The sequence below is a fragment of the Dermochelys coriacea genome, chromosome 7, assembly GCF_009764565.3.
Source record: "Dermochelys coriacea isolate rDerCor1 chromosome 7, rDerCor1.pri.v4, whole genome shotgun sequence".
Taxonomy (NCBI): Eukaryota; Metazoa; Chordata; order Testudines; family Dermochelyidae; genus Dermochelys; species Dermochelys coriacea.
This window is the reverse complement of record NC_050074.1, coordinates 107,100,983-107,169,587: the sequence shown is the minus strand read 5'-3', so window position 1 is coordinate 107,169,587 and position 68,605 is coordinate 107,100,983. Positions and strand designations below refer to the sequence as shown.

The 68,605-nt window shown below is 39.2% G+C and overlaps 2 protein-coding genes and 1 long non-coding RNA gene across 9 annotated transcripts; 1 reads left to right on the top strand and 2 right to left on the bottom strand.

Annotated features, from left to right (window-relative positions):
• Positions 1-10,094: 10,094 nt before the first annotated feature.
• LOC122460880 lies at positions 10,095-26,356 on the bottom strand. The gene is made up of 2 exons (XR_006282474.1): positions 25,095-26,356; positions 10,095-12,107 (listed from the first exon to the last, which is right to left on the bottom strand). It is a non-coding gene; the product is annotated as an uncharacterized LOC122460880 (long non-coding RNA).
• Positions 14,360-27,691, bottom strand: IKZF5 (IKAROS family zinc finger 5). Of its 5 annotated transcripts, XM_038408772.2 has the most exons (6): positions 26,927-27,243; positions 19,981-20,076; positions 18,422-18,585; positions 17,944-18,126; positions 14,704-15,513; positions 14,360-14,523 (listed from the first exon to the last, which is right to left on the bottom strand). In XM_038408772.2, the coding sequence occupies exons 3-6, from the start codon at positions 18,552-18,554 to the stop codon at positions 14,483-14,485; spliced, it is 1,167 nt and encodes a 388-aa protein (XP_038264700.1). In that variant the 5' UTR covers positions 18,555-18,585; positions 19,981-20,076; positions 26,927-27,243; the 3' UTR covers positions 14,360-14,482. The 5 variants fall into 5 exon arrangements, with proteins under 5 accessions (XP_038264700.1, XP_038264697.2, XP_038264699.1 ...); XM_038408769.2 differs by lacking the exon at positions 26,927-27,243 and adding an exon at positions 27,281-27,691 and having other exon boundaries at positions 14,360-15,513; XM_038408771.2 differs by having other exon boundaries at positions 14,360-15,513; positions 26,927-27,298.
• On the top strand, positions 27,291-55,688 carry ACADSB (acyl-CoA dehydrogenase short/branched chain). 3 transcript variants are annotated; one of them, XM_043517974.1, is made up of 12 exons: positions 27,291-27,424; positions 30,856-31,015; positions 32,848-32,948; positions 33,470-33,676; positions 35,931-36,101; positions 42,778-42,903; positions 43,354-43,446; positions 51,723-51,812; positions 53,447-53,584; positions 54,348-54,447; positions 55,287-55,432; positions 55,556-55,688. In XM_043517974.1, the coding sequence occupies exons 1-11, from the start codon at positions 27,389-27,391 to the stop codon at positions 55,355-55,357; spliced, it is 1,293 nt and encodes a 430-aa protein (XP_043373909.1). In that variant the 5' UTR covers positions 27,291-27,388; the 3' UTR covers positions 55,358-55,432; positions 55,556-55,688. The 3 variants fall into 3 exon arrangements, with proteins under 3 accessions (XP_043373909.1, XP_043373910.1, XP_043373911.1); XM_043517976.1 differs by lacking the exons at positions 27,291-27,424; positions 30,856-31,015 and adding an exon at positions 31,927-31,938; XM_043517975.1 differs by lacking the exons at positions 54,348-54,447; positions 55,287-55,432; positions 55,556-55,688 and adding an exon at positions 53,723-54,038.
• Positions 55,689-68,605: the final 12,917 nt, after the last annotated feature.

Below are 68,605 nucleotides of genomic sequence, written 5' to 3'. Positions count from 1 at the left end.
ACTGACTTGCTGTATGGCCTCCATTTCCCCTGTAAAATGGAAATAAAAATATTCACCCATGTATTACACAGGGATGTTATGAGAACTAGTTAATGTCCTCAGTATCTTATTATTATTTATTAATCTATGGTCCCTAATCATGGACCAGAACTCCATTGTACAAGCATAGAATAAAAAGACAATCCATGCCCTATGGAGTTTAAGTATAAGAGACAACAGATGGTTATAGACAGAGAGGGGAGACAAGTAAACAATGAAACAATATTAGTCAACATGATAAGCAATGGTCTGTGAACATCCATAGCCTAATAGTGCTTTGAATATCTAAAAGAAAACCAAATCAGCCAACATGTGAGAAGAATTTAATTATTAAAGTTTAGCATTTGGAAGAGAGTTATCAAGAAGGCTGTTCTTGGGTAGGGGGAAGAAAGCAGGAAGAGCTGCTAGGAGACTGTGCTAGGTCAAGAGGGGGAGCACTCTAAGGGAGTTTGGAAATCGGAATCTCTCTACATCAATGGCAATATGAGAGGCTACGACACAGAAGTTTGGTTATGTTTTGGGAAATAGATCTTTCCCCGGCTGTGTGAACAAACTATACCCAGTTTAAGGCGTGTCCCCTGTCATTACGGTTTTTATGGTTGTATAGAAATGTCGAGCTCGAAGGGATCTTGAGACATCATCTAGTCCATTCTGCCCCGCTCTGAGGTAGAACCAACTAAACATAGATCGCCCTTGACAGGTGTTTGGCTAACCTGTTCTTTAAAACCTCTGATCATAAGGATTCCACAACCTCTCTTGGAAGCCTATTTCAGTGCTTAATTATTCTTTTAGATATAAAGCTTTTCCTAATGTCTAACCTAAGTCTTGCTTGCTGCAGATTAAGCTGATTACTCCTGTTCTACTTTCAGGGGATTTACAGTACCTCACAATGTAAGCCAGGGGTTAGTGGGTCTCAAGTCAGCTGACCCAAGTTAGGGAACCCTGGACGTGAGCCTCTACATTGTGTTTTAAACCTGTTAAGACTTTTCTATGCTCAAATCTAGGGCTCTGGCATCCACACTGCAGTGTGCAGACCAAAGTTAAAATAACCATGTCCTAGAGTCCCTGATACGCCCCTCCCCCCCACCACACAAAATGTGGTTACTCTAGCCCTAGGACCAGGGTGCACTGTGAGAAAACTTTACTACCCTCCCTGCACATTACCAGGAAGCAGCTCACTTTGCAAAAGTCATGTTCTGTTTGCTTTTCACTACAAAACCAGGAGACTCTCTGATAGGGTGCTTGCAGATCGGTGATCAAAAGAGAATGGGTTAACACTCACCTGAGCTGCTGCTATTTGCAAAGGGGTGCGGGGATGGCTTCTGTTTTCAAGAGTGGATTGCAGATTGTTGGGATAGAGGGGACTAAGGAAATTGTCCCGTGGAATTGTGGGATTCTTCTGCTTGTCTCTTGGGACCAGAGTCAAAAGGGGCTGCATCTATATTGCAAAGCAATACGGCTCGGACCTTGGATCCCATCTTAACTCAAGCTTGGATCCTGGGTCCAAACCCTGGATTAGTGCAATTGCAGTGTAGATGCAAAGGGGGGGGAGGGCGGGAGATTTGAGCCTAGGCTCAAACTTACATTGCAGTGTAGCCATACCCATGGAGAACAATTGATCGCCATCTTCTTTATAAGACCGTTATAATGTTCCTTTCAGTCTTCTTTTTTCAAAGCTAAACATACCCAGTTCTTTAAGCCTTTCTTCACATGTCAGGTTCTCTAAACCTTTTATCATCTTTGTTTTCTCTCCTCTGAACTTTCCAATTTATCCATATCTTCCTTAAAGTCTGGTGCCCAGAACTGGACATGGTACTTCAGCTGAGACCTCACCAGTGCTGAATAGAGCAGGGCAATTACCTCCCATGGCTTAAAACACTCCTGTTAATACACCCCAGAATGTTATTAGCATTTTTCTTTCACATTGTTGACTCCTATTCAATTTGTAATCCATTATAACTCCCAGATCTTTTTCTGCAGTACCATCACCTAGCCAGTTATGTCCAATTTTGTAGCTGTGCATTTGATTTTTCCTTTCTGAGTGCAGTACTTAGCACTTGTCTTTATTGAATTTCATCTTGTTGATTTGAGACCAATTCTCTAATTTGTCACAGTTGTTGTCCATTCTAATCCTGTCATCTAATGTACTTGCAATCCCTTCCAGTTTGGTGTCATCCATAAAGTTTATAAGCGTACTCTCTGTGCCGTTCGCCAAGTCGTTATGGAAATATTGATTGGTACAGGATGCAAAACAGACCTCCTTTGTTCCCCACTGTACACGTATCCCCAGATTAACAGTGAACTATTGATAACTACTCTTTGAGGATGGTCTTTCAATGGATTTTTCACCTACCTTGTACTAATTTTATCTAGACCACATTTCCCTCATTTGCTGACGAGAATGTGGGACTGTGTCAATAGCCTTACTACAAACAAAGATAAATCATGTCTACAGCGTCCCTCCATATCCACTAGGCCTGTAACCCTGTCAAAGAAGAAAATTAGGGTGGTTTGGAAAAATTTAGGAGAATAAATACTAAATGTTTAATGTTTAAATACTAAATACTCCGTCTCTCAGTGACTTTTAATGAATGCTTGAAGATTCATTGAGTTAGAAAGCCTTAAAAAAAGTGATTGGGGCAGTTTCACTATAGGAAGCAATAGCTAAAAGATTATTTTGGTGTTAAATTTCCCTAAACATCTTTATAAATGAATGAAATATCTTTTGGTGGAGGATGAGTGTTGATAAACTTTGGAAGTAGTGAGCTTTAAGGAAAGGTCTGGTTTGTTGCACAGTAGCCAGGTGGATGGTCTATGCAGAAGGCACAGCATGGAAGAAGGCACGAAGAGAGAACTAGAGGTACAGAAGAGGGAGCTAGAGGAAAGACTAACCAGTGGGCAGGTTTGACTTACTCATCAACAGCTAGTCTATTGAAAAAGTGTAAACATCAGGGAAGAAAAACAAAGTTTAGGAGAAGGGGGATGAAATTAAAGAAAGGAAAACTTAGGTAGAATAACAGAGAACATTCACTAATGGCAAAATTGATTGATCATGGAAATGCTGGAAATACCATCTCTTGAGATATTCAGAACTGAACTAGACATTAGAAAACGTTATTTGTAGTATATTCTACAATCTTTCAGTAGCCATGACTAGATGTCGCTAATAGTGTATAATTCTATTTTCTTATTCAAGAAGATACTTCATTATCTTTTCTTTTTAGAAACATTAAATAAAGGCAACAATTGTTTTGTGTTTGAGCGTGGGAAGCACTGGCTTTGATATTGGGTAAAAATTTCAAAAGCACCTATGTTATTTAGAAGCCTAAATCCCAATGAAAGTTAATGGGACTTAGGATCCTAGAAGATGTAGGTGCTTTTGAATATTTAACTCTCACCCTGCTCAAGATAGTTTGCCACTAGTTTTACACACACTCTGCCATATTATTACTTACTTTCTGAATCACCTTCCATTGGTACATGATAAACATATCCCACGGGACACCCGTGTACCCCTAATGACCTGAGTAGTTAGCCAGTATTTGGGGTCTTGTGGATTGTTTCTATTAGGAGGAGAAATTGACAATGGGGTCAGCTGTTTGTGTGATGCAATCCCATTTATTTACAAATATACATAAAATCCTGTTTCCCTGAACACAGTAGGAATCGAACAGCCGGAAACATTTTTTTGCTCAGTGCCAAGCCACTTTCCAGGCAGCACTCTACTCAGAAGCTCTCAGCTTTTTCTCAAGGTCATTGCTACAAGTGCTTTTCTGGGTGTGTCTCACACACACACACACACACACACACACACACACACACACACCTGCAGCAAATAATATCCAGCTCTCTGCATTTACATTCAGACCCCAGAGGACAACCCCCTCAGACCACATGACTCAATTCCTGAAGGTGCTCCAACCTTGCAGATGGCCTGTATTTTGGGCAGTGGGTCCTAGTGTTTCAGCTGTCTGTTCCATAAAGGAACTTACTTGCTTTTCACATTTATCCTGAACAAAGAGTGGCTGTTACCCCCAACGGCCTAACCCTCAGCATAAAAATATAGATGTTTAGTACAATTAAGTCTGAGTGAGGTTCACTACTAGTTCATTCCTCCTTTTATTGGTAAGAAGTAAAAGAAAATGAACAAGCATATTAAAGAACCATTCTGGATCCTTTAATAGTGGTTAGCATGTACAGTGCGCAATGTTGATTCTTACTGATGTGCTGAGGAAAACACCTGTATCCTAAATTCTTTTCACACCACAATAAAAGCATGGTGCCAATATTTAAGTACGAGTTCCATATAATTACAAAGTGGCCTAGCACTGATCCTGTTTCATATCTATACCAATGACTTTCCTTGACCATCTTAATGGAAATTTGCCTAGCACAGGATTTACTTAGCATAGAACAAATCCTAACAAGGACTTTAAAACCATATTTCTTACACTAGCAGCTAAAACCAAACCCCACCAAGATAGTTGTCAGCATTTAATTTAAACAATCAAAAAGCTAGGATGGAACTGTATGTGGACTTCTGTAAGACACAATCCCACCCTGAAATACCTTCGGGGTAACATTAGACTGAAGACTCGCATACTGCTGGCAAATGAAATATATCCACAACAAAATAAAGATGTGTGTAAACCTCATCCAGAACCTGGCAGGAGTGACATAGACAGCAGATGCAAAAATGTTATGGACCTCTTCACTGGCCCTTGTTTACTCTACCACAAAATACTGCTCACCTGTCTGGACTCGTCTCTCCCACACATCACTCACTGATTCTCAACTTAACACTTCTATGTGGCTAGTTGTGGGCACAGTAAAATCAATATGTGACTGTGGCTTCCCATATTGACACACATCCATCCACCCTGAATTTGTTGCAGCATGAGAATTTTTCAAGAGTCCCATCATATTCAAAGGAACAAGGATCTCCCAAGACATGAAGACCTAAATTGCCAGTCAACCCTATTAAACCTTTTTGGCTTGCAGTGCAAGAGCTTGAAGACTTGGGGTTTTCAATGGTGAACAAGGTGGAGGGGAGGCAACATCCTGAACAAATAACTCCTCAAGGATCCAACCAAAGAACCTAGACGCTTTTCCCTCCCATGGAGACTATGGTCCACTTTGAACCACAGCAGCACATCACAGGGCAGGTGCACATACCTTCTCCATAAAGGGTACTGAGTGTCAGGGGGTTTTCAGTCTGAAGAAGTGGGTTTTTTACCCATGAAAGATTATGCCCACATATATCTGTTAGTCTTTAAGGTGCCACCGGACTCCTTGTTGTTAAAGGGTACTGAGAGACGATCCAATTTGTGACTGCAGAAACAGATTTGAAACTATGGAATATCTTGTCAACCATACAGTGTTCCAGGTAATCATGTCCTGGTCATATCTCTGCCATCCATTCTGCAAGTCCTGAAGCAATCAATTGGATTGCCACCATAGACTTGAACATATAACATTGCTGGTGTTAAGTGATACGAAAGAAGTGGCTTTTTCCCCAGTAAAAGTTCATTGCCAGTTCTAACAAGAGTATATAAATTGGTTGAATATTAAGAGCTTAAAAGCTTTGGAAGGATTCATTTCTGGGCAACCATTTTCCTATATAAAAATCACTCAAACTGAACTAGGGCAGGGTCCTAGGCAGGTATTGTTTAAGATAGGCACCATTGTAAATGCCATAATTAAGGCTGTATACAGACTTCCATTATAATGCCCTGCTTTCATCTGCCTTCAATGTTCTCATTTAGTTTGCTTTGGAGTTGAAACATTCTATGCTTTGAGTGCAAAAGCTCCTCAGAAAGGATGAAGTAAATTCATTCAGCAGCTTCAGTTACCTGAGTAATTATATGCTACTTATGCTTTTTTAAAAAATTGAGGTTTTTGCACATGCATTAGTCCAATGGCCAAATGCTAAATCATTAACTATGGCTAGGTTTTAGGAATAATCTAGATAATAGGAATAATCAAGTAAATCTCTTAAATATGAAGATATGAGTAAGGCTACAATTTTGTCACAGACATCAAGGTGGTCACAAAAATTGTAAATTTTAATACTAAAATACCCACAGACCCAGTAGCATTATGACCTAATGCCATACCAGCATTCAGGTTTTCTATGTCAACCCCTCCGGAGATGGAGATGGAAGAGCAGGAGACAAATTTGTGCAGTGTTGCAGCCCCGTGTGCTATGTTGCAATGCAAATCCAATTTGGTCCACAGCCCCACATTTCCATCACTGCAGGAGTGTACAGGCCAACCTGAGTGGTGCTGTGACCCCATGTGCTGGGTGATAATGCCCAGAGTAGGGAACCAGGTCCAACCGCAGGGGACAGGAGCCAGTACTGCATGGTGAGCTCATTCTCTAACACTGTACAGCCCTATGATTATCAGTGGTTCACAGTCATGCTGAAAGGGCATAACGAGTGGGGTCCCGTAGGGATCAGTTCTTGGTTCGTTCTGTTTAATACCTTCATCAAAGATGGAGATAATGGCATAGAGTACGCTTATAAAGTTTGCGGACAATACCAAGCTGGAAGGGGTTGCAAGTGTTTTGGAGGATAGGATTAAAATTCAAAATGATCTGGACAAACTGGAGAAATGGTCTGATGTAAATAGAATGAAATTCAATAAGGACAAATGCAAAGTACTCCACTTAGGAAGGAACAATCAGTTGCACGCATACAAAATGGGAAATCACTGCCTAGGAAGGAGTACTGAAGAAAAGGATCTGAGGGTCATAGTGGGACCACGAGCTAAATATGAGTCAACAGTCTAACACTGTTGCAAAAAAAGCTAACATCATTCTGAGATGTATTAGCAGGAGTGTTGTAAGCGAGACATGAGAAGTAATTCTTCTACTCTACTCCATGCTGATTAGCCCTCAACTGGAGTATTGTGTTCAGTTCTGGGCACCACATTTCAGGAAAGTTCTGGACAAATTGGAGAAAGTCCAGAGAAGAGCAACAAAAATGATTAAAGGTGTAGAAAACATGACCTGTGAGGGAAGATTGAAAAAATTGGGTTTGTTTAGTTTGGAGAAGAGAAGACAGAGGGGATATGATACCTTTTCAAGTACGTAAAAGGTTGTTACAAGGAGGAGGGAGAAAAAATGTTCTTCTTAACCTCTGAGGATAGGACAAGAAGCAATGGGCTTAAATTGTAGCAAGGAGCTTTAGGTTGGACATTAAGAAAAACTTCCTAACTGTCAGGGTGGTTAAGCACAGGAATAAATTGCCTAGGGACATTGTGGCATCTCCATCACTGGAGATTTTTAAGAGCAGGTTGGACAAACACCTGTCAGGGATGGTTTAGATAATACTTAGTCCTTGAGTGCAGGGGACTGGACTAGATGACCTTTCAAGGTCCCTTCTAGTCCTATGATTCTATGCCCCACCCCCCACTCCTTCGCTTTCCCTGACAAAGATTTCACAACAGGGAAAATGGCTATTAAAAATGTCCATGACAAAATTGTAGCCCTACTTATGAGCCATTAAAAAAGGGATTTGGACAGATAATTGCTGATCTACACTGAGAACTCACATCGGTATAGCTATGTCTCCCAGAGGTGTGAAAAATTCACATCCCCACAAGACATAGCTATGCCAGCCTAACCCTCTGTGAAGACAGTGCTAGGTCAATGGAAGAATTCTTCCGCCAAACTAGCTACCATCTCTCAGGGAGGTGGATTACCTATGCCCATGGGAAAACCCTTCCTGTCAGCATAGGTAATGTCTACACTGAAGCACTACAGCGATATAGCTGCAGCAACAGTTTAAGTGAAGACACTGTAAATTTCCTATTAAAGTTATGCAACTATAGAGCCACAGTAACTGCCAAATAAATGTGTAACTAGCGAGTGATTGCATTTAAAATAGATTTGGGCAAACAATTGCCCACATCTATCAAAAACTAAGTTCTCTAAAATAAAAAGCAAAATGCAAAACAAATTAAACTGACATACAATTTTAAGGAAGCCATGTAATGCAAATGTTAAGGCAATGTGTAGTAACATTTTTGCTTACTAGTCAGACTGTTAAACATTAACCTGAATATGCTGTGTGAGAGAGTTGATTGTTTGCAGTGTTGGTTTAGCTGTATTGTGCCCAGGGTATGATAGAGAGAAGGTGGGTGAGGTAGTATCTTTTATTGGACCAACTTCTGTTGGTAGAAGAGACAAGCATTTGCGCTTTTCAGAGCTCTTCTTCAGGTCTGGAAAAGGTAACTAGAGTGTCAAGGTGGGACAGATTAAGCATAGAAACCACTTAAAATGAAGGGGCAATTAACATCTCTGCATCATAGGACAAAGGAGGGTTAGTAGGTTACAAGTTGTTGGAATGAGTCATAAAACCAGCAAGTCTGTTGAGACCTCTCTCTGAGGAGAAGGTCTACACTTAAAAACCTGGACCACTGCAGTGCTTTACTAAAAGCTTCTCCTGACCGTGTGGTTAATCCACCTTGGCCAGTGGGGGCCCATATAGTGTTGTCTACACCGGGGGTTAGATCAGTATAACTGCATCTCTCAGGGATATGGATTTTTCACACCCCGGAGTGACGTAGTTATATCAATGTAAATGTATAGCGTAGACCTGGCCTGAGTTAAGATTCTCAATGGCATTAACTTTTGCATTTCCTGACTTGTTTATATTGACATTAACATTACATGCTTTTAATAAGCTTTATAATTAAAAATTTAAGTGAACTGGTCAGGACTCAAATATTTGGACCCTTAAATTGGATAGCATCATCTCACTGTATGCAAGTCATCCAAACATTGGCCTACCCTATCGAACTAATTTTTCCTCACCCAGTTGCCACATACTTATGCTCCAATACATCTGGTAGTCTATAAGGTGCCACAGGATTCTTTGCCACTTTTACAGATCCAGACTAACACGGCTACCCATCTGATATTGAAGCAGGTGATCTTTTGAGTTAAAGAATAACAGAAACAAGTTCAGTGCATGTTAACTCCTTGAAAAGTCATTTACCATGCAGGTCAGAAAGGCAACACACTTTTACAGTGAATGGGTGGTTAGGAAATCAAATTGTGCCCCACCTTGAAGCTTCCTCTTTTTGTTCTTTACTCCCAGACCACCTCCGGACTTCTGACTTAAAGAGATTGAACACTGCTCCATCTGGAACTTAATATTATGGTAGTCAGCAAGAAAGGTTCCCTGCTTTCCTGTTGTCCATCCTGGTCTAATTCACTCTTGTCATGCTATAATAGTTTTTGTTCAAGAAATGAATCCATCTCTAATGTTAATGAGTTACACGAATGGAAAGAACTACCTTGACCCTGATGATAGATTACATTTTCTCGTGTTTTATGCAGGTTTTTTTAATGCTCCAAGCAACAAGGACTCCTCCACTTCCTTTGCTGGGGCTGCACCATGTGTGTTCACCCAGTACTGTTCCTTATTACGCCAAAGTATGTCTTTGCCCTCTTCAGATACTTATATATAGGTATGTTTCTCCCCTCATTCCATTTAGTAATATAGCTAAGCTATATCTCTGTTCTTTTATATTTTTTGTCAGTCCGTCACTTCTTCCGTCCCTTTAATCATTTGTGTTTTACTTCAATTTACACTAGTTTGCAAACATTTTTCTGGTATTGAGATGCCTTGAATTAGTTCTGCTGAATACTGCAGCTGGAAATAGAGATTGGCTATGATAGTCCTGCTCTGCCTTACACTCTCTTGCAACTCCAGTTGCAAGAATCACTCAGCTTCATTAATCATTTCCACTCCTAAAACAATGTTTAGCTAGGTGTATTAATGTATGTTCTTAGGGCAGATTTTGGTATTACATTAATGAATTTAGTAGTTATCTGATAATAGCTATAGTGAACACAAAGCTTCCAGTTTTGATGGGATCCAAAGCCCACTGGAGTCTATTAAGTTCAATGAGTTTTGTATGCCTAATCCTGCACACCCAGGCAACTAGTCCTAGCTGCAGTTGATGGAATAGCTTGTATGAGTAAAGACTACTCATATGGGTAGCAGTTAAGACCTACATAGTTTTCAAAAAGGATTAATAAATTGAACATCATTAGAAAGTGTTTTATTCATATCTTACAAAACAAAGCTCCACAACATGAACTACACTAGATATAGTCAAGTTATTTCAGAATTAACCTTTGTTTTCTAAAACCAGCATCACTACACAATAAAACTTGTTTTACAACTAACTCAGGTCTCATCTTTTGCATTCAAAATATGCTCTTTACATTGAAATACACATTATTAACAAAGCAGGAACTAGAAGCACATATGCTAAGATTGCTCAGTGAAAAATGCCTCAGCAGGGACTTGTTTTTTCTGCAACAGAACATCTGTTGGCTATGTATTTTCACAGAAACTTAAACTGATGGGAAACTTGCCAGTGACATTCCCTTTGTCAAGGAAAAAAAATCCATAACAAAAGCATGTGTAACGTAGCTCAAATTCTGCTATGAAACGATGTCAGAATGTCTTTTCCAGAACGGAGGGCTGTATGTTAAAATACAAATAAAATTTTATGCAAAAGTCACCTGAAGCAAAACATTGCATTTGCAAAAATCAAATTATTCTGTTAGTTGCTTCACAGTTTATTTTAAATATTAACTGAGATCATTAATCTCCTGCCAACATCTTCAATCCAATATTTGACTGATCGCTGAACAGAAAATCCTCAGAATCAGATGTCTGTATTAAGAGTACGATAAATAGTGCATGTTAAAAATTGTCCAACAGATCTATAAAATATTCCATAACAATAAAAACAAACATAAAGCTAATGTTTTCCAAATATAGAACTTAAACTGTGGAAAAGTTTCAACTCGTATCCTGAACTGTCCTTGTTCATACAAGTTAAAAGCTAAACAGCTCCTCATAAAATGTTATTAGGATTTGTTTTTAAAGTTAGTGCAGATTAGCACATTTAGAATTCACTATGAAACAATTTTACTAATCTAGGGCCTGATCCCACAAATCCTTACTGACAAGTATTTCCTATTCATTTTGTAAGAATAAGGCCTACTTGTGAAAATAAAGGTTTGCAGGGTCACAACCATAAACAGCTTTGCAATACTAATTGTGCTCTTTATTTTAAATTCTAGTAAATATTAGAATATATACAATTTTAGTACAAAATTATGAAAAACTACAATTTTAATAATAAAACTGAAAATGCACCTTCCAAACATACTTAGTAGTCAGAAGGAAATACGTGTAATCAAATCACTGTTTGGCACAACAGAAAACACAGTAATATGCTTTTTATTTTTAAGCAACTTAAGGTCCCAATCCTGAAATTGAGTCTGCCTGGAGTACCAGTGAAGTTAATGAAGTCCACCCCACAGACCCTGTTGTAGGAGCAGGGCTTGAATGCCAAATCCTGCTGAGTATTTCCATTGCAGTCAATGGGGCTACTTGCATGAGACAAGCTGTATCTGGCTATAACTGTTATATATTTAAGAGTTAAAGCTTGAATTCTCTTTTTTTAGTTTCCTTGGGTACTTTGCTGAAGAGTAAACTATTTACCATTATCTAATAGCATCAAAATATGCTGTGCAGGGTCCACAAGTTTTCAAAATTTCATACTACTTTTTATTAGCCTCCGCTATTTATTATCATGTGGGCCATATTCCAATGAAGGCCCCTTTTGCAATTGGGCTAGGCAGGCTTCCTCTTATTTCTCGCTACTTCTGTGGGTGTCCTGGCTCTTCATTGTGGCCCATGGACCAGGTTGGGAACCATTTTGTTAGAGTTCCAAGGCATGTTTTCTAGATATGTGTTGATTCAAGTACTGAATGGTTAAAGGGACTACCAATAGAAACTCTAGGCCTAAGCATCAGAACAAGAATAATGAAGGGAAGGATAAAAGCCTCTAAAAATTCTGTAGGATTTGAAGTGATAGTTTTGCCACTGTCTTCAAAGGGAGTGGGCTCATACACCAATTGGTTGTATATTTTCAATCAGAAGCAGTTGTGATGTGCAACTTCTACTACCCAATATTCAGACTAATGTATGACAAGTGCTACTACAATTCCAACTGAAAATATCTGGTTAAAACTTTGGCTTCCCAAAGTTCCGAAAGCCTCAAGAAAAACAACTAGTTTAGATTATTTGGAATAGCATAGTATCAAATGTTTTCCTTTGTGGCTAGTCAAACAACTGCTAGCTTTTCTAAAAGTCTTTAACAGTAACAATTGCATTTTGGTTTAAATACAATACCCATGCTTCAGTTGATGTTAGATCGAACCATAAAGTATGCAGATAGCTGACCAATAAAATGATCTATTCAGAATGTATTTTTTCCACATACTATTTTTTGTATAAAAAACTCAGTTTACAGAACCTGTATAAGAGCAACAGTCAACTAGATTAAATGTTGAATGAACTGTAGTGCAACCCTCAAAATGAAAATAGATATTCAAGTGTATGATTTCAGATGTCTAGGTCTCAGTTTATGCACAAGTATGGTGTAACTGTAGAATTGTTCTGTTTGCGAAGTGTAAGTTTAAAAAAAGCAATTCTAATAAAAGATTAGTTAATTTTTATTACATTAAAATTTATAGTAGCTAAACAAATGCATTCTCCAAATATTCCCGAGTTTATTTATGCAGAAATTAAGAGCCTTCTATAAAAGCCCACTGAAGTCAATGAATTTGGATTAAACCCATAGCCAGGAAGTTTCATCTCTGATATTAACTAGTAGCATGGGGTGAATTATATGGCCTAATAGACTTTTTCTATCTCTAACTTCTGCAATCATAAATACTACACTCAGTCAGCCACCACAAGTTGCATACCTACACAACTCACTGGCTATTGTAAGGATGAAAAATAGTCTCATGCTAGACAAATCTGTAGAGCCATGCACTCAAGTCCCAAATTTCTAATTAAATAATGAAGTGAAAGAAAAACTCCCAATACCACAACTCTTCTTTCTCCAAGGGCCTGATCCAAAGCTCACTGAAGTAAACAAGTCTTTCAGTTGACTTCATTAGATTTTGGATCTTGCTCCAGGACAACAGAAGTTTTTGGATCATTTTGACATACATATGTCCTGTGGGGAAAAATCCCCCAAAATGTTAAGGAAGTAAATCTTGTACCTATTGCCCACAAAACATTCACTCTTCTCTTGTATGTCTATGTTCACTAGTGTAGTAAAAAACAAACCAAAAAAACCCATGCTTGTCTTGCAACAAGTAGTACAAAATGAAATAAAGTCAAAGTGAATTGCAAAATACAGAGAAAGTTAAGTTATTCACTTTTCTGAAACATGACAAATTCTGGTGTTGTAATGCCCAGTGCTTTCATGGAACTTTGATAGGATGTTTTATTCAAGTGCTCATCCATTAGCCTAGGCGCTTTTACAATGATCTAGATTTACAATATAAAAAATAGTTAACCCATACAGTGGACGGCACGTACATCTTCAGACAGTATTTGCCATTCACAGTATTAATCACAGCTCCACACTGTAGCCATCAATATTCCTCTGCCTACCTTCCCCCACAAACAGTGGAGGAAAAAAAGATGGCCTTAGGAGCAGGTCCAGAAGATTAAAAAACCTCTGGTAGAGGCTCTGGTAGACCAGGGACAAAGAGAACTCCATGTTAGCTGCAGTTTATATAGACTAGAATGAGTAACTTTCAAACATATAGGCAACCTAGCATGACAGTTAAAATACATTGTTTTCTTTTAAAAAAAATTAAAATATGGCCTCTATTTATGTATTTAATAACATTTAATGTCTTGACGGTTTTTAAAATGAAAACTGTCCTCATGCAAAGCTGTCTATTGTCTATTTCTCATTTAACCTCTTTTACCAAAGCCTCATTCATAGTGTGTGTGTGTGTGTGTGTATTTATTTTAAAAGGTACCTTCAAGTTTTCTTCAAATCTATAAAACTGCTCTAGGTTTTTGGTTTTTTTTAAGAAAAAGAAAAGGCCTAGCATAAAAAACAACTTTAGAATTCACTAAAAATTTGATATCTTGATCAGATGAAACTGACAAATTTTAAATTCAAATTTTATGTATCCATGAAAGTTTATTCTTTGCTGTGAGTTAAAGATTTTATTCAGTTTGGTAAACAGTTAGTTTATAAGCAGAAATATAGTTTTCATATTAACCATACATTTCACTGTATTAACAACTTTCACTATATTTTAGGTACCAAGACTTCTTATCTTGTTTAATATCTAGTCTGATAGGTTGCAATTTACGTTTAAGGACGCAATCTGGATTGGCATTTGTAGAATGTTTTTTTGGATCTTAAGTGCAAATAACTTAAATGTAACAAACATAAAACATGTTACTGCACGCCAATCCTCATAACTTTTTATTTTAAACAATGACATAAAACTACCACCTCCATGACTCAAATATCCTTGGCATATTTTATGATAACATGAATTTTGCCTCCGTTGTCAAGTTGTTTGTTAGATTTCTTGTTGGGGATGAACAAGGTCTCCTTCAGCAAGTATGAAACATATGTTAAAAAAAACTAAATGAAAGCATGTTTTCAGTCAATGTTGGTTATGCTGACCTCTTGCAAAATGGCAAGCAAAGTCATACTTATTTTTACATTTGCACCCACATATGTTGCACTGAAAAGGATTTTCAAACCCATGACATCCCATGTGAATAGTATAAAGGATATTGTCTGCAAAATACATGTCACAGTGCTGGCAGTGATGCAGAAGCTGAGGATCCTGAACTGGAAGGGTTGGAGCTGGAGTACTTGGCTGACTGTTACTTATGCTAGGAGTACTAGTATGGACGCTGCGATCACTACTTGGACCTGCCACTGGACTGTAGTTTCTTTGACTGTGTGGGGGCCGAGGATCTGGGCTAGTAGGAGATGAACTTTGAGGAATATTTGTTGACACAGATGAAACTACTGCTGGTGCAGTAGGTTGCTGTATTATAAAAGGCTTTTCATCTTGGCATGGTACAACATCAGGAGATGCTGGGTTTTGGTTTTCAGGTGGCAAGCTAGACAACTGTCCTGCTAATGTTGATAGCTGATTTAATGGATTGTCTATCTTAAGGTCTTGTGGATCTCTTGCCAGGCCACCAGTCTGTGTTGTTTTTGTCATGCTTTCATATGCTTCAGTCTGAATATTTGGGATTTCATGGGTGAAATCATTAAGGTAGTCTGGCTTCTGAACCACCATGGAAGGTGGGCTCAAATTAATTAATGATCTTCTGCTGTATCCCAGATTGCTGGTCTTCTTCTGCAAAACCCCCCACATTTTCTTGCTGCTCAGGGAAGACCTAGTACCTTTTATAGGTACCATTTTATGCTTGCGTCTACGATGATGAGACAGGTTACTTCTGTCACTGCAGCGGAAGGAACACAATTCACATTTATACGGTTTTTCACCAGTATGTGATCGCATGTGCGCTTCCAGATGACGTTCATAGGCTGATGCAAATGGACATAGATGGCATCTGTGTGGCTTTTCACCTGAAAGAGAAAATTACAGTATAACAATTTATGTATATTTGCACAAAGCAGCCTAACAGAACATGGAAGAGAGTGAATGTTTGTGGGGGCTACTAATTGAATAGAGCATTTCACTTTTTAATCAACAGTTCAAATCCAGTCCAACTCAGGGCTAATGGAAGGTTGCAGGGTGTCATAAGTGAGATGAGTTTGGAGGTGGTCTCCTGTTTTCAGTAGGCAAGTTTAAACTTTAGAAAAGCCACCACTATTACTACAATTGACACTAATTGAGACCCTGGTTGGAATGGTGCGAAGATATGAATGGTAGGTAGTCTGAATAATACTCACAATTCTAGAAGTGCTTTGTCCAAAATGGGTTTGAGGCATGTAGGCAAGACAGCATGGCAAAGTTTGTTCAGTTACCTGCCATAGCTTTATTTGTTTTATGAATAACTATGCTTCAGATTGAGGTTTGCAGTGTTATCAGTCTGCCTTTTTGTAAACACCCACATGGCTTTCAAATTTAAATATATAAGGACAGGTTTTTAGGACCCTGTGGTTAAATAAAAAAAAGAGTAAACTATGCCCCTGTAGAGCTAAGTGCTGTGTCACGGAGATGCAATTCTTGAGATACCCCTAACATCCAGCTCCCACCATCATGGAGTAGAACTGTATTGGTTACACTGTCTGGGGAGGTTCTGATTCAGGAGGCTGGAGCTAGATTTTGGCTTTTTAATGATGCCAGCTGAGCTTTGGTAGAATACCAGATATCATTTAGGCTCAATCCTCACTCATGCATTTAAAGTGTTTGAAAAACCATTTTCAAACATGATTACAGGAAACATTCATAACAGTATAGTCGGCGCCTATGATCTTCCTTTAAGATAGAGAGATCCTTCAGAGTGGTTTAGATGAAACCTATTCATTTGATCCAGAATGTTTCAAAAGCCCAAAGGTTTTAGTGCTTTGTGTTCTGGGAATTAAAACTCCAGATTTATGCTAGTAAAGAGGCTTAATGCCTTGCTGATGGTGCCGATATCATTAACTCCAGAACTAGAATTATAGACCAGCTTCCAGGAAGGTGCTGGTCCATTAATTCTTCTACAAAAGGGTATAACAGCCTGCAGAGTATAACAGGTGTGACCTCTCTCTCTCTCTCTCTCTCTCCTTGGCACTAGGGAGAATAGCCTTAACTTTCTCTCTAAAGAAGTTTCCACCATCACATAGCAGGTTCCCAAACTGACTTCCAAAAGGAGTTACGTGTCTGCGGGCATCTACTGTTGATCTTGCATTCATACAAGATTGTAGGATGCATGCATCTGCTGCTCCCTGATGAGAATTCTTATGTTCATGTTTCTCCCAGGGATATTTAGTTTACTTTCTGCCAGAGTTCAAACCAGTATTTGCTCAAGCAGGACTGGTAATCCTGATATAGAAAAATTGGGAAACTTTCCAGTGACAGACATCTTATTGCTTAGTATCACAGCTTAAGACACTCAACTGTGATTCTTTTTTTCTAGCCAGACCTGCTTATACCACCAGCTTCAGAAGAGAAACGCAAGAAAAAGCAGTGGCAGTCCTTGGTGTAAGGTATTTTTGTACCATCTTTTCAGAGGTTGGCACGTGTCCACCAACTGGGACTGGATAGCTCTGTAATAAGCATACAGTTTATACCAAGATTAAGCAAACAATCATATAAAGACAGGAGGGGACACTGAGCACTGGAATGCCACCCCTGAAAGGTAATTCAACAGCTTTAAAATAAGAGTTATGGGAGGTTCCACTATGAAATGGAAGCATGGTGGAAGGGAGTAGGGCTCTACTGTAACTTGTACTTTTTGGAAAATGGAAATTTTCAGTTTACTAACTGATCTTTAATGCTCAAAAATGCCTTCATTAATGTTAGACACCGTGCTTTTCTTGTGCAATTGACCTACAGGCAGATATTTCAACATTATCTTATAGTAATAAAATATAATTTCATGTACTAGTGTAAGCAAAATATTTACTCAGTTTCTTGGTTTATAATTAATTTGTGCCTGAGACATCACAACAACAAGAGCTATTCTCTAAGACCCAAAATCCTGCCAACATTTACGCATGTGCTAAATCTTTACCACCAGGACTAGTCCCATTGAAATCAATGCAACAACTCATGATAGTAAAGCTAAGCACACACATAAATGCTTATAGGATTGGGGCCTAAACAAGTATAATGAAAATACAGTACCTAATCTTTTTAAAAAAAAGAAAAATCTTTAAAAAAAAAAAAAAAAAAACCCACAGACTTTGCTTACAGTTGAGGAAAGTTGTCATCACTATGACACTGTTTGAAGATACATACACACATCTGCAAAGCCTATGAGTGAGTTAGTTCCATATACACTGAGCATAGAATACAGAGATACTGCAATACTGCCCCACAGCAAAGTACTGTAGAATCCTTCATACCTGTGTGAATTCTGATATGCTCTATAAGCCGTGCTGTTCCTTTGCTGGCATAGTTGCAATATCGACACTTCAGCTTTCCATCAAATGTCCTTTCAAACCCATCCACTAACATTCCTGAGTTTTCATCCAGTGCAACTTCAACGGAAGGATGATCTAGTCCATTCTGATCACCATCTGCCCCAGCTAAAAACAGTAAATGCAGTAGAGATTCTGACTGAGAATCACTGGGTTGTTGCTTTGTTACAGTGGCACTAGTACAAACTTCTTAGCTCCTTATTCCCCTAACCCCCACACAAAAATAAATTAATGAGAAATAAGTTTTGATGAAAAGTTTTTTTTACAAAAGACTTCCCCCAGAGGTTCTACAGCTTTACAGACTAGTATAGTAGCCTTCATAATAAGCAAGTTCAAATGCAAACATCAGCACAATCACCCCCCCAAAAAACTAGAATACTTGACAGCACTGAAGAGAGCCTACCTCCCTGAAGGGCATCTGCTTCATTGTCCCCACTAACAGATCCAGAAATCATATTTACATGGTGAGTCTGTTGAGTAAGATATTCCTGAAAATCTTTTACAAAGTCCAGAGGCTCCGGTTTCTTTTCACCCATGTTCACACTTTGAGTTTACAATAACTTGTGCCTAGAAAAATCAATCCGAATCAGAGAACATTTCACTGAATTTGAAACAAAAGAATTCACATTTACAGAAACCACTGTAAATCAAGGATTACATCTCTACAGTCTTGTTAAATAAAATGCATATGGTCAAAAGTAAAATACACATGAACAGACAATCATAAGAGTATTGCTGAAATCTTTACGCAGCTCAATGTTATTTAAAGATCTCAGTCACAGTTGGGAAGATAGTTCTCAGCAAGAGTATTATAAATACTTTAAATTTAATAAAATGATGTAATAAAAGTCAGTTTAGTTGACTATTTGGACACAAGAACAAATTTCAACTAACCTTACCATTCAGTTTGGAAATATTAAATAATCTTTACAAAGGTTAGATTCAAAGAACATTTTTGGACATTCCAGATATTTTTCTTAAATGCTGAGATTTAACATCTTAACATGGAAGGAAATTTATTGTAAAGAAGAGACTTCTTGCATTGACAATGTTATACTGTAATTGTTCTGTAACTTAGAATTATGTTCAGAAATAATATTTCTCACGGACTTAAAGTTAGGCACATGCACAGTTATGGTCCATGAAATAATGAGCCATAACTATGCATCACAGTACATTCAAGACTGTCAAGAATGTTCATCATCATCTGGCAAGGGAAATTATATTTTGATTTATTCAAGTTTCAAATCAGCAACTGAGGGGAACAGATTTCAGAGGATGAGAAATTCCAAATTTTCAAGCATCAAATTTGGTGTTCAACGCAATGCATTTTTTATGCATATTTTCTGTTATAAAAATCGCATAAATTAGAGGGAACTCATTCATTAAAAAGAGCTAAATTACAAAACAACGTTTAATCTTAGTCACTGAGATTTCAAAGTGGTACTGATATTATTACAGTACAATCACTTAAAATGTATCCAAGTTACTTGAAACTTTATTTTTTTTGTAAAGAAACCCATTTCACATCCAATAGTAAAGCTTATGCCTCTTACCAACAATATGAATTGAAGTAGTGAGTCTACCACTCTACTCATCTGTAAATTGGACATAAAAACCCTACCTACATTAGTGGTTTTGTGAGACTAAAGAGAACTGATTATTTTACTGCATTAGATGACTAAAAAATTCATTTAATGTATATTAAAGAAATTAAAAGTCTATACGTAAAAATACTTGGAACTTAAAATCTTCACTGACATGAACTGAGCAGCTTGGCAATGCCTGCGGCTACCATTTTATTGATTATTCCAGAAAGAAACAGCTGAATGACTCATATCATGACAGGAAAATCAGAGCTGCAGCCAGAGACAAGAACACAACAGGAGATTTCTCCAGCTATTTTTAGCGAAGTTCTTTAGTTTTTCCGTGTTTGTTTTTTAAAGTCTACATGAATTGTACCTGAATTTCAGTTTCCTGCTAAGTAGCAAACATACTCCAACCTGTACTCCCAGTAGGTCAGACAGAAAGCAAGGGAGCACAGCTGCCCCACTTTCCCTGGAACAAAAAATAAATAAAAAAATTAGTCTGCCAAACTTATATTTTCTGATTTCTAAATCAAATCTTTTTTAGCTTCTTGCTTAACTTTCAAAAGAGAGGTTTCAGAGTAGCAGCCGTGTTAGTCTGTATTCGCAAAAAGAAAAGCAGTACTTGTGGCACCTTAGAGACTAACAAATTTTAGAGCATAAGCTTTCGTGAGCTACAGCTCACATCCGATGAAGTGAGCTGTAGCTCACGAAAGCTTATGCTCTAATAAATTTGTTAGTCTCTAAGGTGCCATAAGTACTGCTTTTCTTTTTTCAAGAGAGGCTCCCCTGCAACAAATAAAATTCATAGCAGTAGTTCAATTATTTCATTACATGAACTACGTTTCCAGAAGGAGATCTTTTCATGGACCCCAGCCACTCCTCATACATAGAAAATATGAGAAAATTGAGCAAAACAAAACCCAAAATCTGGCATTCATGTTCATTGGTTTTAGAGGATACTTAACAACAAAATACCATATTAATAGCGGCCGTAATGAGGACTTGGATTGTAGGAGTTGTAGCCATATTCATACTGGGGGTAGTAAGACTGTCCTTGTCTGTGCTGTTGGTAGCTGTTACCCCAACTTCTTCCTGGCCACTGATTAGATCTATTACCACCTTGCCAGTCATGCCTATCACCTCTGCCTCTAAACTGCCTGCCATCTTGAAACTATCAAGCTGTATGGAGCTCTCAAATATTTCATTCTGCAGACAACTAGTAGTGATCCACAAAACAAATTTTGGGGGAACCACTTTTCTGTAGGACAGGCAACTGGAAAACACACTCTGTAATAGTGTTGATTTTAGTGATGGGAAGAGGGCTTACAGTGGCAGTGCTACATAATTCGGTGTTCCCAGCCACAGAATTTGAGTTTAATATTTTGTATATGACATGGGGTTTCGTTAGACTGCATTATCTTTCAATAATAAAAAAAATTCACCATTTGTCACTTTTCCAATATTACCACTGTAAATGACCAGACTTTTGTAGGACTTTGACTTGTAATGAGTTTAAGATGGAAGATAAGATTCAGTCTGAAAAGGGGGCAGTTTCAATCAGATGTTTCAATTGCTGCAAATTATCACAGAAATCATTAACATCTACATTTCAATTGGTAAATCCTTTCATTTTACAGTAATGACCAGAGTTTCATTAGATGATCTGCAAATGTCCAGTACCAAACTCCAGATCACTACTAGTCACTCACGCAGTGCTTTGCATTTTCAAAGTTCTTCACTAACACTGGGTTAAGTAACTTGTTAAAGTCACTTATGAGGCCTAAGTCAGCACATACCACTAGAATACTGGTTTTCTGCAGACTCTTTAGAGAGATGTCTATATGAACCATTCTTTCACAATGATGCTTTGTATTAAACAATATAGTATTAGTGCAACATTCTACTGTACTGTTGATCCCAGTTTGATATACCAGTTAAGTCACTTGCTACTCGTCTAGCAATAGGTGTAAACTTTTCAGTGTCAACATGCTAAACCCCTAGAATAGGGAATGTCTCCTATACCAATTTACTACAGTGGTATGCAACCTGTGGTCCTTGAGGGCAACTGTACTAAGAAAATTTCTATTAAAATACAAATTGAAACTCTGTTCTGGAAGTGTTTCCTAGAGAACATAAGTGTTTGAACAAAACCCACCACTTCAGGAATACAGTGTTAGGCTCAACCCCCAACTGCTTCTCCTGAAGCTTCTGATGTAAGGTGAGAGCACTGATAAGTTGCTGTCCTTTTCCTGCTGCAGCTGTTTGCAGCTTCTCCACTACTCATCTGCTGCATTTTAGGAATGGCATAAGAGAAGCGGATCGGGTTACACTATTCTCTGCTTACCTGACAAGTTGCTGGAGTCTTTGGAAGAGAAGGATGGGAGCTCAATCAGCTCTGCCTTAACCTACAGAAATGCCTAGTGAAGGATGTCTCCTCACCCTCACACAGGGCAGTGAGGCAGAGGAGAAAAAAAGCTGAAAACGAACCACCAGTTATGGCTCCCTGATTCTCTGCCAGAGGTCAGTTTAGAGCCTTGGGGTTGTTCTACCTTGCACCAGTTGTAAGTGGTCCCTAAGGGACCACTAAACCATAAACTAGCTGAGGATTGCCAGAAAGCAACATGCTTCAGCTGCTTCCCCTACACAACTTGACCCCAGCAGGGGGCATCAGGATGGAAGCATAAAAGCTAGCTAGGTATATGTGGATGGTGCCCTCCTGAGGAAATCTGTCTCAAAAAAGTGAGCGTGGTGTCTTGACTTTTTTGAAATAACATGTTCAGGCTGAAAATGTTGGATACCACTGCTGTTCCAATTGCCTGATTCAGGAACAGCACTAATGAGCTTCAGAAGCAGCTATATTCAGTTCTTATTTGGAAGGATAGTCAACAAGATATACTTTTGGTGGTTTGAGAGAATAAAGGAGAGGACCTTGGAAACATCAAAGGAGTGAAATAGGAGTTCTACCTTATCAATTCAAATCAGTTCCACTTTGTCCTTTTCACTCCAATATTGATGAAATACAGAGGCAGAAAACACTCTGGAAGTACATATCCCATACATACAGAGATAATTTTAATAAAATATGTAAAATCCCACAAGTCTACAGTGAGAAACAAAATCAAGACATTCCTAGTATTTAAAACTGTATAACAATTATACTTTCTAACAACTGTCACACTAAAACCACTGGAAGGTAAAACCACAACAGAACTAAATTGATAGGCAAGAAAGATCCCCAGGTACCCTTGGTTTGAAAATAAGTCAAAGGGGTTTCCCTACTTGACATCTTTTTTCATTTGTTAAACATGATTTCTCCATTTTCCTTTCTTTCTTGCTCAACACAAGCCAACATTCCAATGGGTTATTTATGTCCTTGTTTATCAACATTGATTGGTATCAATTGTGTCTAAAAAATTGGAATTGGATGAACCAGTGGAGGTTTCCTAAGATAGGCTTTATCTGCTATTTTTGGAATCTGATACAGTGGCTGAAATTCAGCCCTGAAGTAACTGGGTGCTGTTGTGACAATTGGGCCTACAAATTTACCCAAAATGTGAGCTCAATGGTAAAATGTATGTATAAATTCATAAAATGTTACATACTCTGTAACAAAGGTTGATGGATAAAAGTCCAAATGGAAGACAGAGTAACTGAATTAGTTTAAATAAAAAGGCCATGTTGATATGACTCAAGGACTGTTAAAATTACACTTGCTAAAAACAGGAGATGTGGAGCCGGAAGTTAATAAGCCAAGATTGGTATGTCAAATATTAGGCCCAACTGGTGGACAAAATAACAAGGAGATAGGCTATTCCACTCTCACTCCCTTTTTGGAGTCCTTAAAAGAAAGATTTTGTGGGGAAAGTATGAAAACAAAAAGGACATATGGAGAGAACAGAGAGGCTACTGGAGCGAGTGTCAGTATCACAGTTGCCAGCCCCCAGCTTCCTGGGCCCCTAGGTCTTCATCATCCTGATTCTGAAATGTGTCCTAACCAGAAAGGGCCAGAGAGGAGCCCAGATGACATCGCCACCCCTACCATCTCCAGCTGAATCCCAAACATCATCTAGGATGATCGTTATTACCATCTTTAATGCCATGTAAGAGACTGTCAAACAAGGGGGCTTTTCCTTCTAAGAAGAATTGAAAAACAACAGCAGCAACACCATCTCCAGCCCATCTCAACTAACTTCTTCCCTTTTCCCCAAAAGGACAGTTACCATCTGTTGATACCATCTAAGACACTAAAACAGTGGGTTTCTCCTTTTAAAATCACTCTCCTAAAGGGAACAAAAAATACTGTTACAATGATTGCCTTATTTAATACTTTGCATTTCAAAGGTTTTAATAATTTCATTCTTTTCTGTACCTTTAATACAAGGTTAAAGTTTTTTTAATGGCGTGTTTGCCATGATGCTAAGCAGGCTGAGATCTCTGTATACCAAGTAGGCCTTGTATAACTGTTTAACATTAGACAATAACTGGGTTTTGTCACCACCTTTAGCTCATTTATTCCATCTAAATTAATACAAGCATGCCACTCTAGTGGCTTCCAAGGAGTGGTGCCCTTTTATGGCAGGACTGAATATGGTCCACTATTCTCTTTTCTGATCACTGTAAGTTAACTCTGGGCACACCTTTACACAACAATTTTGCCTACCCTCTTTCAGATATTAGCTTCCTCTAGGTTTAAGTTAACTTGTGTTCCATTTGGTGGTGGCTCCTGCAGTAAAACAAAGATACCAGCTCATGCATTAAAAAAGGGGTGGGGGTGGGGGAGGGGGATGGGAGAAAGTAGTTTAGATTCCAGAGGCCATGTCTCACCAAGTTATAACTTTAAGGCATGTCAAATATAGGGATTAAACCAGTGGTGCACAAACAGGGGCGTGTGGGGGAGGGGAGTGCCAGAGGTTTGGGAGGGGAAGAGATGGGGGGTGGGGAGGGTTGAAGAAACTTTAGCCTTTCACCCTTTAAAAAAACATACTAATAAAAGCACAGGCTGGCTTATTTTCAACAACTTAAGTTTCATAACTACAGTAGGCCTACTATGCCTTTAAAATTAATTTTGATTCTCTAATTTTAACTCATTTAATATTAAAAGAAACCGGCAACCTATAAAATAATAGTTGAGAGCCTAGGACCTTTCAAGTGAGTTATAGTGTCTAACACTAAACCAAATGAATGAACAGTCATCTCTGTTTTTCCCCTCCACCTTCTGGCATGAAAAATAGTTTCAGTTTACAAGTAATGGAGGAGGGGTATGAAATTCTATAAGGGGGGGCTGCAAATGGAAAAGTTTGCACACCACTGGACTAAACCATTCAACAATGAATATTAGAAAATTGAGTTTTGGGATGGCTCAACAGGAATCAACATTAAAAAAAAACAACTATATTTTCACCCAAGAGTCTACTGTGATACTCTTTGCTTCAAGGGGAAAATTGATTCATGGGGTAATTTACACAGTAACATTTCAGTCTGAAAAACTCTAAACAGATAAATGAATACTGAAAAGTGCAACTGGGGAAAGACAGAAGACATTATTTAGTGGTCTGACCATCATGTTTAAATTAACTCCATTCAACTCTATTGAACCTCAGACGCCCCTCATCCTTCTGATGTTCGTAAATTCCCAACAGGATCCAAGAACTAACTCAAACCTCAGCGTTTTCTGTTTCACATTCAAGGAACGCTTCTGTGACCTTGCTTAAATTAACAAATAGCATATCATGTATTTTTTAAAAAAATGCACACAATTTTTCCCCAAGAGAGAGAGGAAAAAAAACAACTGACATACTAGTCATATTACATACTAAAGTTGTTCATGACGTGGCTATGGGTACCTGAACAGAATAAATTAAGCTATATATTTTAGTGTGTAATTTTTAGATGACATCTCTAACTATTCTTATGAAATTCTGCTCACGGAGCATTTTTTTTAATGCACCAACAAGCATCGTGGAAAAGGGAAGGATAACAGATTTTGTACCTTAACCTGTAAGTTTTCATGATAATTTTGACAGGCTGTATATAGTAATCTGAGATTCTGCCTATTACAAGCGTCAGAGTTTTCTATAGCACATTCTTTAAGAATAGGGGGTTTGTTTAATTAATTGTTCTTGGGCAACATTTTCCATCCTATATTTCACTGTTGTATAGAGTACTGGGTGGGGATTGGTTGTCTGCCTCGATACCCCCATTCACCCTAAAGCTAGCTGCATTTCAGCAGTTCTGTATGCATATACTCTAGAAAATGCTATAGAATGCTTTAATATGGAAGCCTTATGTAAAATATTACTGAAGTCTTCTACAGTTCTCTTGAAGTAAAAATTCACACACGTGCACTGCGGAGCCTTCTGGTTTGCGCCTATACTTCAGATACCATGGCTCTGAAATAGCTGTGACACAAACAAGCAGTTTGAAACCTTTGACAGCAAGCAAACATACATATGAAGTGTCACATTTTCCTTCTAGGAAGTCTCTCTGACACCATCTCAGCCTGTTGTGAAACCACGAGCTGGGTATCTCAGAATGAAGGGATTCTTTCATAAAGGGAAGAATTAAACACCTCTGAACCCCAGTCACTGTCATGTGACTTATTCTATTACTTTCTTCCCAAGAAGTACGGGGGGAGGAGGGGAAAAATCAGGATCTAAAGCAGTCCCACATAATGCTCAAGGTTTTAAACACAGTGCCATGACCTTAGAATTAATTCCTCACAAAAAGTTACTAACAACTTTTCAAAGAGCTCCCACCTGGCACTCTTCAAAGTCTATGACACAAATGAGTCTTCATACAAAGGCCAAAAATCAGATTCTCCACACCCCATTCAGAGCACTGCTTCCCACATCAGTTGCCTGGTAGGATCCAAACATGGGAGGAAAACAACACTACTACTGCAGAATTCTGTTAAGCAAACTCGATTGAAAGAAAAGAGGGTTTATAGCAGATTCATATCCATTCCCAAGGGCGTGCTATGAACTCCCTGCCAGAGAAAACCCTTCCCCAAGACGGCTCTTTCACACCCATCCCACATTCAATAGCCCTCGTTTGTGTTGGTTTAAGTTTTGTTAAAAATTAGACCACGTTTGGAGCCGCGCCAGGTGCATCTGTCGGCCATCTGTCTCCCCGGCGGAGCAGTGCAAGAGAAAGAAAGGGCCACCCCATTTCTGAAGAAGGGGAAAACCCTCGTGGGCATCCTCCCTTAGCTCCGGGAGCGAGTGGCAAAGAGCAGGGGCACCCTCACCCGCCGGGGGCCAAGCACACATCCCACCCACTCACCTGGGAGCCAGAGAGAGCAAGGAAAGCCCCGCACTCACCTGGAGGGAGAAGAGAAGACCCACTGCCCCCCAGGGTCCGCCTCTGCAGGGCGGGGAGCTGTCACTGCTTCCGCCCTCGGCCCCAGCCCCACGGCAGCCTCCTGCTCCCCGAGGACAGGGCCGCGGCCCCGGCTGGAGAAGACAAGGGGGCTAGTCACAGGCGGCGACGGCGGCCCCTGGGGGATGAGGGCACTGGGCGGCTCTCACCCGCCCCCATAGCCCGGCTCCTGAGCTACGGGGCGAGAGCATCACTCACCTCCCCTGCACCCCACCGCTCCCAACACCCACCGCAGCCGCCATGTTTGTTGTGAGTGTCTCCCGTAGTAGTAGCCCCGCCCGCCCCGTTCCTCCCACCTCGCGAGACTGGCGAGCTCCGGGCAGGCGCAGTCCGCGCGCTGGGCAGCCTGAGCGGCGGAGGGGCTCGCTGGGTTCGCCGCGGGCGAAGGGGCGGCGGCGGCGAACATGGCGGCGGCGGCGCTGTGGCGGAGCTGCGCGAAGGTGAAGCGTGAACCTGAAGGGGTCGGGCTGCCTCTGCCCCGCTCTACTCGGGGGCCGGGAGCCCCCTTCGCCAAGGAGGCGCTTCGGGGTGCTGGGTCCTCCCGGCGAGCGGAGGCCACGCCCCTCGGCCCCGAGCCTGTCCGCGCCCGGACTAGGGTTGTCAACTTTCTACAGGCACAAAACCGGAGCACTCTCGCCCCGCCCCTTCCCTGAGACCACGCCCCTTCCTGTGGGGGGGGGCCACACTCACTTTCACTGGGCTGGGGGTTGGGGTGCAGGAGAGGCTGAGGGCGCTGAGTGGGGTGTGGGCTCTGGGGTGGGGCCAGAAATGAGGGGTTCAGGGGGTGGGAGGGGACTCCGGGCTAGGGCAGGGGGTTGGGGCACGGGGGCGGAGTGAGGGCTCCGGCTGGCGGTGCGGCCTCTGGGGCCGAGGGGTTTGGGGTGCTGAGGGGACTCCAAACTGGGGGGTGGGGCCGAGGGATTTGGAGTGCGAGAGGGGCTGCGGGTTGAGGCAGGGGGTCGGGGTGTGGGAGATGGTATGGTCTCTGGGGTGGGGCCAGGGATGAGGGGTTTGGGGTGTCGGGGGGGCTCCAGGCTGGGGGATGGGACCAAGGGATTCAGAGTGCGAGAGGGGGTTGGGGTGCAAGAGGGGGTGAGGGCTCTGGGGTGGGGCTGGGGATGAGGGGTTCAGGGTGTGGGAGGGGGCTCGGGGCTGCGGGTGCAGATGGGGGTCTGAGTTTGGGGGTGTTCAGGGTTGGTGGTTGGGATGCAGGAGGAGGTGCAGGCTCTGGGGTGGGGCAGGGGATGAGGTATTTGGGCTGTAAGAGGGGCCTCCAATTTTTGGGGGGAGCCTCAGGGTTGAGGTAGTGGTTGGGGCATGGGCTTACTTTGGGAGGCTCCCGATCAGCGGGGCTAAGGCAGGTTGCCTGCCTATCCTGGGGCACCATGCTGTGCCCCAGAAGTGGCCAGAAGGTCCACCTCCTAGGTGGGGGCAGGAGGCTCCGTGATGCACGCTGCTCTCACCCGCAGGCACCGCCCCCCCAGCTCCCATTTGCCGAGAACCGGCCAATAGGAGTGCAGAGCCAGTGCTTGGGGCGGGAGCAGTGTGTGGATCCCAGTGGCCCTTCTGCCTAGGAGCTGGACCTGCTGGCTGCTTCCGAGGCACAGCGTGATACCCCAGCACTGGTAGGGACTAGCCTGCCTTGGCTCTGCAGCACCGCCGACTAGACTTTTAATGGCCCAGTTGGCGGTGCTGACTGGAGCCACCAGGGTCACTTTTCCACCAGGTGTTCCAGTCGAATATCAGACAACTGGTTACCCTAGCCTGGAGCCCCTCATGCCCCCCTGCCCAAACATGTCTGCTCCCAGCTCCCATAATAACCCCACCCCGAGCCTGTCATACCCGGACCCACCTCGCCCCTCCCCGGTTCTGAGCCTGTCTGCCTCCCACCTATTGTTCTGTGAACTTGTTAAACCAAATATCTTCCACTAAGACCTCTGTAGGTCCTCACCTCCAAGCTGCATCTAAATCTTGCTGATTCTTTCTGCATAACATTACTATAATTCGGCTTTTTCTACCCATCCACAGACCTAAAACTCTCATCCAAGCTATTATCATCTTGTATCTCAATTACTTCAATAACCTTCTCACTGGCTTAGACAATTGCAGTCTTGCCTCTCTCATATCCATTCAGAATGTTACTGCAAAGATCATTTTCTTATCTTGTCACCCCATTCTTTCCGTCCTTCTACTGTCTGCCCCTTCTCTAGTTAATGTAATAAAATAAAATTATTGGACTTTTTGATATGTGTTGAACTTAAGTTTCTCAATTTGGAACAAATATTTTGAAGAAGACATTTAAATTATTTTTTTTGTTTCATTTTTTCATGCAGCTTTATTAATGGTTAAAGCGTTTAACTTTCAGTCGGGCTAATAAAGTGAGCCTGAAACACACGTAGTGTGCTATCATTAATCTAGTGTTCCATAGCAACATTAATAAGTAAAGAAATATTTATATGTTATGGGCTCCATCAAAATTTGAAACTGAAATCTGTTGTTATCCAAAAGAAACGTTATTAGAATGTTGCAGCTATTTAAAAAAAAATCTTTGAATGCTAACGAATTCATATTTCTCCAAATAGCCTTAACTAATTTATGCTGTAATTATCTCCCATCTTCTACTTACCCACCAACAATTTTGCATCCATCTACGATGCTGTCAAAATACCACATCTTATGCACACTTTTTCTATATGGACTACAGTACTTGAACTACCATACTGTAAATGTAAGCCTACTAACTACCTCACAACCATGATATAGGCTGTATGCACAACCCATTCTTTGCTTCAGCTCGATCACCACTGGCCCCTGATGTGACTTGAGTGCACTGTAGGTGGTTGGCAAGTGAGTGTGAAGTCAGAGATAAGAATATTTGCAGAATCTTTACTGTGAATTTCTTAATTTTAGCTCTTTGTGCTGTATCACTTTGACATTTAAAAATAATCAGTCTGTTAAAGCTTATTACCAGTTGGCAGTCTGCTGCTTATCATCGTTTTCATTACACCAGCTCTGGGATTTAAAGTCATTAAATAGAAATATGTTTTTATATAATTGCATCTTTTCTGGAGTGTGTACTCCCTCTTAAACTGTAATCTAACATTTTATAACTTTATTTTGATAAGTTCCTCTATGATATCACAGTTGTGCCATAAATTCTAAAATTATTTTAGCCACATGTTTAATAATATGCATTGTAACTGAATGATTTGGATGCTGGGGCTGCATAACAGTTAGGAACAAGAACAAAAATAAAAACGCATTCAAGCTTTAATAAAAATAGAGTATTTGTACAACAGTCCATGTAGTTGCTAGCATTACTAGTTGATTGGTCTCAAGGCAGACACACTGAAAATAGTGAATAGGACTATTATTGTAAAGAAACTTTTAGAATTTAATACAATTATGTTTTGATTGGAGATAAAATCTATTAAAATGTACAGCTATTAACGTGAACATTCCAGAAAGCTTCTAATATTAGCAGTACTGAAAACACATTCTAGCTGGTAGCTGCAATTCTCAAAACTATTCACATTTTAAAAACATTAATATTTTTGAATCCTTGTCAAAATAACAATACGTTTACCAAGGTATAGAAAACTGACGGGAAGAAATTAGTTTGTAGGATTGATAGACACAAGTTGAAAGGAAATTAAATTGGTAAAGCCCCTTTGCTGCAAGTGCTCAAAAACCTGAAATTAGTAGCATTGAAAATAATTAATTATGTGTAATTGTATTTCCTTTTCAGTTACTGAATAGAGAATAAAAACATTAGGTGAAAATTTATATTCCAGTTTATAAATACTTGAACAATGTTTTCTGTGCATCAAAATTAGTTTTTATAACTTTCTTTATTATTATTTGTCAACAGCTAAGAAGAAACATGCCAATCTACTTGGCTTCTTGGAAGGCTCCTCCTAGTGTCTGTAAATCATCCAAATCAGAAGCTATGGCAAACCTAGCCAGTGAGGGGGTAGTGTGTGCTCCCCTTGACACGCTTACAGAAGAAGAGATAATGATGAAAGAAATGGGTAACTTCCTCTTCAAACTCTTAACATGAAGCCATTTATGACTATATGTCATGAAAAATTCAGTGTTAAATATTTGTAAAATATTGCTCTTTATTCCTTATTCATAGCTACATTTTGAGACCAGTGTGTTGATCCAAGTTTATGTGAAAACTTCATTTCAAATTCTGTTTAGGCCATAAGTGACTCGGGTGTCTAGCCTTTGCCACAATATTTGCCCTGCTATTTTTATCATGCTAGTTCAAGCAAAGCTAATGTGAGTCTATCTACCCATGCTGGAAATCACACCTCCCAGTTGTAGTGTAGACATCTGTAAGGGTAGAGTACTAGTATGTATACAGGGCACACTGCAGGAATAAAAATCAATGGAGATAAGACCAAGGCATTATCACTCTGGAAGTTATGTGGTGTTCAGGCTTTAACACCTGACCATGCTTTTCAATGTGATATTGTAAGGAAAGTGATGCTCTTCAGATTTGACAACTTGGATCAAGCCCTTACAAAGGATCCTGTAAGAGCCTGAGTCACCAAATTCGTTCTCAAACTTCATGGCTTATTATGATTATCAAGGGACAAGATAACAACAACTGTTATGTGTGGTGTTAGTGTGTTATGGCATCACACGGAGAGCGGAGTTAAAGTTGCATTGTGGGGATTATTTGTACCTTGACTCTATTTCATCATTTTTGGAGGATTGAGCATAGCGAACTCAACATCCTGGAAGGTTACGAGACACCACTGAGCAATCTTAACTTTGCTTTAAGTTTTTGGGTATTGGGGTTTGAGATTTGTTTGGTTTGGTTTTGGGGGGGGGGGGTCTAAAATGATTTATCATTACCTTCTTGTTCCAAATCCCAGTGTTTCCTCTCCACTGCCACTGGCTCCTTAGAAATGGTTTCCTTGGCCACAGAAGGCACTGGATGCATGTTAATCCCTTAACTGTCCATGATCATCTCATCCCCCATCTCTCTGTCCAGAACAGCCTGATTCTCCCTTGACAGCCCTCCTTCCTATGGAATGGCAGGGCTAAGTAGTGGCGCCACACATGAGGACTAGGCAGAGCGTGCAGGAAGAGTGCAGGGATCACTATGGAGTCATTGGGGCTTGTTTTCAAAGAGGGATAGAAATGGGGGCAATGGTTGGTGGGGGCTTGAGGGCAGAGCGAAAGCCTCCCCCAAGTTGTGATATGGATACCTATCGACTAGGAACTGGATCAAAATAGTTGTAACTGGGCCACGGCCTGATCAGCTAGAGAAAGTAAATAGAAGAACTAGATTAAGCAAAAAAAACCTTTTTCCAGTTTATCATTTACAGGGTTCTTGTTCGACCAAAATAATACACACCAGCAAGGTGTCTGGCCACATTTGCTGAAAGCATTTTTAAGTCTGTAAACTCTTAAAAAACAAAAAAACAAAAAACAAGAAAAATTCTAATATAAATATCAAACAAACTAAACAGGAGAGCTCTTATGTCTCCAGGGTTTCTGACCTGACTTCTGGTCAGCAAAGTGCTCTCGTATGAGAACTCTCAGAAATTAAAAAGGGTCTGAGCTGTAAATAGGTAGTGCCCACTTATGTCAGCAGAGGGACTTGCATCTAGCTGAAACCGTTAAACCTCTTGCTGGGAATTAACCCAGAACACCCATGTTGCTCTCTGGAGCACTTGATCTTCCTTCCTGGGACACCACTTGGTTAGGGTATTGCATATCTGTGGGATCTCCCTGCATTAGGCACTGAATGGTACATATGCCTTTCTACAAATACTAAATCGCTGACTCAGCTATTATTTAAAGACTTGGCTAGAATACTTACATCCTTTCTTTTTCTTCATTATAGTGAAAAAATTTGCTCAAGACCAAATTGCACCTTTGGTAAAAGCAATGGATGCAAATGCAGAAATGGATGAATCTGTACTACAAGGACTATTTGAACAAGGGGTCTGCATATTTTATTATTTTAATTCAAGGGTTACGTTGTTATTAAATGTTACTGCCAGTTGTGCAACTTTTTTTTGTTTTAGATTAAGTAGTTTGAATGCATGTTAGCCTTTTCTGTTTTCAACCCTAAATCGATGTTTAGTGAGAAATTACAGTTAGAAAAGTTAAAATGTTGTGTTTCATTCTGACATTTAAATTCTGACAAAACTATATCAGAGTGGTCATGGTGATGAATCGCCATGAATATGTGTTGATAGCTCTGTATTATGTTTTTGGTATGAGTAAATAACCCTATCTTGACCCCTCTGCAGTAACTTTCAGCTGGTTAATTTATTGCAGGCATTGCAGAGGGATCTGAAGAGATTTTGCATTCTCTGACTTGCACAAAAGTATTTTAATTGCTTATTACCTCTACGTCATTTTTTTTCCAATTGTGAAAATACTTGAAAATCTAGTCAGCCTAAATTACTGTCTGTGATGATCTCCCCAGATCAATTGTATTTATATTCTCTCCCTTTTAGCTAATGAGTATTGAGCTTGGACCAGAGTATGGAGGAACTGGATCTTCATTTTTTTCTACCATACTGGTGGTAGAGGAATTGGCCAAGGTTGACCCAGCTGTAGCTCTTCTGTGTGAACTCCAGAACACAATTACTAATAAATTGTTTATTACATATGGAACAGAAGAACAAAAGAGAACTTATTTGCCCAGATTGGCTAAAGATTTGGTGAGTTAAGTATGTCCTTTCCTAAATAACGTAAAATTTTATATGATTTTATAATGTTAGTGTCCATTTAGGGAATTAAATGATGCATTACATTTTAAGGCAATATCGTCATACGCAAACTTTGGAATTCTATTTGAGAACTGAAATTGTCATTCCATGTACAGATATATCCCCTTCATCTGGGGGGTGAAGGGGAAAAACGAAAAGTCTCTTGCACATTTTTCAGAAATGTGGGGCTGATTCTGCAGTCCTTTTGCACACAACTCCCATGGGCTTCAATTGGAGTTACATATATGTAAAAAATAGAGGATTGCATGTTTAGTAGTTTCTCTTGAACCAAACTTTTCCAGGAGCTTTTCACCATATTCTGTCTGTCTTACAGCAATTTCTACTGTTCCTTGATCTGAACTTAACAATAAACAAGATTTAAAACAAAAAAAAAAAAGGCACAGTGTTTATCACTGGTGAATTGGCTGGGGGAAAGGAATGATTACTATGTATACATTAACATCGGCAGAGCAAAAAAGGTTGTTTTATATGGAATCATCATGAATACTCCTAAATATATATTTTTTTATTAGGAATCCTAAATAGAGTTTGATAAGAAACTTGACTTGCTGTGGAGAATAACTTAAAAGCAGTGGACTTGAGGGATATGTAATCCATGTAATCGCTCAGTAATACACTGTAATATGCAGAAAGCAATACTGTGGTGCTGTAGAGTAGTAGGAGCCCAGATAAGTGTCTCTGTGACTGTAGTGAGTTGTGGTGCATACCCACGCTGTTCTTTCAACTTGGGAGTACCAAAATTAAATCTGAATGCAGCTCATGTAAGATTGAGTTGTGGCAACACATCGAGGTCAGTTTGACAGTATTCTAACATCAAGATGTCATGCAGAAATGTGAGAGTTTTCCACTTGTTTGTTAGAAGAAAGTATTTAGAATATTAGACTTTTTTAAGTATGTAAGTCATGTTATTTACAGTATTTCATAAATGTTCTAGTGCTTAGGACCTAAATTCTATAACCTGTACTTGCATTTAGTATCTTACTCTGTTACCCTTAGATTTCAGTGGGACAAATTGTATGGAACTACTCAGCATGAGTTACAGAAACTGGTATCAGTCTGTAATCTGCCCTGTCTCCTTAATTGAGGTCCCAGAACAGTTGCCATACTCTGGGTTTTTTTTCTTTTTGGCAGAACACAGCATTCCGGCAGAACCACTAAGACAGCTTACTTGGTAGGTCAAACCCTGAAGTACAGTTAGCTAGTTAGTACTGTTGATTAATCACAGTTAACTCACGCGATTAACTCAAAAAAATTAACTGCAATTAAAAAAAATTAATTGCGATTAATAGCTCTGGTAAACAGTAGAATACCAATTGAAATTTATTAAATATGTTTGGATGTTTTTCTACATTTTCAAATATATTGATTTCTATAACAACACAGAATACAAAGTGTACAGTGCTCAATTTATATTATTTTTATTACAAATATTTGCACTGTAAGAATGATTTAAAAAATAGTATTTTTCAATTCACCTCATAAAAGTGCTGTAGTGCAATCTCTCTTTATCGTGAAACTGTAAACTTTTTTTTGTTATATAACTGCACTCAAAAACACAATTGTGTAAAACTTCAGAGCCTACAAGTCTACTCAGTCCTATTTCTTGTTCAGCCAATTGCTAAGACAGACTAGTTTGTTTACATTTATGGGAGATACTGCTGACTGCTTCTTATTTACAATGTCACCTGAAAGTGAGAACGGGCGTTCACATGGCACTTTTGTAGCCAGCAGTGCAAGGTATTTACGTGCCAGATATACTAGACATTCATATGCCCCTTCATGCTTCAGCCACCATTCCAGAGGACATGCTTTTATTCAAGGATCAGTACTATACCAATATTAATCCTCACAAAACCTTATAAGGTAGGAAGGAAGTATATGACGTGTTAGGCTCATACTACTAGTTGGCTAACTGAGGCACAGCGTGGTTACACCGGGAGTAAGTTTGGGAGAGCAGGGAAGATGTTGCAGAAGTCATGACTTCATTCTCCCTAGCTCTAACCTCTAGACAACCCTGTCTTCACACTTATAAACCTAACTGATACTACCCGCAATATGTAGGTTAAGATGGTTGAAATATTTAACAACTTTATACTTATTTTCCTGTCAAGTCTTATATTAATGTTGCATGCAATGCATATATTTTAAATAAAACCTATAATGTAGTTTTCCCTTCAATTGATAGATGGGCAGTTTCTGCCTTTCAGAGTTTGGATCTGGAAGTGATGCATTTTCTTTGAAGACTCATGCTGATAAGAAGGGAGACTACTATATTATCAATGGCTCAAAGATGTGGATAAGCTTTGCAGAACAGGCAGGAGTGTTTTTCGTGATGGCAAATGCAAATCCTTCTTTGGTAAGTTGCTAAGGAACAGTTGTGGCTATTTCCTGTGGCTGTTGATAATATGATACTGATGTAATGTGGTGTAAATTCTTTGCATCTTGCTCCCACTAGAAATTGATTTTTAAAAATTAGTCATATTTTCCCTGAATCATCTATATGACAAAAATGGAGAACCTGGTGAGTATTTTAAAAAATTTCTTCACACACCTGGGAAAATAAAAATGTCAAAACAGTAACTGCCCAAATGAGGGACCCAGCAAATATTGACATATCATGTATCATCAAAGAATAGACATTCTGAATCTTAATGGCACTTATATTGTTTTATCTTTTAATGGTTTGGTATTGGCAGGATACTGTGATTAAAAGTCCAACAGAACTAGGCCTATATGCAATGGAAAGGAAAAGTTAGTACAATATTAAACATGCCCATGTGACAAAGCACTTTTGAAAAGAGACATGCCATGTTTTTTCATTTATCAGTTTAGATACAAGTAAGGTAAAGATAAAAAAAAATCCTAAACTGCATAGTTTAAAATGTAAAAACATTTCCACCAGTTAACTGAAAAAGATGGTGCAGTTGAAAGGTGAAAACTGAGCAGCTGCAAAACTAAATTATTAGAAAAGGTGTTCTGTTTATTTATTAGAATTGTTTTGGAGTGACCCATTTAAAAATAAAAGCCTAACTTGAAAATATTTATAAAACGTTATTTAGGTTTATATTTCAACTGATCAAAAGGGTTTTTAAGTTCCATCAGTGAAGAGCTGACTTTTTAGTTGAAAATCATGTCATTTCCAATCCAGGTCTATATTTATTGATTGATTGATTGATTGATTCTATTTATTTATTTGTTTAATTTCTTCATTCATAAATAGGTAGACAATTTAAATTAAGAAAAAGTTTCATAATATTAGATTATTTTTAATCTCCTCCATGAACACTGAAATTTAGAGGCAAGGTATTAATTCAAGGAAGCAATATGTTTCTGTGTCAACAAACAGACAATTTCAAACAGTAAATTGAAGTGCAGTAGTTAATGAATGGGATAAGTCTTGCATGAACACTAAATATAATTTCAGTTAAATGCCATTTGTGTGCAGCTGCTATTAGTGTAAATGGGAATTACATATGTGCTATGTGAGAATAGATGGATATAGGATTATACAGTGAAATATCATGTAGTCTTTATTTTACTCAAAGCTTATAAATATTGCAGCCAGTAATTATGCTAAGATAATATTAAGGTTGCAAAGTGAAGTAGCCAAAAATTAGCAAATTCCAGAATTAAGGTTGCTCATGCAATCCATGTATATTGTCCCGTGCCTTATTTACTGCACACTATTAAAACTGTGATCTGAATACAAAATTAATTTCCTCTTGGACTTTTCTATGATATTGTAGCAATTGAGTGCTTCACTAATGTTAACTAATTTATTTCCCAATTCCACTGTGCTGTGAGGTAGTAGTATTACTCCCATTTTATAGATGGGGAACTGAAGCACAGAGTGACTAAGGTCAAAAGTGTCCACTAATTTTGGGTGCCCCAATTTGAGTCACATAGGACCTGATTTTTTCCAGAATATTTGGTATTTTATATAGCTCTTTTAATGTTCAAAACACAGTTTCTAATAACTTCACTTGCAGCTGTGAGTGCCCAGCTCCGGGGATCTTATTTTTACATTCATAAAATGAGGAATACGCAAGTTAGTGGACATCTGTGAAAAGTTTAGTTTGTGATTTGCCTTGCATCACATAGAAACTCTGTGATAGAGGCAGGGTTAGAAACCAATTCTCCAGGATAGTGCTCAACTGTCTTAACCATGAGACCACTCTTTCTCTTTTTGCAACCTCCTGCATTTAGTACACACCTTCCAGCTTCTGCAACAAACGAAGCATGTATCCTACTGACCACTCTCTTTCACTGCACAGTCCTGATTTTTCCCATGCCAAGTCCATTCTGCATCCTGAAAAAGTTAGGTGTGTGCTGTTGAAAAAATAGTATTAACGGGCAATCCTAATTGAGTTTATCTTAACTTTTGATTTTTTTTTTTGTTTAAAAAAAAAACTGGGAAATTATACATGTCAAGGTTGTAAACTGAAAAACAGGAATTCCCTCATATGGAATTATACTGACCTCTGTGTGCATCATCCACAGCGTTGGAACCTTTAGATCCTCTTCATAGACCTGCTTGAGCTAACTTGGTAACTGATAGCAGTCGTAGCTTGTCATCCTTTATGGGGACTAGCCATTAGAGGTGGATGAGAGAAGCACTTTGTCATTGGGTTTCACAAATAGTTGCTGACAGCAGAGGAATCTTAGGTTCATTTCTAGGTTCTCTTGGGGGTGTGCTCTAAGTGGTCAGACTCTTCTGACCCTCTTTCTGCATCCACAAGACCTGACCCATTCTGCCTTTGTCCCCTCCAGACAGACTGTCTCTATGATAGTCGTGCTTCTCCCCACTTCCAACTCCATATACCAGTCTCTGCCTTTCCTCTGGCTCCTTGTCCCAGTCTGTTTCCTTTTCTAATCAATCACAATCTCCACTCCCTTACCCAGGCTCCTAATCCAATTCCAGTCTTTTTGCCTAGCTAGTCTAATTGGATAAAGCACAATTGGGTGACCTTGTTTTTACTGATGGCATTTTCCTGCTTAGTTTGACACATTATTTAATAGAAAAAAAAATCCAGCTTTTGGCAGACACAGCAAAACACGTTGGTTTGTTGATAAACAAGGGGAGGACAATATATGGCTATTGGTGTCCCAAAAGCAACCATTAGTGTAGACTCGGAAATTCTAGGAAGAAACAATTGTACCTGTTTAGGGAGTCAGATGTGCAGTGATAGTGACACCATGCTACATGTCAAGCAACAAATATAAAAAACAGCAAACAGCTTTCATAAGCTTGAAAAGATTTGAAATAGTAGTATGATTGGCGCTCATATGAAAATATGGATTTTTAACACCAGCATCATGTCTGTCCTCCTTTATGGAGCAGAGTCATGGAAATCTACAACAGAAATTGTAAGAAGATCAACTCATTCCAAAGTAAATGCCTGTGGAAGGTCTTCAAAGTCCATTGGAAAAAGTTTCTTGCAACATCAGAAATTCTATGTAGAGCAAACCAACCTAAAGCATCAAACATGATAAGAAGACAATGATGGACATATTTAGGAAACACTATTAATGATGCCACCAGCATGACTTCCACATCAAGAGATAACATGGACACCACCTGGGAAGAGGAAAAAAAAGGGTGACCTAAGGAAACATGATGCAGAGCAATAGAGAAAGAAGCTAAATCCATCAACAGGACTCAGAAGCCTGACAGAGCACAAAACCTAAATAAATGTTGGAAACTGGGTGGATGCCCTACGCACCTGAGGATGTGTGGGGGATAAAGAGAAAAGAAATCTAAATCTTTCCCTCTGGTCTCCTTGTCAAAGTCCAAGTCTTCCCTCCACCATCCAGTCTCTCCCGTCATTCTCTCCCAGGCTCCTTACCATCTCAGTCCCCACAATGCCTCTCTGCTCCAGTCTCCCCAGGCTCTTAGTGCAATCTCAGTCTGTATCCCACCGATCCCAGTCTTTGCTAGACAGTCCCATTATTTTTCAGTCCCAGTCTTCCTTTCTGTCGCTCCCGCCCTGCCCTTTGGGCCTGATTCCTCATTCTACAGCATTCCGGCCAAGCTGATTCCTCCATCTCCACACTGCCTGGGCTGCAGTAGGACAAGCACTAAGAGCACAAAAGACATGTTTTTCCTGCTCTCCTTCCCTGTGTCCACTGTCACAGCAGCACCTGGCAGATGGGAGGAGCAAGTGCAATCTGGGAATGAAGCATCCTCAGTGGGGGTGGAATCTTTAGAGAATTTAGGTGCCAAACTAACACATCTGTACTGAACATGTGTGAACTGAGATTTTTCAAAGGCTTATAATTTGGGCAGTTTTTCATGGGGACAAGAAAAGCTACTGCCATGCTAAATTTGAAATCCATGCACCAAAGCCTGGAGGCTTTAGAGATTCTCAATGAAGTGGTGCTAAGAAGTATTTTACCAGGGGGGAAATGTATTTTCCCTAATCTTGAAAATGGCTGAAACATGTTTGTTGAAATTCCGCTGCTCCCCTCTATCTCCAGGAGCTTAACTGCCAGCATGGAAAATTTTAGCCTGAACAGTTAAAGTTTGGCAAAGCTGTTATAAGCAATTGAAAAGAGGGTCTTCTAAAGGGATGTGTCTGAAAACCTTAATTATTAGCACCATTACCGTCTCCACATATAATAAGTCTCGTGACTCACCTAGATGCTTTAGAAGTAATACTAAAAAAGGTGTACTAACTTTTTTTGTTTTCTAGAAAACTCTGATTATGTTGGGTTCAAGTATTTTAGGTAACTTCTGTGTTAGGAAATACATGTTTAACCAGAAATGGTTAGGAAATAGAAATGGCATAAAATACCAGACATACTAGTAAGAGCTATCAGTAATAATAAATTGATAAATTATCAAATTCAATACTTCAGACTTTTTGTAGTGGATTTTATCAGTATGAAAAAGATGTAAACGAATCTGTGGACCCAGGGATTGGAGAATGACATAAATTAAGCAGTGTTACATGATACGAAATAGAAAATAACATTACAGAAACTGGGAATTATTTTTCAATGATGTTGCAGGAATGCTGTTTACAAATGAACATAAAAAGACTCAAGAACCTATTTACATATTTTTTTCTCTTTTACAGTCTTGATGAATATTAATTTTTGATCATTGTGATTAATATTAAATAAGCATTATGTGACAATAGACATCTATTTTTTAATCCTGTTTCTGTGAAAGAAACCTTTAAATTATTTACATTTTAAAATTAACATACAAAAGTAAAAATTAAACCATTATGGAAGGATATAGTTATTAACTTAGACTTCATGTTAATATTCAACTAGATGCTCCCCTCTATTTAGTCTTAGGGGAATTCTGCACCAAAAAATTAAAAATTCTGTGCATGATATTTTAAAATTCTGCATATTTTATATGTCAAAATAACAATATAATCACACCAGTTTCAATTATTTAGGTAATTTATTTCAAAATACCTGTCAGCAAGTATGTCTGTAATAATATAGACGACAAAAATTCAGAATATTTTTTTTGACAAATTGATTCCTTACTAGGCAAATTATTACAAAACTTTGAGTAATTCATTTAAACTACAATACAGAAACATATTTCCCACATCCCTCAGAAGCAGTGCAAAGGCTTGGGGGAGTCAGGGCTAATGGAGAAGCTGAGGGAGAGGGAAGCAGCCTGGGAGTTAACCTGGAGGATTGTTTCTTGTGGGTGGCAGAAGTATGGAACAGTTTTTGGGGGGAGGGATAGGGAGTTGGGGAGCCTCCACCATGCAGACCCTGACTGACCCCTTGCCTCTCCCATTCAGTCAGGCATATTTGCCACCATGCCCGTGTGGCCCTGCACCCCTTCCCATTCAGCGCCTGGCTCAGTGCTGTCACCCCACTAGTTCCTGAGCCCCGCCCTAGTCTGTCCCCCCCCACTAGCCCTTCTGAACCCCAGTTCATGACCCCCCAGCAAGCTCTCTGTATGCCCCACTCTGTCTGTCCTCTGCCCAGATCCCATGCCTCCTTAACCTGGCTCTACAGGCAGGATGCTGTGATGAACGCAGCAGGCTGCAGGGTGTTACTGCCTGCCAGCCGCTGCTATATGTTCTGGCATCACAGCAGTCTCTTGTGGGCAAAAAGCAGAACTGCAGCACTTCTTGGGCAGAATGTATTTTCTGCACAGAAAAAAAATTTCTGCACCAGACATGAATTCTACATGTGTGCAGTGGCACAGAATTCTCCCAGGAGTAAGACTCTATTTTACAGCATAGAAGGAGAAAATTGTACATGGAAATGGGCAAAAGAATGGTGCCTAACACCATGTACACACCCACCTGTCATATACATAATAGCTGTCTGCAGCCTCACCACATGAATGCCTCCAATTAAGGCTTGTGAAGGTGCTAAACTCCCCTGGTTCCTCTATTATCAATGGAAAGTGATGGTACTTCAAAGGATCAGGCCTTTGGGGCTCTGCTGAAATTGGGTTCTGGTTGCTGGAAATGGGGTGAAGCGCAGGACACATAGCCACTCTGGAAATCCTGATTTCTCTAATAAGATGGTATGATGCTTCAGAGAGCAATGCTAATTCTTCACACCTCACAGAGTAGAAGTGGGCGGTTTTAGTAGGAGAGCCAATGGGAGCACAGCGCAAAAACGGGATTTGCTGTCGGGTAAAGGGAGCTCAAAGGAGCGCAGAGCAGGAACTTCAGTTGCATGAGGCCTGCAGGGTTGGGCCAGAATTTCCAACTGCTTTGCATTCTATATAGGTATTACAGACCCTATCCTTCCCCCTTTATTTGAAGCTCTCCCTCCTCACCATATGGTTGATATGGCCAAGAGAGCCACTCAAACTGTTCTAAATGTGCTTTTTTCTTTTTTCTACAGAAAGAGATGACTTGGCCTTAGTTAAATTATTGCAATTGCAAAAGATATAGCTGGGAAAAATAAAATAGATGATGGTTCCACATTTTGTTAATATAGTGTATATCAGGTTTATATTGCAATATAGAAATCAAATATTCAAAGCCCATTTGGTTTTATCTTAAAAGTCAGTTCTTTGTTTTTTATTCATTGCTTAGGGATACAAGGGAATTACATGCTTCATAGTAGATCGTGGCACAGAGGGCCTACATGTAGAGAAAAAGGAAGATAAACTGGGAATCAGAGCGACTTCTACGTGCCCCGTAACGTTTGAAAATGTTAAGGTACAGTAAGTGTTCTGAAGGTTTAGGCGGAAATTTAGTAACCTTGTTAAGTGTAACTTGCATACATCTTGAGTATGATACAGGATTAGGAAAGAAAACTTGCTAAGGACTTGATTTTCACAGATGCTGAATTTTTGGGGGTAGCTGTGGCTGCCCGGCATCCCTGAAAATCAGGATTTAAGGGACTTAGATTACTCACTTGGCACCTCAGTGACACAAGTTTTCATTAGAGGTCCAATTCTGAATAATTTTCTCTGTCATCCTTCTTATAATCCTGTGTGTGTTGGGGAGGGTTAAACAAAAGTGTTATGGGAATCAGGTGCCCATTTTATATTGCTGCCTTCAGTTATGAGACATGTTAAATAAAACATTCACACTGATTCAGCTGTGAGCGGTACTAGCCGTTACAGAACAGAAAAGAAGGAATAATTGAGTGGTTTTATTCTTTAGGTTCCTAAGACCAATATCCTGGGACAGCTTGGACAAGGCTATAAGTATGCAATTGGAACGCTAAATGTGGGCAGAATAGGTATTGCTGCACAGGTGGGTAACATTGTTTAATATTTAATGTGATAATTCTGCAGTTTGAATTTGGATTGAAACATTTAAAATATTAGAAGAAAGAGGTTGGTAAGGGAAAATTTAAGAAAATACCATTATGAAAAGAATCTGTGTTGCCACTAGATGTCACTCTTCTTTTTTGTAAGATGAAATAATGTTTGGTATAGGACTATACATTATACTGATTATTGTATATAGTATTGCTTTTAATAATGCAAAATTCTGTTTCCATTGTAATAGTCTATTTTGAAAACAAACAGTAGTTAATCTCCAATGCTTAATTTATTAATTTTCAAATATATCTAAAATGTCATCATCATTAGAGAGACAAGGTGGGTGAAATAATATCTTTTATAGGACCAACTTTTGTTGCTGAGTGAGACAAGCTTTCAAGCTACACAGAGCTCTTCTTCAGGTCTGGGAAAGGTACTCAGAATGTCACAGCTAAATACAAGATCAGACAGACAGATTAGCGTAAGTAGTTCGCACATCCATTGTGAAAGATGCCCACTGGTGGAATCTCTCAGGAAGCAGGTGGGAGAGCTACAGGAGGAGGTGGCTAGTCTGAGGCGCATCCATGCCCATGAGGAATTCCTCAAAAGTATTCATGTGGAGACATCCAAGGCCAAGGAAGCTATCCAGCTAGAGAGGACAGCTGTCATACCAGGGGAGGAGGATATGGCTCTGTCACAGGGAGGACACTGGCTGCTGGTTGCTTCTGGCTGCAGGCAGTGCTTCAACCCTGCTCTGAACACACCCACCATGGTGATGGAAAACCGATATGCTGCCCGGGCAATAAGCGATGAGGAATCACCCCCAAAGGGGGAGGAGGAGAAACCATGTACCCCCAAGGCTGGGAGGATCGCAGTCACCACTCCCAGGAGGAAACATAGGGTAGTGGTGGTTGATTACTCTTTTCTGAGGGGGATGGAGGCACCCATCTGTCGCCCTGACATGGCATCCTGGGAGGTATGCTACCTTCCAGGGGCCCATATCTGAGACGTTATGGAGGGATTGTCGAGGATCTTCCGGCCCCCTGACTGCTACCCTATACTACTCATCCATTTGGGCACTAATGATACTGTGAGGTATGACCCTCAGCAGATCAGAAGGTCTCTGGGAGTAAGGGTGAAGGAGTTAGGAGCACATGTGGTTGTATCTTCGATCCTTTTGGTCAAGGGTAGGGACCCAGGCAGAGATAGATGCATCCTGGAGGTGAACACCTGGCTGCGAAGATGGTGTTGCCAGGAGGGCCTCAGCTTCCTTGATCATGGGATGCTGTTCCAGGAAGAAGGACTGCTAAACAGAGATGGGGCCCACCTATCGAGGAAGGGGAAGAGCATATTTGGATACAGAGTGGCTAATCTAGTGAGGAGGGCTTTAAACTAGGTTTGAAGGGGAAACCCACAGATAAGTCAAAAACATGGACACCTGGGAGAAGGGTCAGAATTTGGGGAGAGTATGGTCTGTTATAGCAGGAATAAAGGAAAGAGAAGACAGAACCGGGGGGAAAACAAATCAGTATCTTAGATGTCTGGTATACTAATACAAGAAGTATGGGGAATAAGCAGGAAGAACTCAAAATGCTAGTAAATAAACACAACTATGACATAGTTTGCATCACAGAGACTTGGTAGGATAATTTGCATGACTGGAATATTTGAAATGAAGGGTACAGCTTACTTAGGAAAGACGGGCAGGGAAAAAAAATCGAGGTGTTGCCTTGTATATTAAAAATGTATGCACTTGGACTGAGGTTGAGATGGAAATAGGAGACCGACTTGTTGAAAGTCTGTGGATAAGGATAAAAGGGGTAAAAAAAACAAGGGTAATGTCATGGTAGGTGGTCTACTACAGACCACCTAACCGGGAAGAAGAGGTGGATAAGACGCTTTTTGGTTTTTTTTGTTTTTTTTTAAAAACAACTAACACAATCATCCAAAGCACAGGACTTGGTGGTGATGGGGGACTTCAACTACTCAGACATCTGTTGGGGAAAATAACACAGCAGGGCCCAGATTATCCAACAAGTTCTTGGAATGTATTGGAGACAATCTTTTATTTCAGAAGATGGAGACAGCTACTAAGGGAAAGGCTGCTCTAGATTTGATTTTCACAAATAGGGACGAACTGGTTGAGAATTTGAAAGTGGAAGGTAGCTAGGGTGATAGTGATCATGAAATGGTAGAGTTCATGATTCTAAGGAATGGTAGGAGGAAGAACAGCAAAATAAAGATGATAGATTTCAAGAGGGCAGAATTTAGCAAACTTAGGGAGTTGGTAGGTGAGATCCCATGGGAAGCAAATCTAAGGCGAAAAACAATTGAAGACGGCAGTTTTTCAAAGAGACATTACTAAGGGGCACAAGAGCAAACTATCCCACTGCGTAGGAAAGATAGGAAGTATGACAAGAGACCACACTGGAGATAACCAGGAGATCTTCAATGATCTAAAAATCAAAAAAGAGTCCTACAAAAAGTAGAAATTAGGTCAAATTGCAAAGGATGAATATAAACAAATAAGTAGGTAGGTACAAAATTTGAAAGGCCAAGGCACAAAACGAGATCAAACTAGCTAGAGACATAAAGGTAAAAAGAAAACATTCTACAAATACATTAGAAGCAAGAGGAAGGCCAAGGACAGGGTAGGTCCGTTACTCAATGAAAGGGGGAAATAATAACAGAAATGGCAGACGTGCTTAATGACTTCTTTGTTTTGGTTTTCATCAAGAAGGTTGGTGGTGATTGGACGTCTAACACAGTGAATGTCAGTGAATACGAGGTGGGATCAGAGGCTAAAATAGGAAAAGAACAAGTTAAAAATTACTTAGACAAATTAGATGTCTTCAAGTCATCAGGGCCAGATGAAGTGCATTCTAGAATACTCAAGGAGCTGATTGAGGAGATATCTGAGCCATTAGCAATTATCTTTGAAAAGTCATGGAAGATGGGAGAGATTCCAGATGACTGGAAAATAGCACTATATTTGCCCGTCTATAACAAGGGAAATAAGGACAACCTGGAGAATTACAGACCAGTCAGCTTAACTTCTGTACCCGGAAAGATAATGGAGCAACTAATTAAGCAATCAGTTTCAAACATCTAAAAGATAATAAGGTGACAAGTAACAGTGTGGATTTTTAAAGAACAAATCGTGTCAAATCAACCTGATAGCTTTCTTTGACAGGGTAACAAGCCTTGTGGATGGGGAGAAGCTGTAGACGTGGTATATCTTGACTTTAGTAAAGCTTTTGATACTGTCTCGCATGACCGTCTCATAAACAAAGAAATGCAAGCTAGATGGAGCTACTGTAAGGTGGGTGCAAACCTGGTTGGAAAACCTTCCCAGAGAGCAGTTTCAGTGGTTCACAGTTGTTCTGGAATGGCATAATAAGTGGGGTACTGCAGGGATCCGTTCTGGGTCTGGTTTAGGTAATGGCATAGATAGTACACTTATAAAGTTTGAGGACGATATCAAGCAGGGAGGGGTTGCAAGTGCTTTGGAGGAAAGGATTTAAATTCAAAATGATCTGGACAAACTGGAGAAATGGTCTGAAGTAAATAGGATGAAATTCAATAAGGACAAATGCAAAGTACTGCATTTAGGAAGGAACAAGCAGTTGCACACACACAAAATGTGAAATGACTGTGAAGGAAGGAGTACTGCGGAAAGGGATCTGGGGGTCATTGTGGACCACAAGCTAAATATGAGTCAACAATGTAACACAGTTGCAAAAAAAGCAAACATCATTCTGGGCTATATTAGCAGGAGTGTTGTAAGCAAGACAGAAGAAGTAATTCTTTTGCTGCACTCCGCGTTGATTAGGCCTTTTAGTGTAAGTACTTACATAGTTAGATTGACATAAACTGCCTGGCGTTGACCTAACTCTTCATGTAGACCAGGCCTCTCTCTCACCAACAGAAGTTGGTCCAATAAAAGATATTACCTCACTTGCCTTGTCTCTCTAATATCCTGGGATCGACATGGCTATAACAACAGTGCATATCTTCCATCATGTGTGTTAATTTTTCAAAAAACAAATTCAGCTATTTGACAGATACTGCAAATGATATTAATACTGTAAGAATAAAGTATAATATTTAGTGCTTATAAAATTGGTTGCATACTTAGCAAATGACATTTTATATTAGCTTTTTATCTTAATCATGAAAAGGTCCCAGAACAAAATTGATATGATGTAATGGAAGTCTGCTAAGTTTGTGGTGGTGTACTTTAAAAAAATGTACATTAGGGCACCTTAGACCAAAATGTCAATTGAGTTTCTGGATTATTTAAAGTATGTTCTATTTAGTTATGAGTCAGATTCAGATCCTGAAATTCTAATTGTTTTAACTGGGAACAGAGTCCAGCCCTATAAAAGTTGATTTGGTTTTGTGTCTGTTTTTTATCATTCAACCTATGCTTTTAAAGGGAAATATAATTTAATGCAAAAAATATTTTTGTTACACAGTAGAGGTGATGTGTCTGTCCCTATCATTTTGGAGGCTGTTATTCTTCCTTATTCCTTTTCCAGCTGCTGGCAGACAGACCAGGAGTAATAGGTCGTGCCTAAATGCATGCTTTCCACATGGTAATGTAGCATGATACTAAATAGGGTTGGCTTTTCCATCATTTTTGAAGATTATCTGTGATTAAACTTTGTCAGGTATGGCCTTAAAAAAAAATCTAGATCACTGGCTCCGATTGTTCTCAGAGATATAAATAACATAGCTCTTCTGGCAGTAAAGTACACTGTCAAGGTCTTAATCTAATTACTGCGAGTTACCCTTGTAACCTAATTAAAAGTTAAGGTAGGTATTTGTTATATCTTAGCTAATACTTTGTTTTTGGCACCTTCAAATGAAGAGAAATGTGCCTGAATGAAGAACAGCAATTCTAAAAACCCTGTAGAATTGAGTTTAGTTTTGCAGCAGTAATAGTTTAGAAGGTAATGAATTTCTTATAAATGTGATTGTTTCTATGAAAACAGTTTCAAATAATTTTAATGTAAAAGAGTTATATGTGATGTTACATGTGCTAATTTGTTTGTCTTCAGTGCAGTGGAAAAGGGTAGCATATAGTGTAGCTAATTAAGAATGTACTACAACTATATTTTCTTCTACCCTTTATCTATTTTTATTTTATTTTGTACTGTGTTCATCCAGAATTTTAAGAGCGGGTAGAGGATAAATACTGTTTGAGTTCCAGTGGCTCTGGAGGAAGCATCTATGGAATCTGGGATAACATAACCCTTGTAATTTCTCCTATATAGTTCTGGCCTATGTGTACAATCTTTCCCCGTCCCCTTGAATTCATGTTTGAAAAATAAAAACTCCGCCCCCCCCCTTTATTACTGGAAAGGTGCTTGTCTTCTCTGATTGGGACACTTGGCTTTCAGTCAAAGACCTCTCTTCCTAAGGGTCTGTAAAATAACACACGTTGGGGCACCATATAAAAATAAAGTAATGTAGTTAAACTGATCAAATAGTTGGCTACCAAATTTTAGTAGCCCACCTTTATACTCTAGTGGCCCAGATCATTCTCAGTGGAAAACGTGTTGTTTTTTGTTTGGTTGGTTTTTTGGGGGGTTGTTTTATTTTTGTGAGCTTCCAGTTTCAGGATCATCATTGTTAATTCTGCTTTGTTACCACCTGTTCATGTCCCTTGTTTGTCTCCCTTTCCGTCTCTCTTTTTTGTTGCATATGCCTCTTGTTTGTTTCATTTTCTGTCTTTTTCTTTGCTCTCATTAGGAGCAGCAGAAAGGAAACTTCTATATGTGTAGCTGGATACAGAATGAAACCAGCTAGGATCCTAATTGGTTTAATTGTGTGTCTGACTCTTATTAGTAAATTCATAACTTTGCTAGACATTAAAAATCATGGCCTTAATAAAGACACTGAATTTATGGCTTTTACAACGATCTATAACTCACTAACTTCTCTTTTTGTCCTATGACTACAGTAATGTTAATAGGCCACTTCACCTTGAATGTCCCCTTAGAATATGTGCTAACTGCTTATGCTAAACTAACTGTTTGACCTTGTATTTAACTGTGATGCTCTGAGTACCTTTCACATAGCAGAAGAAGAGCTCTGTGTAGCTCAAAAGCTTGTTTCTCCCACCAACAGCAGTTGGTCCAGTGAAAGATACTATTTCACCCATATTGTCTCACTATTATTAATGGATTCTCTAATTGTCCCTCTCTTGTAAGAATTATGAGTGCTTGGTGGGATCTTTTCTTCATGATCTTTGCAATAAAATATTCTTCTTGAGTATTAATCTTCTATCCAGACCTGAAAATCTTTGCTTGATCATCCTTGCTCAGACCAGTCTGTCAGAAGCTGGCATAAATGCTGTTTTTAAAAGTGTTTTTTTAATAGGAGATTTTAATTTCCCCCCAAATAGTAAATAGGGGTCATGATATGTGGCAGCCTTATGGTATGTCAGACACAACTGGCCCCAGAGCTCAATACGTCACATTTGCCAATTACAAGTATATTCTATTTCTGATGCTTGTTTAACTCCCATTAGATTAATAGAAGGCTGTGGAATCACAGAAATGTAGGGCTGGAAGGAACCTTAAGAGATCAATTCCCTCCATGCTGAGGCATGACAAAGGTATACCTAGACCATCCTTGACAGGTGTTTGTCTAACCAGTTCTTAAAAACGTCCAATGACTGATTCCACAACCTCTCTTGGTAACCTATTCCAATACTTAACTATCTTTTTTCCTAACGTCTAACATAAATCTCCCTTGCTGTAGATTAAGCTGATTACTACTTGTCCTGCTTTCAGTGGACATAGAGAACAATTGATCACCATCATGTTTATAAAAGCCATTGACCTATTTGAAGACTTCTCAGGTCCATCCTCCCCTCCCCCCTGGTTTTCTTTTTTTTTCTCAAGACTAAAGGCCATTTTTTAACCTTTCCTCATAGGTCAGGTTTTCTAAATCTCTTATCATTTTTATGTCCTCCTTTGGACTTTATCCACATCCTTCTTGAAATGTGGTGCCCAAAACTGGACACAATAATCCAGCTGAGGCCTCACCAGTGCTGAGTAGAGCAGAAAAATTATCTTCCACATTTTATGTAAAACACTCCTGTTAATACACCCCAGAATATTAGCTTTTTTTTTCCCCCCTTTTTTTGCAGCTTTGTCACATTGTTAGCTTATATTCAATTTGTGGTCCAAGCTGGTGTTAAAGAAAAACTTGTACTTGTTTCCTATGACATTCAGTTTTGAGTCATTAGGTAGGAGTAAGAGTTTAAATGGGTTCATCTAACATGTTAGGTATTTGAGACAGCATGTTCAGGGAATCAAAGGCTCAGGGGATTTGTATTGCAATACTTACAATTTCTAGGTCACTAATTTTCATCCATCCCAGCTAGATTGGTGATGATTCAAAGTTTTGCTGTCTGATGTCTCTTTGGTGACCTATATGAAGTTAATTGTTACTATTACTCCAGTTGCTAATAAGCAGGTGTCCACATCACAACTGGCTGCCCTTTTGGTAGCTTCGGTAGGGCTGCTAAAGGTTGAATAGGCATCAGGTCCCTTAAAACTGTCCTCTAAAGGTGGTCTCTCCAGAACATTATGGGGAAACTGCTACTGCCACTTCCTTTGTACCAGTTCTGTAGATAAATTACTCTAATTTTTTATGCTATCAATCTGGCACCTTCATAACAGCAAAATAATTTGATTATAATTGAGTTTCTATAGGTACTATATATTTATTCAGTTTGCTTTAGACAGGAAAATCACTGTATGCCAATTAGGGCTTTTCACAGGATCATACCCTGAGATTAGAAAAGACTACTTGGGCCATCTTTTGATGCCTCTGAATTTTACAGAAAAGTTCACTACATCATTTTTGCTAATGTCTTGCCTTGATTTACAGGGCTGCACTGTATATTCAGATGGTTATGGAATAGGCTTATTCTTCATGCAGACTCTTTATCATGACTCACCTGGACAAGAATTCTAACAGTAGTAAAACCTCAGCTAAGGTTCTGGTTAGAATTGTTTTATTATATTTTGTATTTACATCATCTTTGGTTTCATTATTCCTGATACTACACGCAGCATGTTTCTTTTTACAGAGGAAAAACTAAGCTCATCTCCTTGAATGCTGAAAAATTATAAAGGCACACCATCTGCCCAGAAAAAGAATTACTGTAATTATTACCTCCGTTGGGTACATTAAATGTACAAATTGTTTACTCAGTGTAATCTTTGTTTCTCTGTTCATTCACAGATGTTGGGATTGGCACAGGGATGTTTTGACCACACAATTCCATATGTAAAGGAGAGAGTCCAGTTTGGAAAAAGCATATTTGATTTTCAGGTATTCATCTGTGTATATATTAAAAGCTGTCTACTTAGAAGAGTCGTAATCATAATAGAAAATGTCAGGAATGAGTCATTTGATTGAATAACTATAGTGCTGTTGTGTTATTTAATGTCTCCCCTTCTCAATGTCTGTGAATGGCAAATTGAAAAGAAATTCAGATAAACTTTAATTTGGCATATATGATCTGCAGATCTAATGGTGTATCTGTTTGTGCATCTATTTCATACATTAATTAAAACCTGACAGGACATTGGACTAGATGGACCACTGGTCTGACCCAGTGTGGTCATTCTTATGTTCTTAAGTGCCTAGTGCAAGTACTCATTCAGCAAGGGGCATGATTCACTGCTATTCCCGAATTGGAAGTACATTAGAAGAAGTCATCTCCTTAAGGTGGGGAATGGAGTTGGAGTCACTATTACTGAATGGTTCAGCCATATTCACCTGGACCAGATCCTTTGCTCTACATACGAGTAAATAAAGAATTGCCTCCCCTTGTGGGTTCCAGGACTAGCTGCTCCAACAAGAAGTCATTAATGGTGCCTAGAAATTTTATGTTTGCATTTTGTCCTGAGGCGATAGGTACCCAGTCAATAGGGCAATAGTTGAAATCTCCCATTGTTATTGGGTTTTCTATTTTTGTAACCTCTCTAATCTCCTTGAGCATTTCACAATCACCATCGCTATCTGGATCAGGTGGTCAGTAGTATATTCTTACTGCTATATTATTATTCAAGCATGGAATTTTTATCAATACAGATTCTGTAATACAGTTTGATTATATTTGACTTTATGCTTTCTTGTATATATAGTGCCACTCTCCCGCCAGCGCAACCTACTCTTATTCCTCTTTAGTTTGTATCCTGATATTACTGTGTCACAATGATTATCGTTGGTACACCAAGTTTCTGTGATGCTTATTGTATCAATATCCTCATTTAATACTAGGCACTCAAGTTCATTCATCTTAATATTTAGACTTACCAAGTTGTAACAAATTTTACAACCTAACGTACCCATTGGGTCCCTGTGTTGCTGTGAGGAAGATTGGCTGGGGGCGGGGAGGGGAGGAGAGGAAGTGAATGTTCAGATCAATCAGGCAGTGAGGGAAATATTCATTCCTTGCTCCCAGAAGTCTGTTAGTGTGATACCCACAGTAGGGCCCCAAAATCCAGTTCTACTCCAATTGTGAGGGGAGGGAAGTTTTGATCAGGATGCAGAATGGGGAAAAAAGCTTATCAGCCCATTCTTGAATACTCAGAAGCCAACAGCCTTATAGTGCAACCTTCTATCCAACCAATCAGCCAAGGAGCTCTCCCTCCTCAACCACGTGAAGCTGAGTATCCAAGAGGAAGAAAAAAGGCAGGTGCAATTTTTCAAGTGGCTCAGATTTTCTTTCTCCTGCTGGCCCAGATAAAGTCTTACCACCTCTGAAAGTGCAGAAAGGATGGGGGGGGGGGGCATTTTATTAATCCATGTGTGATCATATTTTATTTCAGAATGCAGGTTTAAATCTTTGAAAAGCAATACACATTTTGCTGCATATTGAAGTTAGGCAGCTGGATAATACTTTAAAGAATATTAGATGTGTTGTAAGTTCTGTCTAACGTCAGGCCTGCTTATTACAGGGAATGCAACATCAGATAGCTCAAGTGGCCACCCAGCTGGAAGCTGCACGGTTGCTGACCTATAATGCAGCCAGACTTGTAGAAGCAGGAAGGCCATTCAGAAAAGAGGCAAGCATGGCCAAGTATTATGCTGCCGAGGTAACCAATATTTGCTTTATTTGGTACACTTAGTTCACTTGCTGTTCATTTTAAAGCCATGTTTTTGCTAAATATGTTTCTTAATAGCTTGTTTTCTTTCTAAATTGAGCATAGTTTTCTCTTGTTTCCAACATGCAGTTTTCAGACGGGATGAAAGTAGGACAACTGAGGGATAAACAGTATAACCCTCTTAAATAGAGGACAAAAAACTCTCAAACATCAGAATTAAAGAAAGGAAGTGTAGTATTATTTATTCACTCAATAAAACCTCAAATACTAGCATTCACCCTCAAGGAGATGCTCTGAAAGATTCCATCACCTCAGGATTCACTGCTGTGGTAAGATAGGGGGGGAATTAATATGTGGTCAAGAACGCCTCTCCCAGTCATAATGATAATTCAGGATATAAAATCCAGAAATGTCTATGGGCATAGAATCACTTCCTTTTCACTTGCAATGGTAGCCAAAACAGCAATTAAAGTTTCTTTCTTGGTAGGGAAGGGACTATTGCAAATAACTATTCTGATTTCTTCTTGTCATCAGGTGGGTGAAGTGGGAATGAACCTTAAATTGGTGCACAAACAATATTCTTATAAAGTTTGCATAGAATAGGTGACTCAGATCTCCATTCTTTCCTTTTCCCTCCAATTGCTGCTTTAATTATTGCTTTGCTTTTCTGAAATTAGATGGAACAAATGACATTGACTGACTTCTTGGCAAAGATGTGTCCTGGGATGGTAATTGTGAATCTGATTTTCCTTAGGTTGCAGCACTGACAACTAGTAAATGTATTGAATGGATGGGTGGAGTTGGATTCACAAAAGATTATCCAATTGAAAAATACTATCGAGACTGCAAAATTGGTAAGCAGCAATTATTTACGAATATATAATATAGATGTGGGTTTGGTATTGTTTCAAGGTTAACATAAGAACTTAAGAATGGCCTTACTGGGTCAGACCAAAGGTCCATCCAGCCCAGTATCCTCTGTACTGACACTGGCCAATGCCAGGTGCCCCAGAGGAAGTGAACCTAACAGGTAATGATCAAGTGATCTCTCTCCTCCCATCCATCTCCACCCTCTGACAAACAGAGGCTAGGGACATCATTCCTTACCCATCCTGGCTAATAGCCATTAATGGACTTAACCTCCATGAATTTATCCATTCTCTTTTAAACTCTGTTATAGTCATAGCCTTCACAACCTCCTCAGGCAAGGAGTTCCACAGGGTGACTGTGGGCTGAGTGAAGAAGAGCGCCCTTTTATTTGTATAAAAAGTGTCAAAGTGACTTAGGAGTACAAGTCACACTTTCAAAAGTTACTTGGCCATTTACGCTTCTAAATCCTGTATTATGTCACTTTGATAGTTTTGACAGTTTTAGTCTGACTTCTGGCTTTAATGGCTGATGTCAGCTGTAAATACTTTAAAATTTGACTTGAAATGTGGGAATTGCTGTTCATGGAAATTTCTTACCCCCCAAAATAAGTCAACTATCGATATTATATACCAACAAGAAAGTTTGCTTCACTGTAGTCAACAGTAAAATACTGTAATATTTTTTGTGAATATCAGCTCTGCTTCTGGTTGTTAAGATGAATCTTTGCTTTATTGTCTTAGAGCTCTAATTGGATCTTTAGAACAAGGATTTAAATTACTGTTAATATGCTTAGTTTAGTTTTATTTCCTTTGGTTTGTTTCAGGTACAATATACGAAGGAACTTCAAATATCCAGCTGAGTACAATTGCAAAATGCATAGCTCAAGAATACTGAAAACTGCAAGGATGTTGTGACTGTTCATACTGAAATTTAGAATCAGCATGCCTCATTGGTGAAATCAAGGGTTACATATTTATTCCAAAGTGTGTGTTTTTTTTTTAAAAAAAAGCAACCCTAATTGTGGAATTTTATCCCTAAAACACTTCTAAAACAATGCAATGATTTAAGTGATTGTGGTGTTTCAGACTGTACAGATCGACAAAAGTAAACAAACAAACAGGAGATAAATCCTCAACCTGCTCTACTGGCACAAAAGGCACAAAGACACCTGAAGAGGCAGCTGATTCCCCCAGGGCAGAGGTATTATTGGCTGGTGTAAAGCCAGCTTTATGCCGTCTGGTGTGGTGAGAATGGGTAGACTTGGAGAGTTCAGCCATCCTTGTTACCTTTCTCTGGTGAGCGATTCCTTTGGGGCCGCTACAGTTGAGGTTACTTAGAGCAGTCTTAGCCTATTCTAAATTATATCTGGCAGTTTGGCCCTTGGCAGTCCCTGGATTGGGGATCTTGAAAGGTGGCTAATAGCCATCTTCCACCCCATCCCCTCTTCTGCTATTTAGGCTCTTCATATTTTTTAATGCTAAGTTAAATTCTTTGTAAAATGTGTTAAAAATCATTAATTTTATATATATATATAATATATAGGTCAGATTAAGAGAAACTTGGTAGTTCTGCAAAAGCACAATGACATAAGCTAGTTGATAAGCATTATAGTTTTCTTATTACTTATAGTAGTTTCCATGTTCAAAGCATTTTACAAACATTAATCCTCACAGCCTCTCTGTGAGGGGGTATGGCTCTTAGATGTGGAAACTCAATGATGGAAATTAAAGGTATTCTGCAAAAGAGAAAAGGTGGGGGGGGTTGTTTTTTTTGTTTTTTTTATCTGCTTCTTTTTACATTAGACACAGATCTTGCTTACACTGAAAGACTCATTAGTGACTCGAGAATCAGTAAAACTAAGCACAAGACCGAAGTGACTGAAAGCTTAGCAACTAAAAGGGGAGGAATGTTTAATCACTGCTTTTAATTCTTTGGGTTTTTTACCCATTTAATTCCATCAACTATAAAATATATTGAAAAAAGAATGTTTTTGTTAAAGATTCAGAACCATTTCTTCTTCCATGAAAGTATGAGAGTTCATGGTATACAGAGTCCTAAGACAGGTTTCAGAGTAGCAGCCATGTTAGTCTGTATTCGCATTCAGTAGAAAATACAGTGGGGAGATTTATATGAACAGAGAACATGAAAAAATGGGTGTTACCATACACACTGTAAGGAGAGTGATCACTTAAGGGGAGCTATTACCAGCAGGAGAGCGGGGGGGGGGGGGGGGAGGAGGGAACCATTTGTAGTGATAATCAAGGTGGGCCATTTCCAGCAGTTGACAAGAACATCTGAGAAACAGTGGGGGGTGGGGGAGGGGAATAAACATGGGGAAATAGTTTTACTTTATGTAATGACCCATCCACTCCCAGTCTCTATTCAAGCCTAAGTTAATTGTATCCAGTTTGCAAATTAATTCCAATTCAGCAGTCTCTCGTTGGAGCCTGTTTTTGAAGTTTTTTTGTTGAAGAATTGCCACTTTTAGGTCTGTAATCGAGTGACCAAAGAGATTGAAGTGTACTCCAACTGGTTTTTGAATGTTATAATTCTTGACGTCTGATTTGTGTCCATTCATTCTTTTACGTACATTGGTCAAACTGGACAGTCTGTTCTGTGTATATAAATCTCCCCACTGCATTTTCCACTGAATGCATCCGATGAAGTGATCTGTAGCTCACGAAAGCTTATTCTCAAATAAATTTGTTAGTCTCTAAGGTACCACAAGTACTCCATTTCTTTTTGAGAGTCCTAAGAGATACTTCACCAGTACTGTGGTGAAGGCAAGCCCCTAAGTGCCTTGATCCAAATTTTGTGAGGAAAAATATTGAATTTCTATTAAGACCTGCTATGGGACAGATATCAAGGGTTGTGTAAGAGGGCTACTCTTTGCATGACCTCTCTGGAAGTATGTCATATTGGTAAAGATCCACTTAAAGAGATTTGGAAAAATCAAAATATTGCAATGTGCCTAACGGCATCAAATCTGCATTCTGTTATCCATGTGTTCATCTTGAAAATACAGCTAGCCATCAGATAGTTGATTTTAGAGAATTAGTGCCAGTCTTTCCATTAACACTGAGACACAGAACATGGTTGTCTAAAGTGCTGTGTGCAGTTATATAAGTAACTACAGAGCACTTTCCAAGAGAAATACTAAATAAATGTGTATTTATCTATAAAGACCTAAACAAATTTGTGTGCAAATTAATTGCAGTTATTGAGTTTCTGGCAAGATGCCATTACAGCCTTTGCTGCTGCAAAAAATTACATACCACTGTCCTAAACGCTAGTCTCCCAAGAAACGGACTGTCATGTTGCGCCAAATTATTTAATCTCCTTGAGTTAGATTCCATTGCTGCACCAGTGCAGACTCTGGTTTAGCAACTGAGTGGGTTGTGCCTTTTTGCCTGAGTCTTCAGGGAACTGAGTTGGCTCCCAGTGCAGGCTTGGGGCAACCCATCAGGACTTCCCTAAATTGCACCTCTGCTGTTAGCACTGCAAAATAACCTGGGCATAGGACTGGCCCTCCTATCTCCCGCAACAAGGCTCTTTTGATGGGTTGCAGAGCTGCCTTTGTACCTCTTCAAGAAAGTCTGCCATGCTGAGGATGGGACTTGCAGCTGCTTTTTTTAGCTTTGTTATGCTGTTGTAAAGTGGCTTCAGTGCTCCTGTGTGTGCTCCCCCTTGTGTCTTCGGTCAACCCAGCTGAACAACTGCACTGAAATCACATCTTCAATAACAGGAATGTTGCACTTGTGCTTTCCTAGATTAAAAACAAATATGGGGGTTGTCTTTTTAAAAGTGCCTGTATTTCTTTAAATATAGCACTGATATGTTGTATCTGTTATAGAGTCTCTAACAATCTCATTTTTAATAAGGCATCGGAACTACGAATTTTGTAATTTATTGAGGCTGAGTAGAAAAAATTTGATCAGATTTTTGTGCGCTAATTACTCTTTCTTGTTAAAGCTCTGAGGCAGATATCAAGTTTAGGGTATGGTTTCTGCATGGTAAAATATTAAAATATGCTATTTTATATGATGTGTTCTGTGCTCTTGTTCTCAATCATATTTTTCTTCAAATGTCAAGACTCTGTACTGCTTCAGCAAATGACTTTTTGAACTTCACAAAAAGGAACAAAAATAAATATTTGATCCACTGTCTTAAAAGGATCTGGTGTGAAATACAAAGTAATTAATTTTGAAAAGAAACTTGCTCTTGAAAATAAATGGAGTCTTTAACTTGTTTAATTACTGAACAATTTACAAGTATTTGTAGAGTTTGATCACCAAATAGAGAGAGGAACTGGCATTCAGCTGTCTGATCTGGATGTGTTTGAAATACCTAGATAGTTTTTAATTCTGTCCAAGAGGTGCAGCAAGAGAGTATTGGAATGAAATTAAGAAAAGGAAAAATTGGTTTGATATAATGGAAATTTTCACCAGTAAGTTCTATTAGGTTGTGGAATAATCTCCTAGTTAAAGTAGAAGCCCCATTATTTGAATAATATTACATTTAAATGAATAAAGGGCTTGAGAATGTACTGTAGTAATCAATTGTGCATTGAGAAGCTGTGGATTTATTGATATCCTCAGTTGGAAGATACAATGGAAGTGCAAAGCTTAAATTTAATTTTCTGATGTATGTATTTTTAGAAAATTGCTCGTACAGAATAGCTCATTGTTCAGTGGTAGGATATTGACTGTTACAGTTTTTATAGTTACAATGTAAAATACACATGAAATTTCCATATTACAGTCCTTTGGTAAAAGTCCTATTTCAACTGACATCAAAGCTATTAAACCTGTTACCTCATGATAATGTTCCAGATTTGGAATATCTGGCTTTACAGCAGCTAACTATGGCTTTTTGACTTTATCTGTTAAAATGTTTCTTCAGTTTGTACGTATTTACTCAAATCCAGGGCATATTTGCAATATTAATCTGGTATTCTTTTCATGAAAAAAGTTGAATTTAATAACCAGCACAAATACCCAAAAGTTCTCCACTTTGATCCCGTTTCTTCAATTGTCAGACATGAATAACTGAAGATGACGCACATCAAGTGTCAGTAAGAGTAAGAATTGAGGGAGACAAGTGTGTATTTTTTTAAGATGCTTATGAGAAGTCTCAAGTGTTCTATAACTTAAGTATTATGTAACATTTCCCCCATCTATCAGGTTAAGTACAGTAGCTGCAGAGCATTTTACAGAGATGGAGTTATGCAGTTCCCTCATAGGATTAATTCCTTATATTGGATTTAGTAAGGTGATGTGGCATGGCAGAGGTCCATGACTATATTGAGTTTGTCTAAGATTTCATGAAATATTAATACTGTGTGACTAGTTTGCAAGTGTGTGCATGCCGGGGTGACGGATTTACAAAAGGTAAGTGACTAACCTCAGACCTTGTTTCCAATACTGTAAAGCCTATTCATGAACTATCCAGATTATATTGAGGTAAACATAGTGCTAACTCTAATAGTTGGTTCAAACATTATATACAAATTTATGAATATGTATGAGTGTTTAGTTTTTCACAAGTTTATGCCTTAATCCTATTTAAATAACTATGTCCTGTTTACTTTTGTTGCAGAGAGAAAACAAACCATTCAAGGTGAAGTGGCAAGTTACAAAGGGTGGTTAGTGAGTTACAGATTAGATTTATGACTTATTACAACGGTGGCTTTCTTGAGACCATGATTTTTAGTAAAGCTCCAAGGTTCATTTTTTGAACGTGTTGTGAAGGTTTCCTTTGAGGATGAGGCCTCAGAGGTCCTATATGGAGTGATTGTTTTGTGAAAAGTGTTCACCCAGGAATAATATGGTGTTTTTGTCTTATTTTTCTGTATAAGTTTATTTGAAAGTGTAATGATTTTCCGGTGTCACCTACGTAGTTGTTGTTGGGGCATTTATTGCACTAGATGATGTACACCACATGTTGGGACATTCATGTGTAGGCCCCATGTGCCTCCAAGAGCCTGAACTTCTACCTCATTACAGAACCTGATATATTAATGTGGACAACTAGAAGAATTCTGTCATTGAACCACCCACAATTATCTCACTATCAACAGTCATAAGAAAAAAGAATCATCTAAATGGCCACCGCACAGTGGACGAAACCACACTCTTGATCATTACATTCATTGCTTTTGGCAAAAAAAAGCAAAACAAACATCACATCCACCACAATCTCTCCACTGCGAGAGGACAGCTATATAGTCCCTGTAATCCAACCACCAGATAGTGATCAAACCAGCACACAAAGGGAGTGCCATCATTGTTCTCAACCATGACGACTATGTCAATGAGACCAACTGACCACTCTCTGACACCACCTTTTATAAAGAACTCAAAGACGACCCCACACCACAATACACTCAGGAATTTAAGAATATCAATCCTTCCCCAAACAATTCCAAGAGAAACTCTACAACCTTATCCCCCATGAACTCACCCCAGGGACCCTTTTGTAGTTTCCCAAGATACACAAACAAGGGAAACCAGTCAGACGTATGTCTGGCCATGGCATTCTTACTGAAGGAATATCTGGACGCAGAAATCATCCTAACACCACTTACCACACAAGGGGCCAGCTTCTTCCAGGACAAAGTCGACTTCCTCCAGAAACTCCACAGCATTAATAGCCTCCCTCAGAACACCTTGTTTGCCACAATGGATGTCTCCTCCCTATATACCAGCATCCCTCAGGATGGCTCCCCAATATGCTAGCCTCTTGATGGGCCACCTTGAGGAAGAATTTCTGGACAAGTGCACCACAAAACCCCCGATGATATACCTGAGATACATCAGTGATATTTTCATCTTTTGAACAGACTACCTAAACTCCCTCAGATTTCCACCAAAGCTTCAACAACCACTCCTCATCCATTAAACTTTCTCTCGAACACTCCCAAACACAGAAAAATAAGACACAAACACCATATCACCTCTGGGTGAACCATTTTTACAGAATTATCACTCCATATCTGACCTTTCAGCACTCATCCTGAAGGGAAGCCTGCACAATGAGTTCAAAAGACAAGCCTAGGAGCTTAAATTCATAACTTTGCTAGACTCTAAAAATCATGGACTGAATAGAGACACTAGATTTATGGCTTATTACAACAATCTGTAACCCATTAGCCCCCTTTTTTTGTCCGAGGACTACAAAGGTACTAATTGGCCACTTTACCTGGAATGGCCTCTTAGAATATGTGTTAACTATTTATGCTAAACAATCTGCTGCATCTTGCATGTAGTTGTGAGACTGAGGCTTGGTCTACCCAACTTATGTCGGTATAACTTAAGTTGCTCAGGAATGTGGAAAATCCACATGTAGTTATACTGACCTAATCTCTGGTGTTGACAGCACTGTGTCTCCCGTTGACAACGTCCTCTCGTGGAGGTGGAATACCTATGCCAATGGGAGAAGTCCTCCTGTCGGCGCAGGTAGTGTGTTCATTAAGGCTGTCTACACTACAGCTGATGTTGGCATAGCTTCTGTCGCTTGGGGGTGTGAATAAGCCACCCCCGTGAGTGACATAAGTTACACCAACATAAGTGCTTTATGCTCGTGCGCACAGTGCTGTGTATGTGCTGTCAGGTGAGCATCAAGAGCTGCTGCTCTCCTGCCCTCCCCTTACGCAGCCCGAGTGGGGAAAGTGACCTGATTGCAGGGAGCCCTGGCGTTGCTCCTCGTCTCGCCTCTCACAGCCCCCTAGCGGTGTAGGGTGGAGCAGAATTCTGTAGGGAGTGAGCAGCAATGCTAGCTGCTCCATGCATCCAGGTCAGTTTCCCCACGTGGCACTGGATGGGGGTGCAGCGGTTATGGGTGAAAGGGGAGAATGCAGGGGTTCGGGCAAAGTGGAGATGGGGAGCCTGTGTGGACCAGGGACAATGGGGGACACCCAGAGGGATACAAGTTCACCCAGGGCAGCATTTTCCCTCAGGCTGGCCTGGGCTGCTCCACTGTGTGTAGACATGCCCTAAGCACTATAGCATCGCAGTGGCACTAGACAAACCCTGAGTACCTTTCCCAGACCTGAAGCAGACCTCTGTGTAGCTCAAAAGCTTGTCTCTTTCCCCAGCAGAAGTTGGCTCAATAAAAGACATTACCTCACCCACCCTGTCTCCCTAATATCCATGGACCAACGTGGCTAAAACAACACTGCACACAACATTTTGAAGCTCGGTGCCAAGCTAACATGAAGTCTCATTCTAATATAGATAACAAAAAGGAATTGGAATATCTATTTCAATAGAAATGTGCCAATTCTAAAATTATACAGTATAAAAATGCTTAATGTGACTATATGTCTGACTTGGGATTTTGCTATTTGACAATAGATGTAATATTGGGCTGCTTTAAAATCTTGGCATTATATTAGCCTTAGCAATGAGAAGCAGCATTTCTCTAAGCTAAACACTATTCTGACCACATACTTGTTACTACAGAGTTAATGTATGTCACGAATACCAGCCAAATTGCCACTGAGTCAGTGCAACCCAGTGGCAAATAAGATTCAGGGGTAGGGGAACCTGTCATGTTACTTGATCTGCTCTACTTAATATATAGCAGATGATATAAAAAAAATTACAAACGTCCAACCAATCTAATGACTCAACTTTTTTGTTAAAATATGAGTTTAATAGAACATTGTACGTGCAACATTCCATTATTACATGAAGATTTAAAAAAATACAAAAAACGCAAAGGTTTTGAATTTAAAATCTGTACATGCATTAGTTGTAGACTTGTTATGTCTCTGAAACTGGCCCTCATGCAAATGCTCTACTAGCTAAACAGGTATCTAATCTCAAAGTGACTTCAGAAAATATTGAGCTAGGTGTGCACAATAAATAAACCCTCAATAGCCAATGAATCATTTTTTTCAAAAAGTGCAAGTACCCCCAGTGGGATCATCTGCGCCCCCTCATGGCACAGTAACTAAATAGGGATCAGACTATACAGTCAGGTGCCTACAGATGACATTCTTCCCAAATAAACATATGGGGTGGAAATACAATTCATGCATCCTGAGAAAACAATTCACAATCTTTGATTTAAAAATCATAAGCCTCTACTAAATAAACTAACAATCTCTGTTAGTTGTCAGAATTGAGCGAATGATTTGTAATGAACAATTTATTGGATGAATGTATCCTTTCTTTTCATGGAATATCCATGGCAATTTCACAATTTCCTTAAATTTATTTGCAGGTGAATTTAGATGACTTTTGTGATACTTCTCTCCTTCTCCTTTGGAACCTTTAATAATTTGCTGCATATATTCAATCCTCAATATTCTGAATTCAAGCTATGTTACTTAGGTATGTTGTTTTTTTTTTCTCTCTCTTCAGTGATGAACCTAAGCACTTCTGGCATGAATACTCACTTTCTACCTTTTGAAATTCACTTTCTGCAAATATGGGAAGACTTCTGTGGCTAAACGTTTTTGCTGGTAAAACTTGCTTAAATATTTGTGGAAAGCAAATACAAAAGAGGCATAAACATGGCCAAAGCAAATTAATTTGAAAAGTCAAGCAATTCAGATCTAGTTAGTTAATTAGTTACAGTTCACACAGTTCTACTTTGCAATAAGATTTTTATTCCCATTTCAAGTCGGCCACTAGAGGGCAAGCCATTCCCAAACTGAGCATATCTGATTTTGTACAGTAGAGGGCAGAGGTACACATTCATACAAGCCTATAACATAAATCATGCTCACAAGAAATCACACAAATACTAATTTTAAAAATTTCAGGAAACCTTTCTTTTACCCATATACACACAAATGAATTTCGTGTCTGAGTTGGCATTTAAGTTTCACAATAATTTCTCTTTGGCTTAGATTGGTTTAGATGATTAGAGTGACTTTTCAACCTTGCAAGGTTCATTCAGCATGTGTTTTCTACTTTATTGTGGATCTGAAGTCACAGATCTTTTCCTTTTTTTTTTTTTTTCCTTTGGGAATAAGGTGATGGGTGGGGTAGAGGAAGGGATTTGCTGTAGACAGCTAAGTATGTTCCCAAAACTGCATTTTTACATTTTGACAATTTTTAAAAGTTAATTTTCAATTTCAGTCTTATTTCCAGCATTATTTTGTCAGATTTTGATAAGCCTATGAAATTTACCACATACTAGAAAACCCTTAAGAGCATTATTGAAAGTGTAACACCTAGGAATCAGGCTCCTAAACTCTGGATCCAGATACTAAAGTATTATGGACGTTAATGACAATCCACCTATATTTAACTGCACGTTCAACAGTGTACAAAATCTTAATATTTTTTGTAATTTTTCCATCTGCCATTCACATTCTTTCAATAATTTAAAAAAAAGCTATTTTTCATGGTTTACAAACCAACTTGTTTGAAAATGTTTGTCATTTAATCTAACTATTAACTGGGTATAATCTAATGCAGAGTACTGGGAGAGAGATTTTTCAGAGCTCCAGAATTTACCTTTCACAGAACTAAATTTCTCATGTCTACTTATATACTCAAGAAGTCTGTTTATAATTAACAAAATATGTGGCCTACTTTTATACCTGTTCCTTACAATAAATTACATTATAATAAAGTATAAGTAGATAACTTAAGGAGTAACTTTTTTAAAGAAGGTATTGGTCTTGTCTCTCTTCTAAACAGGTTGATTTATGGCTGTTTGCCATTTTTGAGAATACAAAACAATTTAATTAATGTGTGAAAAGAACAATGAATTAATCCTAGAGAGCCCTGGAGCCTTTAAAGCCCTGAATCATATGTTGAGCTCATTTAAAACTTGCATAAGAAATTAATGTAGAATAAAGCCTTTTAATGTGAAAAGTGCATCTATAGTAGCTGTCCCTAGGATATCTTCTGGATCATTATTCAGAAAGGTTAAGAAGGACTTAATTTTTTTAAATGCAGTATGTATTTTCCAGTTACAGCTCAACATGGTGCATTTCAACTTAGAGAGAGAGATTTTTAAAAGAAATGGGGAGCTTTTTATTCACCTTCCACTTAATTTTCTTGCTGCCATGCCAGTCTCAGCTTAATGAATGTAATTGCTACCTTTGATGAAAATACTATTATCAAGATCACACATTACATTGGAAAACAGTTTTTCTTTAAACACACTACTGCAGTCTCTAATTATGCATGTAACAAGTGGCTCCTGAACAAAAGAGCATGTTGTCTACAATTGCTAGGAATTGGAGCAAGGCAAATTTGAACAAAGGACAGATTAGATTTGCTACATGCTCCACAAAACCCATTCCCCTGATTAATTTCCTGCAAAAACTAAAACAATTCTCTCTTAAAAGACACTAACCCTCATCTCCTGAATGATCCATATGCCATTTGTGTCAATCTATATGATAATGGCTACAGATTTAAATTATTAACTATTAGATGTAGTAAAATAGGAAAGCTCTTTTATAAATTTATCTTTTCATATGTAAATAAGTAGTACACGCTCTTAAAGAATAATGAATAAAAAAATCTGACTTTTCTGTAGAAATCAGGAGCCAGAAAGCACCTTGCTATCTGAAAGTCTGAATTGTGCATGCATAATTCAATTATTTTGTCAGTTTATTCTAAAATATATATTCCCCACATAAACATCTGAGTATGATGATCATGCTTCCTAACCTAACGTTCTTCTGACTTCTCAGGAATGACATGTTTTCATGACTACTTCTAGTATGCTCTTATTTTTTCTAAAGAAGACCATTTCGAAAATTAATTTAATTAATAGATACTAACCAGTCAAAATCAGAATTTTTTCCATGAAACAGACATTGAAAGCCAGTAAAGTCAAGTTTTGGAACCAGCATATATTCATCAATAGAATATTGAGTGTATTAACTGAATTATTTCATTAAACTATTGAATGTCATGCTTTAAAACATGTCATTTGTATAACCATGCCACCTAGGAGCCCTACTCCTGGACCAGGACCAGGGTGAAAGTAACATAGAAGACTTACCGGTATGGGGGCCTGGCTCCGAGCCCCCAGAAGGGGCGGGGCCTTGGGCACAAGGGGCGGGGCTGGGAGTCAGCCTCCTCTAGCCAGCCCATTCGCGCTGCCTGGCCAGCACCTCCTGGGGCTCCGGTGGTGATTTAAAAGTGCCTGGAGCTCCAGTTGCTGCGTTAGTGGCAGCGGCTGGGAGACCCGGGCCCTTTTAAATCACTGGGCCCCATGTCAGCAGCCCTTTTTATCAATCCCCCATCCGCACCGTCAGCGGCCCTGTCGGCAGTCATGGGCCGTGACCCTATTGTACTAGGTGCTGTACAAACACAGAACAAAAAGACCATACCTTCCCCAAAAGATCTTACAATGTGAATATGACAACAGACAGATAGACTGATCTTATTTTTCAGGTAAAATCATTAGGCAGACATTGCATAGTGTCAAGAAGCAAGTTCCATAACGAACCCAACCCTGTGCATCCTTACTCCTGTGTATAGTGCCAGGGATGATCCCTCAGTCAATAGGACTACTCACCTGAGTAAAACCTAGTCTTCTGAGAATTGGTTTGCCAGCTCAGCCTCATATGTTGTAGTCAGTGGATTGACGGGCTGTATATGTTTACCACTGCCCTCTATGGTATAGTATCAGAACTCTTCAGCTGTGTGCTGACGAGGCCCCCTCTTACTGCTAACAGCTGAAAGAGATTTTTGTTTGGTTCAAGTGGTAAAGGCTTGTGCTTTTGGAAGATGACAATTTGAATTATGTCCGCGCTGTCACTATACAGTCCTAAATGGCCATGGAACACAGCATCGTAACATCTGTGAAGTTCTCAAAAAGCCATAGATTTGTTACAAGGCTAAAGGATAAAAAAAACAAAACAAGGCTGCGAGCTTCTCTTATGTGGTTCGGGAGCTGAGCCTCACCCAGCACTGGAACAAGCAGTGTCAAACCTGTGCTTGATAATAAGGTTATTAAAGATATTAAAGGTTTCAGAGTAGCAGTCGTGTTAGTCTGCATCCGCAAAAAGAAAAGGAGTACTTGTGGCACCTTAGAGACTAACAAATTTATTTGAGCATAAGCTTTTGTGAGCTACAGCTCACTTCATCAGATCCTCAGATAAATTTTAGTCTCTAAGGTGCCACAAGTACTCCTTTCTTTTTTAAAAGATATTAAAGACATTTAAAAACTATACCGAGGCCTCAGATAGCAAAATGCAATTTTATGGGATTGTTTTATACATAATGACATTTAGGAGGTTTTTTTAATGCACTAAGACACAACAGAGAAACCACCACAAAAATTATTAATTTTTCTCTATTCTGACTCATTGCACATAAGTATCCTGCCCTTCTGATCTACAGTATGTTTTAGTGCACTGTTGGTATCAATAATACTCTGTCTTGTAATACCTAGTCTAGCTCATCTGTAGCCCTGTACCTGAGAAAAATCTGACAGGTCTCTTACATTCGAAGATCATATTATACAATGTAAATTAGCAAAATATTAAGTATAAGATGGAGAACAAGAGAAAAGATTCTAAACTTTATCACAGACAATGAACAGTAATAGACTTTCCATTCATAAATCTAGGTTTTTCACAAGAGTTACAATGACAACAGTAGGTGGCTGCAGCAAAAATTTTATTTTTCACAATCTGCATTACAGCACTTTCTGTATGCATCCAAATGAAGGGACATTCACAGCTATTCTCGCTCTATGGGACTGATCCCGCAAGGTATTCAGCTTTTCAACTCCTATTCAAGTCACTGGGAGTTAAAGGGCACTTAGTACCTTCCAGGATCAGGTTCAGTGTACATGCATTAAAGGTAGGCTTTTAAAGCCTTATCTACTCTGGGGATTTCAGCCACTGGTATAGTTGCCCGAGAGTACACCCCTAATGTGGACAGGCAAAAAACACTACAACCTGTGGCTTGCACCATTGTAATTTACTATTGCTTTAAAATTGCATTGTGACTACATGAAGATTGTAAATATTGGTGAAGCTTGGTGGGCGGTTTGAGCAACAATTAAAATTGTCAATTTATTAAGGTGAAGCTCTGCCTCTTTAAGAGCAAAGTAATCTTTTTTTTTTCTGCCACTTCTTTAAGAGGCGGAAGAGACATTTCCTCGGAGTTTATTGTGTTGCACACCTTTCTAACCAACCTGTGCCTTAGATCG

Excerpts from the sequence above, each read along its gene's own strand:
- IKZF5 (XM_038408769.2), bottom strand. The coding sequence starts at position 18,554 with ATGGGTGAAAAGAAACCGGAGCCTCTGGACTTTGTAAAAGATTTTCAG. Across the intron at positions 18,127-18,421 it reads AGCAGATGCCCTTCAGGGAG|CTGGGGCAGATGGTGATCAG; the intron begins GTAGGCTCTCTT and ends TACTGTTTTTAG. Across the intron at positions 15,514-17,943 it reads GCATATCAGAATTCACACAG|GTGAAAAGCCACACAGATGC; the intron begins GTATGAAGGATT and ends TTTCTCTTTCAG.
- ACADSB (XM_043517974.1), top strand. The coding sequence starts at position 27,389 with ATGGCGGCGGCGGCGCTGTGGCGGAGCTGCGCGAAG. Across the intron at positions 31,016-32,847 it reads GATAATGATGAAAGAAATGG|TGAAAAAATTTGCTCAAGAC; the intron begins GTAACTTCCTCT and ends TCTTCATTATAG. Across the intron at positions 43,447-51,722 it reads GAATAGGTATTGCTGCACAG|ATGTTGGGATTGGCACAGGG; the intron begins GTGGGTAACATT and ends GTTCATTCACAG.